Source organism: Heterodontus francisci, chromosome 5 (genome assembly GCF_036365525.1).
Source record: "Heterodontus francisci isolate sHetFra1 chromosome 5, sHetFra1.hap1, whole genome shotgun sequence".
Classification (NCBI taxonomy): Eukaryota; Metazoa; Chordata; class Chondrichthyes; order Heterodontiformes; family Heterodontidae; genus Heterodontus; species Heterodontus francisci.
Window position 1 is genome coordinate 165,471,568 of NC_090375.1, and position 72,089 is coordinate 165,543,656.

The 72,089-nt window shown below is 42.8% G+C and overlaps 1 protein-coding gene across 1 annotated transcript; it reads right to left on the reverse strand.

Moving 5' to 3' along the window:
- Nucleotides 1–8,385: 8,385 nt before the first annotated feature.
- On the reverse strand, nucleotides 8,386–54,406 carry LOC137370293 (uncharacterized protein C18orf63-like). The gene is made up of 7 exons (XM_068032671.1): nucleotides 54,062–54,406; nucleotides 53,236–53,345; nucleotides 44,189–44,285; nucleotides 38,010–38,831; nucleotides 34,202–34,333; nucleotides 15,864–15,953; nucleotides 8,386–10,232 (listed from the first exon to the last, which is right to left on the reverse strand). The coding sequence occupies exons 1-7, from the start codon at nucleotides 54,404–54,406 to the stop codon at nucleotides 10,104–10,106; spliced, it is 1,725 nt and encodes a 574-aa protein (XP_067888772.1). The 3' UTR covers nucleotides 8,386–10,103.
- Nucleotides 54,407–72,089: the final 17,683 nt, after the last annotated feature.

The following is a 72,089-nucleotide window of genomic DNA, read 5'->3' on the forward strand; positions in this document are numbered from 1 at the left end:
AAGTGGACTCTGTGCTACTTACGAGGATAGATTGGCAAAGTTGGGCTGTTCTCTTTACAGAAGAGAACGTTGCTAGAAGATTTGATAGAGATGTTCAAAATCATAAGGGGTCTGGACAGAGTAGATAGAGAGAAATTGTTCCCACTAGCAGAGAGGTCAAGAACCAGAGGATACCAATTTAAGGTGACATGAGGAAAAACATTTTTAGCAGTGAGTGGTTCTGAAATGCACTGGCTGAAAGCATGATGAAGGCAGATTCAATCATGGCTTTCAAAAGGGAATTGGATAATTTTTTTTATCAAGAAAACATTGGCAGAACTACAGTGAAAATAGGGGAGTGGGACAAGCTGAGTAGCTCTTACAGAGAACTGGCATGGACATCATGGGCTAAATGGCCTCTTTCTGTGCTATAACCATTCTGTTATTCCATGATTGTAGTCCTTCTGATACGCTTCGCTGATTTTAAACTGATGGACCTTTTGAATAGGAAAGCTCCATTCTACTTGCAAAAGATCTTCTGGATTAACAGTAGAAAAATGTTTATACATGCAAGAGGAACAGTTAGAACCATAGAAACATTTCAGCACAGAAGGAGGCCATTGAGCCCATCGTGTCTGTACCGGCTGAAAAAACCGGCCGCCCAATCTATTTCCACCTTCCAGCACCTGGTCCATAACCTTGCAGGTTATAGCAGTTCAGGTGCATGTCCAGGTACCTTTTAAAAGAATAGAGGGTCTCTGCCTCCACCACCATTCCTGGCAGTGAATTCCAGACACTCACCACCCTCTGGGTGAAAACGTTTTTCCTCATGTCTCCTCCAATCCTTCTATCAATCACCTTAAATCTGTGCCCCCTGGTAATTGACCGCTCTGCCAGCAGAAACAGATCCTTCCCGTCTACTCTATGTCCCTCATAATTTTGTAGACCTCAAATAAGTCACCCCTCAGCCTCCTCTGTTCTAAGGAAAACAACCCTAGCCGATCCAATCTTTCTTCCTTGCTGCAACTTTCAAGCCCTGGCAACATTCTTGTAAATCTCCTCTGCACTCTCTTCAGAGCAACTATGTCCTTCCTGTAATGTAGCAACCAGAACTGTACGCAGAACTGTTCTAATATTATCATTTAACATTTGTTCTAAAGATAAATAAAAAATGAACAACTAACACTTTTTACAACCACCAAATATCCCAAAACACTTTATAGTCAATGAAGTACTTTGAAAGTATAGTCACTGTTGTAATGTAGGAAATGCAGCAACTAATTTGTGCACAGCAAACTCCCACAAACAGCAATGTGATAATGGCCAGATAATCTGATTTTTGTGATGTTGATTGAGGGATAAATATTGGCCAGGACACCGGGGATAACACCCTGGTCTTCTTTTAAATAGTGCCATTGAATCTTTTATGTCCACCTGAGAGGGGAGATGAGGTCTTGGTTTTTAACGTCTCATCCAAAACACAGCATCGCAGAGAGTGCAGCACTACCTCAGTACTGCACTGGAGTGTCAGCCTAAATTGTTGTGCTTAAGTGCTGGAGTAGGACTTAAAGCCACAACCTTGTGACTCGGAGGTAAGAACGCTACCAAGTGAAACACAGCTGACAGACAAAGGCAGACAAATAGGCAGAATGGAGTCCTTCAGTGTTACCTATGCTTTGATTGAATACAAGAATCTGATGCAGGAGGATCAGAATAGATCATTGGTAACAAGTATAATGTTTAATTTTACATATGTCCGTGCAAGCATGGATGGTGTCTTGGTTCAGAAGGTCATTTTAATCACTGTCAAAGAAAAAACAGCATTTCTAGCCATCTTGCTTATTCACTCCCCTTGGCAGTATAGAGGCCCTAGCTCACTCTTGTGATGCTACTTGAGGATTTTTGGAACGATCCCATGGCATCAAAATTGAAGACAGTGGGAACCTTCACTGCCAGTGCTCATGCTGTCCAGATGGTTGACTATCCCTTCAGATCTTCACCGACAGATGATGCATCTGTTGTAGTTGAGCCTGAACTTTATCATTCATAGGCTCATCGGAACGGGAATAGGTAATTTAGCTCCTCAAGCCTGTTCCACCATTCAGTGAGATCCTGGCTGTTCTCCGACTTTAAGGGCCTTTGCCCCATATCCTTTGATACCATTGGTGAAAAAAAATCTATCAATCTCAGTTTTAAAATTAACAATCCATCTAGCATCAATTGTCATTTGTGGGAGAGAGTTATAAACTTCTAACACTCTTTGCACAAGGAAGTATTTTCTAATTTCACTCCTGTACTCCCCAACTAGTGGAACTAATTTCTCCCAATCTATCCTAACTGTTCCCCTTCATATCTTGAAAATTTTGAACAAATCACCCCTTTGCCTTCTAAGTTCCAGAGAATACAACCCTAGTTTGTGTAATCTCTCCTCGTAATTTAACCCTTGGAGTCCAGGTATCATTGTGGTGAATTTATGCTGCATTCCCTCCAAGGGCAATATATTCTTCCTAAAGTGTGGTGCCCAGAACTCCTCGCAGTACTCCAGGTGTGGTCTGACTAGGGTTTTGTAAGGCTGAAGCATAACTTCTACCCCTTGTATATAAGGGCCTGCATTCCATTAGCCTTTTTGATTATTTTCTGTACCTGTTCATGACATTTTAGTGATACGTGTACCTGGACCCCAAAGTATCTTTGGACCGCTGCTGTTTCTAGCATTTCCCCATTTAGAAAGTGCCCTGTTCCATCCTTTTTAGGTCCAAAGAAGATGACCTTGTATCTGCCTACAATGAAATCCATTTGCCACAGTTTTGCCTATTCATTTACTCTATCAATGTCTTTGTAATTTTATACTTCCATCTACATTGCCTACAATGTCTCCTACCTTTGTGTCAGTGGTAAACTTAGATATGTGGTTTTCAATCCCATCATCTAAGTTGGTAATGAATACTGCGAATAGTTGAGGCCCCAACACAGATCCTTGCCGAACACCACGAGTCACATCCTGCCACTTAGAGTACCTGCCCATTATCCCAACTCTCTGTCTGCTGCCGCTCAGCCAATTACCTAACCAGAGCAATAATTTGCCTTTAATTCCATGGACTTCAACTTTAGCTAACAGGCTCTAAGGAGGGACTTTATCAAATGCCTTCTGGGAGTACATATAAATAACATCCATAGACATTCCCCATCTACTGCTTTAGTCACCTCTTCAAAACATTCAATCAGATTTTTCAGGCCGCTTTACAAATCTATGCTGGCTGTCTGATCAGCTGAACATTTTCAATATTTTCAGTCATCCTATCTTTAATTACAGACTCTAGCAATTTCCCAACAAAAGAGGTGAGGATAACTAGGCTTTAATTCCCGTGTTTCCCTCTATCACACTTCTTAAACAATGGTGTGGCATGTAAAGTTTTCCAATCTAAAGGAACTGTTCCTGAATTGAGAGAACTTTGGAAGATTATAGTTAGGGCATCTGCAATGTTATAACCTACACTTTTTAAAATCCTGGGATAGAAACCATCTGGTTCTAGAGATTTGTTGGTCTTTAGTACCATTACTTTCTTCATGACTGTTATCTTGCTTTCTAATTTTGTTGAGTCCCTGTCCCTAATTCAATAATAGTTTCCTTGGGATGTTTAGCATGCTGACCACTTGCATGCTGTAAATACTGAGGCAAAGGAATAATTCAGCATGTCCACCATTTCCTTATTTTCATTGACAACATCACCATTATCACTTTTTGTGGGGCCTAAATTGCTACTGACCACCTCCTTTCCTAATTGTAAAAGTTTTTTTATGTTGATGTTGATATCCCTTGCAAGTTTCTTTTCATACTCCCTTTTTGCAGCTCTATCTACTTTGTCACTCTTTACTGCTCTTTGTATCTTTCCCATTTGGTGGGATCTGTGTAACTATTTGCATTTTCTAAGCTTTTTCTATTATTTCTAATTTGTCTCTTGCCTGTTTAGTTGTCTATGACTGTCTGTTTTGAAAAGTAGAACACTTGCCCACACTGTTCTTTTACCAACCTGAAGAGCTTGCTCAGTTGCAGTAGCTCTCGTCTGCTAAAACTGCTCACTATTCCAGAATCGTCCTAGAATCCAAAGAAAACCCCCAGCTTCTTTTCTCTACTGCAAACCGTCTTCTCAAACCCCTCTCTCCTGTTTCTTCTATCCTCACCTCCAACAATTATAAGTACGAAAAGTTCATAGACTTCTTTGTCACTAAGATCAAGACCATCCAATGATCTGTCCCTCCCTTCAACTAGCCCACCTAGCCAAGCTTCCTTTTTAGCTCCCCCTTAGCCCTGAACTTGCATCTTTTCTTGAGTTTCTCTCCTGCCTTCCCTCATGTCCTCTCCGAGCTCATCTTGCCCATGAGACTCACCTCCTGCTCCCTCGATCCTATTCCCACTAAACTGCTGACTACCCAACTTCCCCTCCTGGTTCCCATGTTAGCCAATGTTGTTAACGGTTTTCTCTCTTCAGGTGTTGTCCCCTCTCCTTTAAATCTGCTGTCATCACCCCTCTCCTCAAAAAAACAACTTTTGCCCCTCCGTCCTTGCAAACTACTGCCCTATCTCCAACCATCCTTTCCTCTTCAAAGTCCTTGAACGTTGTTGCCTCCCAAATTGGTTCTCATCTTACCTGGAATTCCATGTTTGAATCCCTCCAATCAAGTTTCTCCCCTCCCACAGTATAGAAACAGCTCTTATCAAAGTCACAAATGATATCCTATGTGACTGTGACAAAGGTAAACTTTCCCGCCTTCCAGACCTGTCTGCAGCTTTTGACACAGTTGACCACATCATCCTCCTCCAACATCTCTCCACTGTTGTTCAGATGGGTGGGACAGCTCTCACCTGGTTCCATCCTTATCTATTTAATCATAGCCAGAGTATCACTTGTAATGCCTTCTCTCCCTGCTCCCACATCGTTACCTCGGTTGTCCCCCAAGGATTTATCCTTGGCCCCTCCTATTTCACATCTACATGCAGCCCTCGAAGACATAATCCAAAAGCACAGTGGTAGTTTTCACATGTATGCTGAAGACACCCAGCTCTACCTCACAATCTCAGCTCCCCCACTGTTGCTAAATTATCAGATTGCTTATCCGACTTCTAGTACTGGATGTGCACAAACTTCCTCCAATTAAATATTGGGAAGACTGAAGCCACTCAGCCCCCACTCCAAACTCTGTTCCCTAGCTACCGACTCCATCCCTCTTCCTGGCAACAGTTTGCGACTAAACCAGGCTGTTTACAACCTTGGTCTATACTTGACCTCGAGATGTGCTTCCAATCTCATGTTCACGCCATTACTAAGACTGATGATTTCCACCTCCTCACCTCGCCCAACTTTGCCCCTTCCTCAGCTCATAAGCTGCTGAAACCCTCATTCGTGCCTTTGTTACCTCTTGTCTTGACTATTGCAATGCACTCCTGGCTCCTACATTCTACCCTGTCATCCAAAACTCTGTTGCCCAGGTCTTAACTTGTACCAAGTCCCATTCACCTATCATCCCTGTGCTCGCTGACCTATATTGGCTCCCGGTCAAGCACCGTCTTGATTTTACAATTCTCATTCTTATTTTCAAATCCCTCCATGCCTCACCCCTCCCTATCTCTGTAATCTCCTCCAGCTCCACGACCTTCCGAGATAGCTGTGCTCACCTAATTCTGGCCTTTAGCATCCCCAATTTTAATTGCTCCACCATTGGTGGCCAAGCCTTCAGTTGCCTCAACCCCGAGCTCAGGAATTCCCTCCCTGCAGCCCTCTGCCTCTCTACCTCGCTTTCTTCTTTTAAGACACTCCTTAAAACCTACTTCTTTGATCAAGCTTTTGGTCATCTGATCTACTATCTCCTTATGTTTTTTGGTGTCATATTTTGTTTTATAATGCGCCTGTGAAGTGCCTTGGGATGTTTTATAATGTTAAAGGCTCGATGTAAGTGTTGTTGTAGATCCACTGCCTGGGATAATTTGCTATATAAGCTCTTTGTGTTTTCAGTTCACACACTTCTATTCTTGTTTTATGTCTCCATGAGTTCTCTAAGTTCAGAAGATCTGTTATCAGTGTACCTCCATGCAGCTTGTGTTGGCATCTTGTTTGGAAGCTGTCCCCCAGAAATGTGCTGATGTTTCTCCATTGCAGTACACAAGGCCAGTCCATTTCATAAAGTGCAGAACATTTCATAGCCAGATTCAGGAATTTTTGTTATTTATATAGCAGGTAAATGCTGGTTAGCACCTTGAATAGTGTTCAAGGATCTTTATTACAGTTCTAACAAAACGTCATCAAACTAAAATATTAATGTTATGTTTCTCTTTCCACAGATGCTGCCTGATCTTGTGAGTGTTTCCAGCATTTTCTGTTTTTATTTATTAGCACAGGCTGATCTTCTTGGCATTCCTACCAGCAAAAATTCTATTATATGGAAATTACCTACTTAAAGTTCCTATATGTCCAATGTTGGTCATTGAACACAGGGGAGATAGGTGAATGGGACTTGGTGCGAATAAGGACATGGGCAGCAGTGTTTTGGATGCTCTCAAGTTTACGGAAGATAGAAAATGGGAGGCTGGCCAGGAGTGTTTTGGAATAGTCAGGTCTTGCAGTAACAAAGGCATGAATGAGGGTTTCAGCAGCAGATGAGATAAGGCGGGGTGAAGGCTGGCAATATTATGGAAGTGGAAATAGCCAGTCTTAGTGATGGCACAAATATGTGGCTGGAAGCTCATCTTGGGGTCAAATATAATACCAAGGTTGCAAACATCCTGGTTTAATCTCAGGCAGTTGCCAGCTGGAGCGATGGAGTCAGTAGCTAGGGAACGGAGTTTGGAGCAGGGACTGAAGGCAATGCTTTCCATTCTTACCTATGCACTCATAGCCTGCGTATCACTTGCAATGCCCTCTCTTCCTGCCCCCACATCGTTACCTCTGGTGTCTCTCAAAGGCCTATCCTTGACCCCCTCCTATTTCTCATCTACATACTGCTGCTCAGCGACATCATTCGAAATCACAGCGTTAATTTTCACATATATGCAGTGGACATCCAGCTCTACTTCATCACCACTTCCCTCGACTCCTCCACTGTTGCTAAGTTATCAGACTGATAATCTGACATTCAGTAATGGATGAGCAGAAATTTCCTCTAATTAAATATCGGGAAGACTGAATTGTCTGAGACACCAGAGGTAACGATGTGGGGGCAGGAACAGAGGGCATTGCAAGTGATACGCTGTCTATGAGTGTGTAGATAAGAATGGAAACAGGTGAGTGCAGTTCCACCCATCTGGACAACAGTGGAGAGGTGTTGGAAGACGGTGGTGTGGTCAATCGTTTCAAAGGCTGCAGACAGGTCTGGAAGGACAAGGATGGATAGTTTACCTTTGTCACAGTCACATAGGATGTCATTTGTGATTTTGTTAAGTGCCACGGTGGAAACCTGATTGGAGGGATTCAAACATGGAGTTCCAGAAAGATGGGCATGGATTCAGGAGGTGACAGCCCATCGAGGACTTTGGAGAGGAAAGGGAGGTTGGAGATGGGGCAGTAATTTGCAAAGACAGTGGGGTCAATGGTTGTTTTTCTGAGGAGAGGGGTGATGACGGAAGATTTAAAGGAGAGGGAAAGCACCCAAAGAGGGAGAACCGTTAACAGTATCAACTAACATGGGGACTTGGAGGGGAAGTTGGGTGATCAGCAGTTTGGTGGGAATAGGGTCGCAGGAACAGGAGGTAGGTCTCATGAGCAAGATGAGCTCGTAAAGGGCATAATAGGAGATCAGAAAGAAACTAGAGAAAGATGCGATAAAACAGGTAATAATTGATTTATACTTGAAAGTGAACAGTAGTTAGTTCAGGTCTTGCCAAAATATATGTCATAAATGCACACGCTAACAACTGTGATCCAATAAACAAATCTAATTTTAATATTGAATATGCCTGAATAGCTGTGTAATTAAATAAATATTCAATTAGTTAGTAACCAGTTTATCACCTAATTTAGATGTATGCTACAAAATATAATTCCAACTAAAGCATTATTTGAAGTTCTTCTATTTAAAAATATGCTTAAATTCAACAGATTCCAAAGATAACAAGAACATGAAAGTGAGAATTGTTTAGGTTCAATTCAGATTGATACAACAAGGTAGTCTGTAAAAGCACATATACTGGCCCTGAAATTCCATGGGGCTACCATTGCTCTCTTATTGTAACTTTATTGGAAACGCGAGGGAAATGGGATGAACTGCCATTTTCAGCTGTTTACACCATTTCCCTGGTTTCCACTGGAATAATGAAGGGCAATTGGTGGTAGCCCCATGGAATTTCACTGCAATGATCTGTTACTAAATATTTAGTAATCAGATTGCTCAATTTTTGAATGTAATACCTATGGGACAAGATCATCTATGTGTTCAACATGCAGAAAAATTGGAATTACACTCTTTATGAAATCATTTAATGGCACCACACACAGTACACAGACAAAATCTTCCAGAGGTGCAATTGACAGAACAGTAAAATTAACTAGGATTGCAGAGTGACTCTGAGGGGGCAGATTTTGTCCTTGTGCGACAGCGTACAACGGGTGATATTGAATCGGCAGCCCATTTTACAATTCTCCTGATTTTTGGTTCCAATCATTTTAATGGAAGTGAAAATTGTGAGTGTTGTAAAATGGGCCGCTAATTTGCTATCACCCAGTTTACACTATTGCACAAAGCCGAAATTACCACCAGTATGCTTGGAGCTGAAGGCACTATGAAACATCAATAACCCAAAGGGCTCTAATTTTATCCAAAATAGTAGCAAATATTTAGTTCATCACTTTGGACTGAATTGTATTTCACAACTGTTTACCTATAGACAGTGCTTTGTAGTGTAACAGTTTCTGCTCCACTACCTACTATCAGCCAGTAATGGTTATTAGCCACCTACATAAAGGAGTGGGCAATGGTATCTTAGAGAGAAGCTTGATTTTAAATGTTGATTATTCATGCTTGTGTCATTGTTCATGTGTTTGTGGGAACTTTGACATTCACTGCTGGTAAATTCTTTGACCTCAAAGGGCATCACACCTAACATTCAAGGTGTTCACATCCTGCAGCAGTGTCTGGATAGCAATAAGGAGCAGGGACTTTGGGTGACTTTGCACTCCGTACCTCAAAGGTGTTGAGGCCAACCATTGCCTAAATTGAGGTCAGCCAACTCAGCACAGATCATGTATAGAACCTTGGACCTTCATGTTTGTAGGGTTTAGCTACTCAGTAGATGACTTCAATGAGCCATCAGAACACTATTTAAACTATCTGATTGATTTTAACTGTTCCTACTGGGGGAAAACAGGTGTCAGAAGATCAGCTGTCATTGATGTCAATGAAAAGGAAAATCAAACTGAGTATAAAACGACCAACCACCCTGCTGCTGCCTGTTTCTCACCCAACAGGAACAGTTAAATTCAATCCCCATGTTTTAAATGAGTTTTAATTGTAATTTTAACCATGTCATTTTGTTTATTTTCAGTTGCCTAAAACATTAATCCTACTGGGCAGTAACTGGACAAGTATGTAAATAAAATTTAATTTTAAACTACATTGGAGTAGTATAACAAGCTACATTTATAACAGTTAACTATACACATCACTTCACCTATCACAATGATAAATAGATGTGTTCTTTCATGAAAAATATAACATATCAACGTTTTCTTTGGTTTAACAACTTCCACATTACCAAAATTCAATAACTCTGAAATTAATTAGAGAAAGATTGTTTATGATTTACACAATAGTTACTATAGCTAATTAATAGCGAGCACAATAATGCCACTGAATAGCTCTTTGACAGAAATTGTTATCATCATTACTGTTGGATAATGTGAGTCAATTCTGCATTATTCAATATATTTGATTCTGAATAAATTAGATGGCATTAGTAAACAAGTAATAATCAAGGATAACAATCAAGACACAGGTAGCATGTGCTAAACATTCCAGAGAGTAGGAGATGCACAAAGAACATACAACTTACATTAAAATACTTGGAACATATCTTTGCTTGCAGGTGAGACAATTCTACTCTATGTAGACATCCTTCTAGATGAATATTTTCAAATTCATTCTGTAGGACCTTTGATGAATTCCATGATTTTGGAAACTAGCTGCTCCTTCTTATCTCTTTTTTTCACTGAAATACCACGACATTTCAGCCAAGATTGAAGAGTAACACTATTCAGTTTAGACAGCTGCAGAGAAAGAAAATATATATTTTTAGAATTATTTACCGAGGCTCTAAATTGTATTTTTTGTTCAGTAATATAAGGTAACTAAAGATCTTTCTCCCCCCCTATTCTACTAACCAACATAACCTATAACAACTCACTTGCTCGTCCCTTCCTCATATACTTCACTGACAGGCCCTCAGATAGCTTGTTTTAAAAACCAATTTTACTTTACTGATATATCTGGATAGATCACTACCGACCCTCATCTATTCATTAGTGCCAGTAACTTCCACAAGGATTCTCCTAATCCACCATCAAACCTTGGCAGAACTCATGAGGAAATAGAAAAAAACTACGATTTGTGCCATTTTCCAGAGATTCCACCGATCTTTCGTTGAAGTTACAGTGGAAATTCCGCCCTATACTTTAGTAATTTAACATCAGGTTTCCTCACATGATACAATGAACCAATTTAACAGCTGGGAAAGGGTAGTTATCCCGAATAAATAAACCTGCAGTTTGTACCTCCACCCTATCCTGCAGAGATTTCACATCTTTGGATTGTAAAATCATGATAAGCATAAAATTTCACTATAGATGTGGCAAATAGAAATCTTCCCATACAGAAGAGTACTGAAATGGAAGGACAGATAAGTCCATCTAAAGAGCACAGATATTAAGTTACTAGTGCCATGGTGTATTACTCTTCTGGAGTAATATTTAATCGAGTAATTATGTAAACAGTCATCAGCTTATCCTACTAATTTCTTACAGTTTTGAGTATAATGTGAAAAAGAAAACATAAAGATGAATTTCCCCACCAAACTAATTCATCTATAGGTCATTCACAATCTGCTGAACTGAGGAAAAGTTCTACAAAATTTCTTCCTGTCTCTTTCCTGCTCCTCCTAGGCATATCGAGTTTATCTATCTAACTATACATCCTTAGCTACACATCTTTCAGCAGCTGCCATCCTTAGCATGAGATTTTCAATGACCCAGTGGCTCAGAAACATATGTTCCAAACTGCATTCAATCATCTATCTCTATTTATTCTTAGAATCCTCAATCCCAATCCTCACCAGACACCTGCACACCTCTGTGAAGTACCTTGGATGTTTCTCTACATTCCAGATGTTATAAAGATGCAAGCTGTTGTTGTTAATTGATCCAACATCAACTACTTCAGATGTGAACATACTTTTCATGCCTAGGACTTCCTCAGGGCTTGTTCACTTTATACCTAACTTCTCTAGTTCTTTGCTCTTACTATAAATAACCTGCTCCTGGCGTTGTTATCCATCTCAGTTCTTACATCAAACTAAATCATATTTCCCCTCAATCTTGTTGTCCTACATTACGCAGCTGCAAAAATAAATCTCTGTGTAAATAAAGAACTTCCTGCTTATAATTAGTCAGCTTTTCCTATCAGTTACTTCAGATAAAGTACACAAATTCATGCTTTCCTTTAATGTTTTCATGCAAACAAAAAGAAAATCAGTTAGCTTCACAGTCCTATAAAATCTGTTTCCTTGCTTTTAATACGGTCATTGCATAGGCCTTTTCACTGTTGGACTGAGATAGGGAAACAAAGACATGCAAATAGCAAGTCATTGGCTGGATACCAGGACTTAAAGGTTAAAGCATGAGGGGAGGTTGCATGAACTTGGCTTGCATTCCCTTGAGTTAGAAGGTTGAGGAGTAATCAAATTCATATTCATTAGGGTAGATACAGAAATGCCATTTCCTCTAGTGGGGAAATCCAGAACAAGATGGCAAAATCTTAAAATTAGAGTAGGTCATTAAGGAGTGAAATCAGGAAGCACTTTTTCACACAATGGATAGTGGAAATCTATAATTCTGTCCCACAAAAATCTGTGGATGCTTGGCCAATTTAAATTTTTAAGACCGAGATCAACAGATTTTTATTAAAGGTATTCAGGGATATGGAGCAAGGGTGGGTTAATGGAGTTGAGGTACACATCAGCCATGATTCAACTGAATGGTGGAACAGGCTTGATGGGTTGTAATACCTCCTCCTGTTCCAACGTTCCTGCGTGCTCTGTGAAAGGCCACTCATGCAGTCAACAACAAAAATGACAGCTTGCATTTTCATAGCACTTCTAATCAATAAAATGTTCCAAAGTCCTTCATAGCAGAGACAGTCTGACACAAAGCAGTGATGAGAAAAGAACTAGGGAAGATGACTGAAGAAGTGGGCTTCATTTGAAGAAAAATAGAAAGACAAAACAAAAAACTTCCATTTATCTAGCTCAGGACATTTCAAGGTGCTTCACAGTCAATGAAGTTCTTTTGAAGAGTAGTCACTGCTATAAAGTAGGGGAAGTTGGCAGCCAATTTATGCACAGAAGGATCCCACAAACAGCACTGACAAAAATGAACTGATAATTTAGTTTAGCATTGTTGATTGAGGGATAAATGTTCACCAAGACGTTGGAAGAAGCCCCCTGCTCTTTTCTGAAAATGCCAAGGGATCTATTTCATCCACCTGAGAAGGCACACGGGGTCTCGGCTTAATGTATCATCTACAAGATGGAATCTCTGACAGTGCAGTGCTCCCTCAATACCACACTGAACTGTCAGCTGAGATCATGTGCTTAACTGGGGTTGAATCCACAACTTCTGGCTCAGAGGAAAAATGTTACATGAAGAGCATGATAGAGTGCAAGGGTCTGTGATCAAATGAGAGGCTGCATGCAAAGGATGACGAAGTTGGAAGAGTAGAGGATATGCTCTGGCACTAGGACTCAAGAAAGTTGTAGGGGTGAGGAGAAGCAAAGCCATAGAATGGCATGTAGATCAGGACAAGGATCCTGAATTTGATGCATTAAGAGAGATTGACAAGGACAGAGCTAATTAAGGAGCAGGCCGCAATGCAGAATAGGATGGGCGGCACAGTGGCGCAGTGGTTAGCACCGCAGCCTCACAGCTCTGGTGACCCGGGTTCAATTCTGGGTACTGCCTGTGTGGAGTTTGCAAGTTCTCCCTGTGTCTGCGTGGGTTTCCTCCGGGTACTCCGGTTTCCTCCCACAGCCAAAAGACTTGCTGGTTGATAGGTTAATTGGTCATTATAAATTGCCCCAAGTATAGGTAGGTGGTAGGGAAATATAGGGACAGGTGGGGATGCGGTAGGAATATGGAATTAGTGTAGGATTAGTATCAATGGGTGGTTGATGGTCGGCACAGACTCGGTGGGCCAAAGGGCCTGTTTCAGTGCCGTATCTCTAAACTAAACTAAGGATTGCATTTTATGAATGGTGGACTTAGAAGGATGGCAAGGAAAGCCTGAGTAATAAAATTGAGGTGATGAAGGCAAGGTTTCAATGGTGGTGTAAGTGAATTAAAGGTGAATTATGCAATATTGTAAAAGTGGACATAAGAGTTCTTGGTAGTGTCTCGGTTCTGAAGTTTGAGAGTGTCATACAAGTCAGAGGTTGCACACTTTCAAGTTCAGAGTGAGTAGCCATAGGATCAGTGCCTAAAGTGTAGAGTTTCGTCAGAAGCTGCGATATGTGGCGGGAGGGAGGGAGGGAGGCCACAATGTGGCAGGAGGGAGAGAGGCTGTGATGTGGGGGCGTGGGGGGGGGGGGTGGTCGGCGAAGAGAGGCCGCAATGTGGAGGGGGAAAAGATTCCTCAATGTGGAGGAGGTAGAGAGAGGCCTTGATGTAGAGGGAGGAAGAGAGGCCTCAATGTGGAGTGGGGCAGAGAGGTCTGTGATTGTTAGGCATGGGGGGAGTACTTTCCAGCCCCGGCTCATAAACCGTGCTGACAATGGCAATGATCTTTTTGAGCCGGCAGATCCCTCCTCCCTTTCATTGCTAGACTTCTTGAACCCTGGGATATCCTTGCAGCAGCGGTATATTTTAAAACAGCCTCCCAATCTGCATTGTGGAAGTCCAATTTGAATATGATAATTAAGTGTCCAACAAGCCCCAACATCTGCTGCCATAGAAAAGGCAGTGGCTGTGTGCATGCCACGTTGGGGATACATCCTTCTATTTAACTACCCCTCCACACCCCCTCCGACTGTCGGGAGGTTAATATTGAGGTTGATGTCTTCGGCCTTCCAGATGCTGAACTGAACAAACTTTTAGTTTATTCATGATTTGGTGACAGCATAGTGGTGCTCATGGAGTCAAAGGTGATAGATATCGGCATGTTTGTGAAAGCTGATCCTATATCTATGCCTGATGCTCCTGAGAGGCAACATGCCAATTCGGAAAAGATGACTGCCAAAAAAGAAACCTTGGGGAATATCTGACTGTGCTGAGGAATGTAAGGACAATTCATTGCAGGTTATTTTCAATATGTTAATGTATAAAAATAATAAAAAGACTGTGATGGAGGCCCAAGAGTCTACATTTTCAGATGGAAATCTAAGGACAGCAATACTTAAGTATGCTATTTGCAGTTATCAAGCTCGATTTTTCAGGTGCAGGGGAGGAGAATAGGTGCCTATCTAACTATGGGCAGACATATTCGACATCTGCCATCACTTTTGTCAGAACATGCCAAAGGTGATGGTGCTGGAGGTTGGGGAGCTGGCAGAATTGCTCCCTGCTGCATCTCCCACTCCCCAAAACCTTGGCTGAAATTTAACATTGAGGCAGTGGCCCTGCCCACTGGCTGAAAAGCGGGGGGTGGAGGTGGGGGGGGGGGGAACCCACCTCTGCTCAGGCCTTTAATTGGCCTCGGTCAGGACTTCTGCCCCTCTGTGGCAGGAAGTTCTGCCTCCAAGAGCTGTGGGCCAATCGGAGGGCTCTTCAGTCCCAGCAGCGCCATCGGGTGTGGTGCCCACTGAGGGGTGTCCCCCTGTGAGAGAAGCCACAATGGCGCCTGCCTCGGAACAGGTAAGAGGGAGTAAGGTCTCACGAGGACAATCGCTAGGCCCTGCCGAGGGGGGGGGGTAGGTTGGAGAGCAGGGCAGTGGGTTAGTTTTAGCGGGGGCGGCCCATGCTGCTTTAGGGGGGGCCTCCATGAAGCACAGGGTGCCCAATCAGGAGGCCCTGCAGCCCGCAAGGAGGTTGCCAGGTATTACTGGGTGGCCTGTTCAGGTGCTGAAGTGCCAGTCCGCCACTGGTAAAATACCAGCGACCTCAGGAGGAGGCCCTGAAGTGGCAATTAGTTGGCCACTTAAGGGCATCAATTGGCCTGGGGCGGATGGGCCATTTGCCACCTGTCCCGCCGCTGGTAAAATAGCAATGGGGGGGGGCGGGTAGGCGATGGGCACAGCACTCCCATCTCCTGCACGATTTTATGCAACCCCCCAGCCCTCTCCCGGGGGGGGGGGGGGGGGTGCGTAAAGTTCCAATCCTTGTCCATCAAGACAAGGCAATAATGCTCAGTGAAATGATGCTTACTGCTCTAAATATGATATTGCAGGCAGTCTTCAGAGGATAACTTAACATGTTGGCTCATGAAGTTACCATGACACCACTAGGGTGAGCTTGAACTTTTTTTGGTGGACCTGGCTCTCAATGGTAGCTTAAATGCAATAGATGCCAACTGTGATTAGAAAATTGAGTGTTGGCTAATTATTGCAGTGCTTGTGAATATCTGTAAATAAAATGCTTTCACATTTGATTAAAGTTTGAGAGTAAATTTTAAGTTAGGAAACATTTTTCACATACCTGATTATTTTTTGCATGCTTTGCCACATCAACATCCTGGATAACAGGCTTGGCCTTTGGTTTCTTTGGATTTGAATCTGATCCTTTCTCCTGTGATTGAGAGACCACAAAATATAAACATTAAAATGAATGTGCCTCAGCAGCACTATTTAAAGGATTATGAAGTACCTGCTGGTTATTTGGTGGATTATTTCTTCTGGCTGCTGGTGCAATTTTACGTCTTTTTGGAGTTTTTTATACTTGGCTAAAGTTTAACAACTCTACAGGGAGTGATTTGGCTGGTGCTCAAGTACTTTTTTTGTCATATTGAATATTGTGCTAAAAAAGGTTGCTTCCAGACATGGGTTTCCTCGTAGGGCTTCCTCTGGGAACTGAACATGAGTGAGATAATGAAGGGGACCATGTAGAGCAGGACAAGCTGCTAGAACAGAAATAGGAGGAGGGGGGAAGAGCATTCAGCAGGAGGCTACATCTCCATGAGGTCTTCAGGAAGCAATTTTCTGACGTCAACTTCAGTGATGTCCAGTGCATGAGGCGTCTTCGGTTCACATAAGAGATTACACTGCAATCTGTCAACAGCTGCAGCCCCAAAACAGCGCAAAGATAGTTGTGACTACGGCTCTTAATTTTTATGCACCTGGCTCCTTTCAGGCTACTGCTGGAGATTTAAGCAACATTTCATAGTTTGCAGTACACTGCTGTATAAGGGAGGTCAGTGAGGCTCTCTATACAAAGAGAAGACCACAACCTGCAAATTCCCCTCTAAGCCACATATCATCCTGACTTGGAAATATTTTGCTGTTCCTTCACGGTCACTGGATCAAAATCCTGGACTCCCTTCCTAACAATACTGCTGGAGCATCTGTACCAGATGGACTGCAGCAGTTCAAGCAGGTGCTCACTACAACCTTCTCAAGGGCAATTTAGGATGGGCATCAAATGCTGGCCTTGCCAGCGATGCCCAGATCCCATGAAAGAAAAAAAAGACACCTATTCATCTCATTCCAACTTGCCAGAGGTATCTACCAAAACTCGTTTTCACAGCCACATCTAACATATTGTTTGCCTTTGCTCCGTGACCTTTTGGTCAGCTATGTGGCCTGGTCCAATCTGCACCTTCTCCTTTGTTAACTCTTGCCCAACCCCCACCTCACTTGTTTATAATCTGTGACTTTTCTAATATTTGTCAGTTCCGAAGAAGGGTCACTGACCCGAAACGTTAACTCTGCTTCTCTTTCCACAGATGCTGCCAGACCTGCTGAGTGAATCCGGCATTTCTTGTTTTTGTTTCAGATTTCCAGCATCCGCAGTATTTTGCTTTTATTTTAGTGTTTAATTCACTGCCACTTCTCTTCCAGGAATGCCTACCTTGAAGAAGTTCTGCTCTTCTCTCCGACGGGATTTTCGTTTGTCTCTTTTACCTTGTTCACCTTCATTGCTTTCTATTTCCCTCCTGGTGTTTGATAAGGTATCTACCAAAACTCGTTTTCACAGCCACATCTAACATATTGTTTGCCTTTGCTCCGTGACCTTTTGGTCAGCTATGTGGCCTGGTCCAATCTGCACCTTCTCCTTTGTTATCTCTTGCCCAACCCCCACCTCACTTGTTTATAATCTGTGACTTTTCTAATATTTGTCAGTTCCGAAGAAGGGTCACTGACCCGAAACGTTAACTCTGCTTCTCTTTCCACAGATGCTGCCAGACCTGCTGAGTGAATCCGGCATTTCTTGTTTTTGTTGCCAGAGACAAGCAGGGGGAGAGAGCATGCGGTTTTGTATGGAGTACAGGTTTCCCCATGGTACAGGGTGCCATTGACTGCATGCACACTGCCTTGCGTGCACCTCATATGAACTCTGCATTTTCCTGAAATGGAAGGGATTCCACTGCTTCAATGTGAAGCAGCTGGTGCGTGACCATAGGCAGCGCATATCCCTATTATCCTGGCAGCAGTCATGATTCTTTCATTCTGTGGCAGTCCTATGTTCCATCTGGATTTCAACCACCATGGCAGGTTAAAGGTTGGCTACTGGGTGACAAGGGTTATAATGCATGACATTAACAAAGAACAAAGAATAGTACAGCACAGGAACAGGCCATTCAGCCCTCCAAGCCTGCGCCGATCTTGATGCCTGCCTAAACTAAAACCTTCTGCACTTCCGGGGACCGTATCCCTCTATTCCCATCCTATTCATGTATTTGTCAAGATGCCTCTTAAACGTCGCTATCGTACCAGCTTCCACCACCTCCCCCGGCAGCAAGTTCCAGGCACTCACCACCCTCTGTGTAAAGAACTTGCTTCGCACATCCCCTCTAACCTTTGCTCCTCGCACCTTAAACCTAAGTACCCTAGTAACTGACTCTTCCACCCTGGGAAAAAGCTTCTGACTATCCACTCTGTCCATGCCACTCATAACTTTGTAAACCTCTATCATATCGCCACTCCACCTCCGTCGTTCCAGTATAAACAATCTGAGTTTATCCAACCTCTCTTCATAGCTAATGCCCTCCAGACCAGGCAACATCCTGGTAAACCTCTTCTGTACCCTCTCCAAAACCTCCACGTCCTTCTGGTAGTGTGGCGACCAGAATTGCACGCAATATTCTAAGTGTGGCCTAACTAAGGTTCTGTACAGCTGCAGCATGACTTGCCAATTTTTATACTCTATGCCCCGACTGACGAAGGCAGGCATACCGTATGCCTTCTTGACTACCTTATCCACCTGCGTTGCCACTTTCAGTGACCTGTGGACCTGTACGCCCAGATCTCTCTGCCTGTCAATACTCCTAAGGGTTCTGCCATTTACTGTATACTTCCCACTTGTATTAGATCTTCCAAAATACATTACCTCACATTTGTCCAGATTAAACTCCATCTGCCATTTCTCCACCCAAGTCTCTAACCGATCTACATCCTGCTGTATCCTCTGACAATCCTCATCACCATCCGCATCTCCACCAACCTTTGTGTCGTCCACAAACTTACTAATCAGACCAGCTACATTTTCCTGCAAATCATTTATATATACTACAAACAGCAAAGGTCCCAGCACTGATCCCTGCGGAACATCACCAGTCACAGCCCTCCATTCAGAAAAGCACCCTTCCACCACTACCCTCTGTCTTCTATGACTGAGCCAGTTCTGTATCCATCTTGCCAGCTCACCTCTGATCCCATATGACTTCACCTTTTGTACCAGTCTGCCATGAGGGACCTTGTCAAAGGCTTTACTGAAGTCCATATAGACAACATCCACTGCCCTTCCTTCATCAATCATCTTCGTCACTTCCTCAAAAAACTCAATCAAGTTAGTGAGACACGACCTCCCCTTCACAAAACCATGTTGCCTCTCGCTAATAAGTTCATCTGTTTCCAAATGAGATTAAATCCTGTCCCGAAGAATCCTCTCTCATAATTTCCCTACCACTGACATAAGGCTCACCGGCCTATAATTTCCTGGATTATCCTTGCTACCCTTCTTAAACAATGGAATAACATTGGTTATTCTCCAGTCCTCTGGGACCTCACCTGTAGCCAATGAAAACAAAGAACAAAGAACAGTACAGCACAGGAACAGGCCATTTGGCCCTCCAAGCCTGCGCCGATCTTGATGCCTGCCTAAACTAAAACCTTCTGCACTTCCGGGGACCGTATCCCTCTATTCCCATCCTATTCATGTATTTGTCAAGATGCCTCTTAAATGTCGCTATCGTACCAGCTTCCACCACCTCCCCCGGCAGCATGTTCCAGGCACTCACCACCCTCTGTGTAATGAACTTGCCTCGCACATCCCCTCTAAACTTTGCCCCACTCACCTTAAACCTATGTCCCCTAGTAACTGACTCTTCCACCCTGGGAAAAAGCTTCTGACTATCCACTCTGTCCATGCCGCTCATAACTCTGTAAACCTCTATCATGTCACCCCTCCACCTCCGTCGTTCCAGTGAAAACAATCTGAGTTTATCCAGCCTCTCCTCATAGCTAATGCCCTCCAGACCAGGCAACATCCTGGTAAACCTCTTCTGTGCCCTCTCCAAAGCCTCCACGTCCTTCTGGTAGTGTGGCGACCAGAATTGCACGCAATATTCTAAGTGTGGCCTAACTAAAGTTCTGTACAGCTGCAGCATGACTTGCCAATTTTTATACTCTATACTCCGACCAATGAAGGCAAGCATGCCGTATGCCATCTTGACTACCTTATCCACCTGCGTTGCCACTTTCAGTGACCTGTGCACCTGTACGCCCAGGTCTCTCTGCCTGTCACAACCTAAGGGTTCTGCCATTTACTGTATACTTCCCACCTGCATTAGATCTTCCAATATGCATTACCTCACATTTGTCCGGATTAAACTCCATCTGCCATTTCTCCACCCAAGTCTCCAACTGATCTATATCCTGCTGTATCATCTGACAATCCTCATCACTATCCGCAGCTCCACCAACCTTTGTGTCGTCCGCAAACTTACTAATCAGACCAGCTACATTTTCCTGCAAATCATTTCTATATACTACAAACAGCAAAGGTCCCAGCACTGATCCCTGCGGAACACCACTAGTTACATCCCTCCATTCAGAAAAGCACCCTTCCACTGCTACCCTCTGTCTTCTATGACAGAGCCAGTTCTGTATCCATCTTGCCAGCTCACCGCTGATCCCGTGTGACTTCACCTTTTGTACCAGTCTGCCATGAGGGACCTTGTCAAAGGATAGGATACAAAGATTTCTGTCAAGGCCCCAGCAATTTCTTCCCTTGCCTCTCTCAGTATTTTGGGGTAGATCCCATCAGGCCCTGGGGACTTATCTACCTTAATACTTTGCAAGATGCCCAACAGCTCCTCCTTTTTGATAACGACATGACCCAGACTATCTACACTCCCTTCCCTAGACTCATCATCCACGAAGTCCTTCTCTTTGGTGAATACTGATGCAAAGTACTCATTTAGTACCTCGCCCATTTCCTCTGGCTCCACACATAGATTCCCTCCCCTGTCTTGAGTGGGCCAACCCTTTCCCTGATTACCCTCTTGCTCTTGAGATATGTATAAAAAGCCTTGGGATTCTCCTTAATCCTGTTTGCCAATGACTTTTCATGACCCCTTTTAGCCCTCCTGACTCCTTGCTTAAGTTCCTTCCTACTGTCTTTATATTCCTCAAGGACTTTGTCTGTTCCCAGCCTTCTAGCCCTTATGAATGCTTCCTTTTTCTTTTTGACTAGGCTCACAATATCCCTTGTTATCCAAGGTTCCCGAAACTTGTCAAACTTATCCTTCTTCCTCACAGGAACATTCTAATCAACTGACGTTTGAAAGACTCCCACATGTCAGATGTTGATTTACCCTCAAACAGCTGCCCCCAATCTAAATTCATGGTTCATGACTCGCTCAGGAACCCATGAAAATGTGTACAGCAGTCTGAAATGAGGGCGATGCTGGAACAAGGAACATTATGGAGCACCCTATAGGCATCATCAAGCAACACTTCCGCAGCCTGGACCGCACTGGACGAGCCTTGCGGTACTCAGATGAGCAGGTATCAAGATTTGCGGTAGTGTGTTGCAAGCTGTGCAACCTGACAATTATGGAGGAACAGCCCTTGGTGCCACCTATCAGGTAGGAAGCTGAAAAGCAAGAGCACAAGGAGGTAAAGGCCTGCTCGGGTCTGCAAAAAAAAACCCGACCCGAGCCTGACAGAACCACATCTGACCCGAGCCCGACCCGGCCCGAGTCCTTCCATTTTTTTCCCGCGCCCGACCCGACCAGACCATCAGTTAACTTACCTTGCATTTTTCACTTTGTTGCTGATCTGCACAAGCTTAAAATAACTCTTAACAAAACCACCTTTCTATTCCAACAATTAAATTAACATTGGAGCCACTTACCTGTGATCGAGCGTGCCCGACCCGGGCCTGAATACTGGGCCCAGAAGTGCAACCCAATCCAACCTGAACCCGACACGTTGTCGGGTCCCGTCGGGTACGGTTGGGTAGCCGGCCTTTACAAGGAGGGCGAGAAAGTGTAACAGGAAGTAAGGAACAGGAAGAGCAGGAAGACTACAAAGCAGATGGCTTCTTTCTGCCCAGGCTCTACGTGATCATATTATTAATGAGTGATACCAGTAACAGATTCACTAACAGTCCTGCACTCCTTAACATTCTTCTATAACTCAAATTCATATCGTCCTCTTTCCAACAACACAAAAATAAAAATCTCCAGAAAATGCACAAATATAATTTTGTCAATTCACTCATGAAGAATGCATACAAAATCTAATCACACTTGTGCACTCCCTTAGTTCCTTGTTTCCGTGTGCCTTTCTTATCATAATGCACCTGCGAGGTGTTTCTTCAGTGGCTGTAGCATGGGTGCTGGAAGGCTGCTGAACTTCAATTGAGGAGATGGCTTTGCAGGATGATCTTGAACTCCAGGCCTAGATGGTCCGGGTTCATACTGCACCATCTCAGCCTGGGCTGCACTAGTTTGGCTGGCTGGCTGACAGGCAATATCAAGGGCACTGGCAGAGTGGTAGGGGTTAGAGCAGGAACACTATCATCGTGAGAAAGGACAGCAGGTTCTTGTTCCATGGAGCCACTGCTAATTTCCCTGGCCTGCACCTCTGTAATCCTGCTGATCTGCTGTAGACTTTTCATAGAAGGTGTTTGTGCTATAGTGCAAGCTGTGATATCAGTCATCAGCTGCTGCATCATGGTATATTCCACAGGTGTGCTGTTGGAGGTGACTACCCATTCCATGTTGGAGAGGATGGGTTCCAAGTTCTGTGCAAAGCCCTGTGCCAAATTGGAACTGGATTCCTCCATGCACCTTGACATTGTGTGCTGGCTTTTTGGCAGGCTTTCCAGTGCACTGAGCATTTGGTCGTGTACACACATCAGCCTCCTTCAGTAGTCTAGCCCATTGAAGTTCTCTTCTGACTCCTCTGCAGCAGAACTAGAGTGTGACCTTACCCTCTGGCAAGCTGGCACCTGCACAATCTTTTCCCCCTGCCATGATTCTTGCACACTTGTGCCCGTGTCCCACAATGTGCAGATCCCTCCTCTATCCTAGCCTCTAAAATATGCACAGGTAGTTGGTGCTAACTTAAGATCAATTAACAGTGTCTCTTCATTTTCCTTTTCTTCTCCCTCTTCCTCCTCTGACTGGGAAGGTTCCAGTTGTTAGGTATCTGAAACGAAAGGCGCAATGGGTTGGGTTATGGTGAGGGAAGAATAGAATGTAAGAAGCACATGCTTACACCACCTGCACCTTGTGAAAAGGGATTGTAGGATGAGGGAGAGGTGGGAACAGAGAAGGAGGATTGGGGATGTGGAGACCCCCATCATCATTCCATCAAGTGAAGTAGTGGCCACAGTCTTCGCAATGTCCTTTCCTAGGATGGCCAGCACTGTCTTCTCCATGGAGGTTAAAACATGCAGGTGTGCATGTTCTCCCCCAGTTCTTTCTTGCTGCCTCTTGTTATGCACCACCTTCATCAACAAGAAAGAAGGAAGTGTGTCAGTGAGTGCCCTGCAATATGTTTGGGCAAAGTGGCTGACTTGGTTGAATAGCTGCCAAAAATGCAAGCTGTGAAGTGTGGGTATGAGGCTTGCAACAATACTGAAGCAGTCCATGCTGACATGCAGCAGGACATGGGCAATATCCAGACATGGGCTGATAAATGGCAAGTAACATTTCCATCACACCAGCCCCAGGCAATAACCATGTCCAGCAAGAGAACATAAGCACATCAGAAATAGTAGCAGGATTAGGCTATACTGTCCCTATAGCCTGCTCCACAGTTCAGTAAGACCATGGTTGATCTTCATCAACTCCACTTTCCCACCTGATCCCCATAATCCTTGGATTCCCTCAGTGCCCAAACATCTATCAATCTCAGTCACCATCTCTGAAGCTCCCCTCCAAGTCATATACCATTCTGGCTCAGAAATATATTGCTGTTACTTCATTGTCACAAGCTCAAAAACCTGAAACACCATATTTAACAGCATTGTGGGAGTATCTTCACCCTATGAACCTCAGTGGTTCAAAAAGGTGGCTCACTACCACCTGCTCAAGGGTAATTAGGAATGGGCAATAAATGCTGGCCGTTCCAGTGATGCCCACATCCCATAAATGAATATTTTTTTTAAAGTGCATGAGGGTGAAGCAAAGCATATGAATTGAAAGGTTGAGTACCGATTGATAGAGATTGTTGGTAGGTAGGTGATGGAGATGTAATGAATTAAGCAATGGATGAGACCAGTGGTGCAGTTGTTAGCATTCACCCGGACGATTCGTGTCACATCATTAAATTTCTTCCTGTACTGCATCCACATCCTTGAAGCTACACAGTGGCATTGACCTTCACCGCTACTTCTTCCCACTGCCTCCTAAGCATATGTCTCCAGGGCATCCTGCACCCCCCGCCACCCCCCCCCACCCCAGTGGATACAGGATATCTCTCCTTCTCTCCACATATTGCACCAAGACCGCTTGTGCAATATCAAAAAACCTTGGTGCATGTTCAGCTTTTTCTTAAAGTATCACAGCATAGATTCAAAAGAATCCCATGACTTCTTGCAGCTATAATGTATTTACCCATGAAGAGGGAGTAGCACTAGCCACTCACGATATTGAACGCCACCACCCACCCCCCCACCCCCCCATCTGTTGCATGGAACCGATGAATAGCATGGGTGTACATAAAACAGCAGAAAACACAAAATTTAACATGGTGCCTGAAACACAATGGATAGGTGATGGTTCATTGCATATTGCGATTCCCAGAACTGTTTCTAGGGGTTATTTAACCTCCATTACCTCTTGGGGGAAGGGAAAGCTCACAAATTCTCTCTGGAGAGGAGTATTGAGCTCTCCATCACTTACCTAGAGGCAAATATTTTCTCCCAGGGCTAAAACTTCCTTGTAGGTGGGTCAGATTTTTTTTTAAAGAGGGAAGTGGGATTAGGAACATAGGAACAGACCTTGACCATTTAACCACTCAAAGCCGTTCTGCCATTCATGGGATCATGGTTAATCTGTGACCAAACTCCATATACTCACCTTCGCTTAATACCTTTGGCCAACAAAAATATATCAATCTCAGTTCTACAACTGAGAAGAGAGTTCCAAACTTCTAACACCCTTTGCATGAAGAAGTGTTTCCCAATCTCTTTGCTGGGTTGCTGAAAATTTCTGGCAGTTCACTTCAGTTTGAAGACGGTGCTGATATTCTAAGTTCAATTTTCTCGGCCTCCTCCTGAAGTCCCCAGCATCACAGATGCCAGACTTCAACCAATTCGATTCACTCCGCGTGATATCAAGAAACGACTGAAGGCACTAGATACTGCAAAAGCTATGGGCCCTGACAATATTCCGGCAATAGTACTGAAGACCTGTTCTCCAGAACTTGCCGCGCCCCTAGCCAAGCTGTTCCAGTACAGCTACAACACTGGCATCTACCCTGCAATGTGGAAAATTGCCCAGGTATGTCCTGTACACAAAAAGCAGGACAAGTCCAACCCGGCCAATTACCGCCCCATCAGCTTACTCTCAATCATCAGTAAAGTGATGGAAGGTGTCATCAACAGTGCCATCAAGCGGCACTTGCTTAGCAATAACCTGTTCAGTGACGCTCAGTTTGGGTTCCGCCAGGGCAACTCAGCTCCTGACCTCATTACAGCCCTGGTTCAAACATGGACAAAAGGGCGGCACAGTGGCGCAGTGGTTAGCACCGCAGCCTCACAGCTCCAGGGACCTGGGTTCCATTCTGGGTACTGCCTGTGCGGAGTTTGGAAGTTCTCCCTGTGACTGCATGGGTTTTCGCCGGGTGCTCCGGTTTCCTCCCACAGCCAAAGACTTGCAGGTGATAGGTAAATTGGCTCTTGTAAATTGCTCCTAGTGTAGGTAGGTGGTAGGGAATATGGGATTACTGTAGGGTTAGTATAAATGGATGGTTGTTGGTCGGCACAGACTCGGTGGGCTGAAGGGCCTGTTTCAGTGCTATATATCTAAATAAATAAATAAAAAGAGCTGCTGAAGGGCCTTTTCAGTGCTATATATCTAAATAAATAAATAAAAAGAGCTGCTGAAGGGCCTTTTCAGTGCTATATATCTAAATAAATAAATAAAAAGAGCTGAACTCAAGAGGTGAGGTGAGAATGACTGCCCTTGACATCAAGGCAGCATTTGACTGAATATGGCATCAAGGAGCCCTAGCAAAACTGAGGCCAATGGGAATCAGGGAAAAACCCTCCGCTGGCTGGAGTCATACCTAGCGCAAAGGAAGATGGTTGTGGTTGTTGGAGGTCAATCATCTGAGCTCCAGGACATCACTGCAGGAGTTCCTCAAGGTACTGTCCTAGGCCCGACCATCTTCAGCTGCTTCATCAATGACCTTCATTCAATCATAAGGTCAGAAGTGGGGATGTTCGCTGATGATTGCACAATGTTCAGCACCATACATGACTCCCCAGATACTGAAGCAGTAACTCACCTCCTGACTCCCCAAAGCCTATCCACCATCTACAAGGCACAAGTCAGGAGGTGAGTTACTCGCCTCAGGATTCCTAGCCTCTGACCTGCTCTTGTAGCCACGGTATTTATATGGCTACTCCAGTTCAGTTTCTGGTCAATGGTAAGCCCCCCGGATGTTGATAGTGGGGGATTCAGCAATGGTAATGCCGTTGATTGTCAAGGAGAGATGGTTAGATTCTATCTTGTTGGAGATGGTCATTGCCTGGCACTTGTGTGGCGCAAATGTTACCTGCCACTTGCCTGGATGGGTGCAGCTCCAACAACACAAGCTCGACACCATCCAGGACAAAGCAGCCCGCTTGATTGGCACACCATCTACAAACATTCACTCCCTCCACCACCGACACACAGTGGCAGCAGTGTGTACTATCTACAAGATGCACTGTAGCAATGCACCAAGGCTCCTTAGAAAGCACCTTCCAAACCCGCGACCTCTACCAGCTAGAAGGACAAGGGCAGCAAATACATGGGAACACCACCACTTGCAAGTTCCCATCCAAGCCACACACCATCCTGACTTGGAACTATATCGCCGTTCCTTCACTGACGCTAGGTCAAAATCCAGGAACTCCCTTCCTAACAGCACTGTGGGTACACCTACCCCAAATTGACTGCAGCAGTTCAAGAAGGCAGCTCACCATCACCTTCTCAAGGGCAATTAGGGATGGGCAATAAATGCTGGCATAGCCAGTGACACCCACATCCCATGAATGTATAAAAAAAGGTGGAGGAGTTGTTTCAAAGGCACTCTCTTTTCTCTGGTGCAGTTGGCTTTCTAAGCCAACTTGTCTCAGCAGAGTTCAAAGGTTAGCTGGAACTGGTCCCTCTCTCTCTCGCTCAGCCTTGTGCTGGAATTAAAGATGGCTTTCAATGTTGATGACATAGTTGGAGAGAGACCAGACTGCAGTTGATGAATTGATATTCTGAACTGGAAAGACTCCTCTGTTCTTCAAAGTGATTACCTTTAAAGGAGAACTCATAAGTGTTAGCTTTTCCCATATGACCTTAGGTTTCAGTTCCTGATGGGCTATACAATAGCTTTTGATGGCCCCTTTTTGATAATATGAGGGCTGTTCACAATCTATTGTGAAGGGTAGCTGGAGACAAAGAGTGATGCCTTTGTTTTAGCTCATTTTGTGTATAGCTCACATTCATGTGTGATAAGGTGTCTTGGTTCCATGTAGATGGGGTTAACTGGCTTTAGTTTTAGTAGACATGGATGTTAGTGCAGAAGGTGGTATGGGTCATGTAATTAATCCTCCATTTTGTTGACAGCAAATATACTGGTCTTTTAAAATTGTTCTAATTTTTTTATAACTTTTTAATTTGTTTCTGTATTTTCATCACTGCACTTCTCATGAGCATGACACTACTTTCTGTCTCCTGCCATACAGCCAATTTTCTAACCAGGTCAATAATTTGCCTTCAATTCCATGAGTTTCAATTTCAGCTAACAGTCCTTCATGAGGACTTTATCAAATTGCTTCTGGAAGAATCATAGAATGGTAACAGCACAGAAGGAGGCTATTCAGCCTAAAGGCCTGCTACCCGACCCAAGCCCAAAGGGACCCAACAACATGTGTCGGGCTCGGGTCAGGTCGGGTCCCTCTTCCAGGTCCGACTTTCAAGCTCGGATTGGGTCGGGCCGGGTTCGGGATGGGCCAGACACACACGGTCAGTGCTCCGCTGGTAAGTATTGAAATTAAAAAACTTACCTGAGCTGAGAGTCCAGGACAAACCTGAGTCTGCACAGTGAGCCAGTGATGTCACTATGACGTCATCACGCATGCGCTGCAGCTTCCTGCAGGTTCGGTGTCAGGAAGGTAAGTAAAGGGATGGTCGGGTCGGGCTCGGGTCGAGTCGGGGTCAGCGCAAAATCGGAGAGACTCGGAACGGGTCAGGCTTGGGTCCGCTGTGCTTCGGTCGGGTTCTTTTTCCCGACCTGAGCAGGCCTTTAATTCAGCCTGTCATGTCTGTGCTGGCTCTCCGCAAGAGCAACTCACCTAGTCCCACTTTTGAAGGCCTTGATTGAAACTGCCTCCACCGCACTCTAGTGCATTCCAGATCCTAATCACTCACTGCATAAAAAAGTTTTTCCTCATGTCACCATTGCTTCTTTCACAAATCACCTTAAATTGATGTCCTCTGGTTCTGGATCCTTTGGCCAATGGGAACTGTTCCTCCTTATCCACTCTGTCCAGAGCCCTTGTGATTTTGAAAAGCTCTATCAAATCTCCTCCAAGGAGAACAGCCCCTGTTTCTCCAACCTATCCACGTAACTGAAGTTCCTCATCCCTGGAACCATTTTTGTGAAGCTTTTCTGCACCCTTTCTAATGCCTTCACATCCTTCCTAAAGTGTAGTGCCTAGAACCGGGCACAATACTCCAGTTGAGGCCATGTTTTAAACTAGTATTTTATACAGGTTTATTATAACTTTCTTTTCTTGTACTCCATTCCTCTATTTATAATGCCTAGGATCCTGAATGCTTTATTAACTGCTTTCTCAACCTGCTCTGCCATCTTCAATGATTGGTACACATATATCCCCATGTCCCTCTGCTCCTACATCCCTTTTAGAATTGTACCGTTTAATTTATATTGCCTCTCCTTGTTTTCGCTTCCAAAATAAATCACTTTACACTTCTCTGCATTAAATTTCATCTGCCACTTGTCTGCCCATTTCACCCGCCTGTCTATGTTCTCTTGAAGTTTATCACTATCCACCCCACAGTTCACAATACTTTCAAGTTTTGTTGATCCACAAATCTTGAAATTGTGTCCTGTACACCCCAAGTCATCACTATATAGATCAAGAAAAGCCCAGCCCCATAAATACTGTAGGTACAAAAGCAGGTCAGAGGCTGGGAATTCTGCAGCAAGTAACTCACCTCCTGACTCCCCAGTGCCTGTCCACCATCTACAAGGCACAAGTCAGGAGTGTAATGGAATACTCTCCACTTGCCTGGATGGGTGCAGCTCCAACAACACTCATGAAGCTCAACACCATCCAGGACAAAGCAGCCCGCTTGATTGGCATCCCATCTACCACATTCAACATTCACTCCCTTCACCACTGATGCACAGTGGCAGCAGTGTGTATCAACTACAAGATGCACTGCAGCAACTCACCAAGACTCCTTCGACAGCACCTACCAAACCCACAACCTCTGCTAACTAGAAGGACAAGGGCAGCAGATGCATGGGAACACCACCACCTGCATGTTCCCCTCCAAGCCACACGCCATCCTGACTTGGAACTATATCGCTGTTCCTTCACTGTTGCTGGGTCAAAATCCTGGAACTGCCTTCCTAACAGCACTGTATGTGTACTGACACCACATGGACAGCAGCAGTTCAAGAAGGCAACTCACCACCACCTTCTCAAGAGCAATTAGGGATGGACAATAAATGCTGGTCTAGCCAGCAACACCCACATCCTATGAACGAATAAAAAAAAATGCCCTTCTGACATTGTACACAGCTGCTTCAGATTAGGTCTAATTGTAAAATCTAGCTATATAAGTTTACAGAAGTTATGTAGCAACTTGACTTGGAGTATTGTATGCAATTTTGGCCAAAATACAACAAAATATGTACACATGAAAAGGATCTAGAAAAGAGCAACAAAACTGATCCCTGGCATAAAGGAGGAATGATTAGAAAAACCTAAACTTTTGAGTGCAGAAAGTATGTGCTTATTGATGTATATACAATATTAATATAGATAAGTCAATCTATAAATTAGAAACAGAGGACATAAATGGAAATTAAATTAATGAAATAAACATTTAAAACAAATAAGTTTTCAAAGGAGAAAATTTCTCTTGCAATGCCATCCAATGCTAGAAAGAAATACTTTTAGGTTTCTTTGACAACCTGACAGTTGGAACAGTTGGAGTTGCTACTCGAAAGGAGGCAGTGACGAGTGCCTCGATGGGCCCTTTGGTCTCTCATCTTCTTCCCCATCTGTCCCCAGCTCTCGTAGGCACTGTACACAGCACTGACACTGACCACCACCTCCTACCAAATATGCTACAGTGTTGTCCTTTGAATAGGGCACATTGGAATGTCAAACAGGGCAGCCCTCCTTGCACTCACCTCATGTAGCTGGATCTCCACTTCAACAACCATTAGAGAGCTCTTGGCATTGCACTGTTTCAAAAAGTTCCCAAAAGACCTCACTTTCCACATCCATATTTGGTTTGTCATCCAGTGCTTTTGACAGTTACTTCATTTGGGCCTTTGGAAAGACACAAATTTTTGACCCACCACACATCCATTTGCCTTTGAGAGGCTCTTTAAGAACTGTTAACATAGTAGATACTCCAGTCCTCTTTGGCAAACTTCTATCAGAAGTTTGCCATACACATGAAATGTGGGGTCACCCCACGATCCAGTACCTGTTGGGAGCACAAATCTCACAGCACATCAGTGCCACAGCCTAAATACCTGGACTGGATATTCTCATAGAATTGTTACACACAGAAGGCAGCCATTCGACCCATCATGTCCGTGCTGGCTCTCCTAAGGAGCAATTCATGTACTGACACTCCTCCGCCCCCTCGACACATACTTGCACATTTCTCTTTTTCAGATATTTAGAATATTTAGAAACATTTATGGCACAGAAGGAGGCCATCTGCCCATTGTGTCTGGCCGAAAAACAAGCCACCCATCCTAATCCCATTTTGCAGCATTTGGTCCCTATCCCTGGAGGTTATGGGACTTCAGGTTCATATCCAGAGTGAAGTGAGGGTTTCTGCCTCTACCACCCTTTCAGGCAGTGAGCTCCAGACCCCTACCACCCTCAGGGTGAACAATATTTCCTCATCTCCCCTCTAATTCTTCTACCAATCACTTTAAATCTATGCCCCCTTGTCATTGACCCTTTGCTAAGGGAAATAGGTCCTTCCCATCCACTCAATCCAGGCCCTTCACAACCTTGTGTACCTCAATAAAATCTCCCTACGGCCTCCTCTATTCCAAGGAAAACAACCTCAGCCTATCCAATCTTTCCTCATAGGTGCAATTTTCGAGTCCTGGCAATATCCCCGTAAATCTCCTCTGTACCCTTTCTAGTGCAATTACATATTTTTAGTAATGAGGTGACCAGAACTGCAGGCAGTACTCAAGTTGTGACCTAACTAGTGTTTTACATAGCTCCAACATAACCTCACTGCTCTTACATTCAATGTAAGCCTCGACTAATAAATGAAAGTATTCCATGTGCCTTCTTAACCACCTTATCGACTTGCCCTGCTGGCTTCAGGGATCTGTGGACATGCACTCCAAGGTCCCTCACTTCCTCTAAACTTCTCAGTATCCTCCATTTATTGTGTATTCCTTTGCCTTGTTTGACCTCCCCAAATGCATCACCCCATCACACTTCTCTGGGTTGAATTCCATTTGCCACTTTTCTGCCCAGTCCTTAAAATATTTTCCTGCAATCTATAGCTTCCCTCCTCACTATCAACCACGCGACCAATTTTTGTGTCGTCTGCAAACTTTTTGATCGTGTCTCCTACATTTAAGTCCAAATCATTAAATATACCACAAACAGCAGGGGACCTAGTACAGAGCCCTGCAGAACCCCACTAGAAACAACCTTCCAGTCGCAAAAACACCCGTCAACCATTACCCTTTGTTTCCTGCCACTGAGCCAATTTTGTATCCAGCTTGCTACATTCCCCTGGATCCGACAGACTTTTTTTTTAACCAGTCTGCCATGTGGGACCTTGTCAACAGCCTTGTTAAAACCCATGCAGACCACATCAACAGCACTACCCTCATCAATCCTCCTTGTTACCTCCTCAAAAAATGTAATCAAGTTAGTCAGACATGATCTTCCCTTAACAAATCCATGCTGATTGTCCTTGATTATTTTGTGCCTTTCCAAGTGACAGTTTATCCTGTCTCTCAGAATTGATTCCAATAATTTGCCCACTGCCGAGGTTAGACTGACTGGCCTGTAGTTATTCAGTTTACCCCTTGCTCCCTTTTTAAAGAAAGGTACAACGTTAGCAGTCCTCCAATCCTCCAGCATCACACTTGCATCCAGTGAGGATTGGAAAATGATGGTCAGAGCATTTGCTATTTCCTCCCCAGCTTCTTTTAACAGCCTGGGGTACATTTCATTCGGCCCTGGTGATTTATCCACTTTCAAGGATGCTAATCTTATTAATACTTCCTGTTTCCCTATGTTTATCATAACAAATATTTCACACTCCTCCTCCTTAACTACAGTGATTGCAATATACCCCTCTTTTAGTTAGTTAGTTAGAGATACAGCACTGAAACAGGCCCTTCAGCCCACCAAGTCTGTGCCGACCATCAACCACCCATTTATACTAATCCTACACTAATTCCATATTCCTACCACATCCCCACCTGTCACTATATTTCCCTACCACCTACTTATACTACGGACAATTTATAATGGCCAATTTACCGATCAACCTGCAAGTCTTTGGCATGTGGGAGGAAACCGGAGCACCCGGAGGAAACCCACGCAGACACAGGACTTGCAAACTCCACACAGGCAGTACCCAGAATTGAACCCGGGTTGCTGGAGCTGTGAGGCTGCGGTGCTAACTACTGCGCCACAGACACAAAGTATTCATTAAGAACCAAGCCCACATCTTCTAACTCTACACATAGGTTACCTTTTTGGTCATTTACGTGCCGTACTCTTTCCTTAGTTATCCTCTTACTCTTAATGTATTGATAAAACATTTTTGGGTTCTCCTTGATTTTACTTGCCAATATTCTTTCTTGCCCTCTCTTTGCTTTCCTAATTTCTTTTTGGATTTCACCGCTGCACTTTCTATACTCCTCTCGGCTTTCTGCAGTATTGAGTTCTCTGCGTCTAATATGAGCTTTGCTTTTCTGCTTTATCTTACCCTGTATGCTCCTTGGCATCCAGCAGGCTCCAGATTTGTCCATCCCCAACCTTTTTCTGTGTGGGAACATGTTTACTCTGAACCCCTTGAATTCCCCCCTTTGAATGCCTTCCACTGCTCTAACATGATTTATCTTCAAGTAGCTGGTTGCAGTCCACTTTTGCTAAATCACTCCTCAGCCTTACTCCAATTTAGAACTTTAAATCCCATTCTATCTTTGTCCTTTTTCATAATTATGTTTAAACAGAATTATGATCATTACCCCGAAAATAGTCTCCCACTGCCACTCCTTCTGCCTGCCCAGCTTCATTTCCTAAAACTAAGTCCAGAATGACATCCTCTCTTGTTGGACTTGCTACATACTAGTCAAAAAAGTTCTCTTGAATGCACTTCAAGAATTCTGTTCCCTTCATTCCTTTCACACTAAAACTATCCCAGTTAATATTGGGGTAATTAAAATTCCCTGTTATTATTGTCCTATTGTTTTCGCACTTCTCAGAGATTTGCCAACATATTTGCTCTTCTATCTTCCTCTGACCATTTGGGGGTCTGCAGTACATCCCAGTAGTGTGACTGCCCCTTTTTTGTTCCTTCGCTCAATCCACATGCCTCATAACATATCACTCCTCTTCACAGCTGTAATTGTTTCTGCAACCAAAATTGCCACCCCCTCTCCTTTTTTATCCCCCTCTCTATCATGTCTGAAAACCCTGTAACCAGGAACACTGCGCTGCCATTCCTGTCTCTCTTTAAGCCATGTTTCTGTAATGATATCATACTGCCACGTTTCTATCAGTGTCCTCAGCTCGTCTGCTTTATTTGCTATACTCCTTGCATTCCTCCACTCCTTATATGCTGCTCAATATTTTTAAAAGGTCAAACAGTAAATGTTTCAAAGATGAAAGCTTACTTCACATTTCCTTTTTTCAGCTCCTTTCTTATCAGAAAAATGCCTTCCTGTCAAAGATTTTACATTCAGATGTTGAGTCGGCATTTGTTTATCTTGCTTAAGTGGCTCCTTTATATCAAACATATCTAGTTTCTGGAAGACAAGACACAAACAAGTAATGACATATTACAGAAAATCTGACTTTTTAGGTCTAGAAATTATATAAGTTAGCAGAACTCCTGTGACATTGCTCTCAGTGAATCATCCAACAAATCAACCTCCAACGAAGAGCCTCAGGTTCACACGTCAAGTGAAAATCCCGATGAGGAAATATTTTCCAAGGATTTACACAGCACAGACAATTATATGAGTAAGAATACACATAGCATTTAAAATTATAGAATTTTTACTGGTTATTTTATAAATGTTACTTTGACTTGTAAATTTAAAACTGGGTTAAAATCCAAGATGGCAGCTCAACCTACATTCACAAATTTTTGGGGTGATTTGATTGGTTAAGCTTGTTCTGTTTTATTATCCATGTTTTTTTCTGCTCTTCAATACTTTTGATTCATTCCTTTCCCATTTCAGTTCTTATTATTGTTGTTAATCACTAAAATTTAAAACAACCAGAAAATAACACTGAAATGCCATACCCAACGTTTGACAGTTGTCTGAAGAGACCACGTCTGCTGACAAGGTCAAAGGCTTTGGTAAGATCCATTGAAGCAACGGAGAGGGGCATCTGTTGTTTGTGGAATTTCTCCTGTAGCTGGCGAAGGGAGAACAGCAGGTCAATGGTGGATCTCTCTGCTCAGAAGTCACACTGTGCCTCAGGGTAGACACGCTCAGCCAGCTTCTGGAGTCTGTTTAAAATGACTCGAGCGAAGACTTTCCCCACTATGCTGAGCAGGAAGATTCCACTGTTGTTGTTGCAGTCACCACGGTCACCCTTGTTCTTATAGAGGGTGATGATATTGGCATCGCGCATGTCCTGTGGTACTGCTCCCTCATCCCAGCACAGGCAAAGCAGTTCATACAGTGCTGAGAGTATAGCAAGCTTGGCACTCTTGATTATTACGGGGTAATGCTGTCCTTCCCAGGGGCTTTTCCACTGGCTAGAGAATCAATGGCACCACTGAGTTCTGATTTTGTTGGCTGTTCGTCCAGCTCATCCATGACTGGCAGAGACTGGGCTGCATTGAGGATGGTATCAGTGACAACATTTTCCCTGGAGTACAGTTCGTGCTCCACCCAGTGGTCCATTTGCTTGCGTTGGTCAGTGATCATGTCCCCTGATTTAGACTTGAGGGGGGCAATCTTCTTGATGGTTGGCCCAAAAGCTCTCTTACTGCCATCATACATACCTCTGATGTTTCCAGTGTTGGAGGCCAGCTGAATACGATTGCATAGATGTTGCCAGTAGTCATTTTCACAGCGCCTGACCGTTCTTTGTGCAGTGCTTCTGGCTACTTTAAGTGCAACGGATGTTAACTCTTTGGGGGCTTTCTTGTAGTTCAACAGTGCAATGCGCTTAGCGGTTATGACAGGTTTCAGCTCTTCAAAGTGTGATTGAAATCAGTCTGCATTCTGCTTCTCACGTTTGCCATAGGTGGTCATTGCTGAGTCATAGATGGTGTCCCTGATGTGGGCCCACTTGGTCTCTGCATCCCCTGCAGGAGTGTTTTGAAGGGCTTTTTCAAGTGAATTTAGAAACTTATGTAACAGCTGTGGATAAGAAATTCTGTTAGTGTTGATGTGCGGGCTCTTCAGATGTTCTTCAGACTACTAGCAAAGATTGGATGTCCACCAAAGCTACTAAGTATCATCACCTCATTCTATGAAAATATGAAAGGCACAATTCAGCATAGCAGTGCCTCATCAGACCCCTTTCCTATCCTGAGTGGCGGGAAACAGGGCTGTGTTCTCACACCTACACTGTTTGGGATCTTCTTCTCCCTGCTGCTCTCACATGCGTGCAAGTCTTCAGAAGAAGGAATTTTCCTCCACACAAGATCAGATGGCGGGTTGTTCAACCTTGCCCATCTTAGAGCAAAGACCAAAGTATGGAAGGTCTTCATCAGGGAACTCCTCTTTGCTGAAGATGCTGTATTAACATCCACACTGAAGAGTGTCTGCAGAGACTCATCGACAGTACTGCAGATGCTTGCAACGATTTTGGCCTAACCATCAGCCTCAAGAAAATGAACATCATGGGACAGGACATCAGAAATGCTCCATCCATCAATATCGGCGACCATGCTCTGGAAGTGGTTCAAGAGTTCACCTACCTAGGCTCAACTATCACCAGTAACCTAGGCTCAACTATCACCAGTCTCTTGATGCAGAAATCAATAAGCGCATGGAAAAGGCGTCCGCTGCTATGTCCAGGCTGGCCAAGAGAATGTGGGAAAATGACGACTGACACGGAACACAAAAGTCCAAGTGCATCAAGCCTGTGTCCTCAGTACTTTGCTCTACGGCAGAGAGGCTTGGACAATGTATGTCAGCCAAGAGCAACGTCTCAATTCATTCCATCTTCGCTACCTCCGGAGAATCCTTGGCATCAGGTGGCAGGACCGTATCTCCAAAGCAGAAGTCCTCGAGGTGGCCAATATCCCCAGCATATACACCCTACTGAGCCAGCGGAGCTTGAGATGGCTTGGCCATGTGAGCCGTATGGAAGATGGCAGGATCCCTAAGGACACATTGTACAGCGAGCTTGTTACTGGTATCAGAGCCACCGGCTGTCCATGTCTCCGCTTTAATGACGTCTGCAAACGCGACATGAAGTCCTGTGACACTGACCACAAGTCGTGGGAGTCAGTTGCCAGTGATCGCCTGAGCTGGCGGACAGCCATAAAGGCGGGGCTAAAGAGGGGCGAGTCGAAGAGACTTAGCTGTTGGCAGGAAAAAAGACAGAAGCACAAGGAGAGAGCCTACTATGTAACAGCCCCGAAAGCCAATTTTATCTGCAGCTCCTGTGGAAGAGTCTGTCACTCTGGAATTGGCCTTTATAGCCACTCCAGTCGCTGCTTCACAAACCAATGACCACCTCTAGGTGCTTACCCATTGTCTCTCAAGACAAGGAGGCTAAAGAAGAAGAATGTTTGACCCTGAAAGTGAGATGAAAAACAGGGCATGTGCTCCATCAGTTTGTGATTCCTATGTTACTATTGAATGCCCTATAGTGATTCTCACAGTAAATTAGATGATTCATTTTTTTATATCAGGAGGATCATACAATGCAATGCCCAATGTAGTACTCTGCTACTAAGGTGGAGTTATGATTATGTTGCCCACCATCAAGGACAGGAAGTCTAATTGCTATATGCAAACACAGCCCAAGGTTACTCAGAGTTTAACTGCTGTGCAGATTTTAGTACATCTGTCAGTTTTAGGCAGCTGCAGTTCAGAATTAGCAGGTATTTTAAGATTGTTTTGTTAGTGTGATGTACTTTTTTTAATATGCTAAAGCACATCCATATAGAAAGATGGATTCTGCATATGAAAAATAAACTATTTTAAATATACAATTTCTCTGTAGCAAGGGCTGTAAAAACCATTAACAATTAAAGTGCAATTTTATTTTAACTGCACTGGTATCCTAACAGTAAATTGACTATATGACCAAACCATTGCTTTCAAAACAGTTGCTTATAAAAGATCAATTTATTCCAGCAGTCATCATATATGAAAAATAATTTGTATCTATGTGGAATAACTATTATGCTCTTACTATCATTAAAAAATCAGCAAAAAAAATTAATGCACATGTTACAATGCAAAAAAACACAGAAATTATTTGAAATACAAGATCTTATCTCACTTGTTTGTGTTGATGATTTCCTGTCAGGTTGTCATTCCATTTTGTACATGATCCATCAGAAATTGTAATACCAACTGCATTTTTGCCTTCCATCTGGATATTTGTACTGCTCTGTTCTTGATTTTTTCCAAATGTCTGAACAGCTCTAGCTCCAGGTTTCATCAATCCTACACTTGTGCTTGACTTGTGATGGAGAGTATTAGCACTTGGTTTTTCCACTCTTGTATTTGCAATTGACGTTTGCTTATGTGCAATTTTGGACAAGCCCATTTCTTTTTCACTCCTGGATTCCTTTCCTCGCATATCGTTTGGTTTTGTTACTTCTATGTTTGCAGTTGATGAACTTAGAGTTAGAAGTTTTCTTGAGTTAAATTTAACACACTGCTTAGTTTTACTTTCATTAATCCTTGCACTTATGAACTGTTTATCCTGTTGCAGTAGTTTGCTTTTAAATATAGGTATAATCTTGTACGCACTGGACCTATGGTTATATGAAGTAGAATGTACTTCCATTTGATGAGGTGTAGCTAAGGTCGAAACTTGTGATTTTTCGCTTTGTGAAGAATTCAGGAAAACCACACCAGGCTTATCTGTTGCTCTGAATGTGCTCCCACATATTATAGCAGTACTTACTGACCCAGGCTCCAACCCTGTTTTTAAGTCAATTTTCTGCTCATTGTCTATGACTCTGGTCTTTTGACTTCCACCAATTGGATAAATTGAAGAGCTTTTGCTGATGGCGTATTTGACTGTGGGAACCTGTGTTAGAGCAGTCCTGAAGAAAGGTTTGGTAGTCAGGTTTGGCGGTCTTGTCTGAACGGTCTAATTTATAAAGACATAAAGATATTAGAATTTACCACCAGAGCTCATAAGATGCATAAAACATAAAATATGTAATTACATTAAGGTGATTCTTCAATCGTATATTTAACAAAAGGGAGTGAAAGTTGGAAATTCAGGCTATAATGTTAGCCTTATGTTCAATTGGCACCCCCGGTGAGTGCTGAATCACCCCTATAATTTATAATAAAACTTCCCTTTTTTCTTTTTATCAGCAAGAAAATATCTTTCGTGAGAAAAAAATTTGATGATGTGCTAGCTTATCATTCAGAAAATGTAGTGCAGTGTCAGGATGCATGAGTCAAGAGTGAAAAAAGCCATGAAATTTCCTTGTATGTTATTGTCATTGCTAATTGGTAGCATGGCATAATGCAGTGAACTAACCAAACAGCAAGTCAATTTTTCAATGGGACGCCCAAGGATTAACTCCATACATAAATGTTTTCAGTCTTAGTTTTAATTACTATACTAATGCTACTATGTGTAGCCTCGTATCACTGTTCTATGTTGTGCCAAATGTATCATATATTTTTACCTGAGAAATGTTGAGTTCATTAGTAGCATAGTAAGGCTTGTTGGTCATTTTTATTGGTAGTCCACACAGATGAGACAACTTTACTTTTAAGTCAGAGAAGAATGATGTTAATACTGCTTCCAAATCCACTCTTGGGAAAAACTGAACAGGTTCACTTCTAATACAACAAAAAGGGTAACTGAATTGTTATATTAAGGATGTAACTGCTCTCTGTGACAATGATGAGGGGCCTCCCACACTGACCAAATGGGAGTACCCCATTGTTTGTCAACTCAAAATTCAGAGCTGGAGCTCCAGTCTCCACTCGCCAGGACTGTCTAGAGGATGGTTTGAATCTTTGCAGTAGTACTACAACATGACAGTAAAATTCAACCTACAGTACACATCTAAAATAAAAACCGAAAACACTTAGGTCAGGTGGCATCCGTGGAGAGTAAAAGGGAAGATTAACATTTCACACTGATTCTCAGAACCCAACATCGGAATATTGTAAAATTTCTGAATATTGTAAAACAGTCTGAGCAGTATCAGTATAACAGTGGTTATGACAAACGTCTAAGGCAAGGAATGCAGCATGCCACACTCAACTCCTTGTTGATACTGTAAAATAACAATACATTTTTAACTCTATGATATTACTTTTTCAATGTTAAAAGCTTAAACACTTAAATAATTTTTCATGAGTAGCAGTGTTTTGTGGTCTATACTTATATTTGGCACACATAAATTCCTTAATTGGCCTAGAAATTGCTCTGTGCCTGAATGCAGAAGCCCAAGGTTCTCAAGGTATTGGGCCAGGGGCCTCATTTAAAAATTGCTGCTGAAGTGTGAAGATCTCATCATTTAAGAGGAGTCCACATTTGGGCTGATGCTAGCATCACAGGCGTCCTCAGGTATATGTTGTCAGAGATTGGAACAAGGTCAATGCCGCAGGTCGGGGTTGGGACTGCACACCAGTTGCAGGCCAGTATTGGTGGTAGGAGAGAAAGCCAGAAATTGTAGAGGAGGCCTGTGGGGGGCCAATTGGGGGATTGGAAGCGGAGGCCAGGAAGGAGGGTTGGGGGTCAGAAGCAATAGCAATTCAGAGGGAGTTTAAATTTGGGATTGGGAGGCACAGGAGTTCTTACATTCAGGTAAATTACCTGCCTTCTTTGTTGCCGGCGATCACTAGGATTGAGTACAGCCCGTAATTGGATTAACGCTTGCTTCAGGTGTAGGGAAAGACGCTTTTTGTTTGTCATTACCCAGTATGTCAGGCAATGCAATTTTGACTGGAAATGAGTGCACGCTTCCTGCTCACCTTATGTCTTAGTATTCTTGAGTACTGTCTGAAAGATGGGCGCTGAGCAGGTGAATTTCTAGGCCAACTTGTTTGAATAACCATGTCAAGAGATTTACAGACATTTTAGAGAACACAGCTAGAAGGTCATATGAGTGACATTCCAAAAATCAAAAGCATCTTAAGGGGCTATTGAACCAGATGATTTTGTTCACTGCCCTTGAAGAAGTTCATTTTATATGCTTTTTCTCTTTGTTTTAAATAAAAACATACTCAACATGATGCTGATTGGCAGTATGCAATGGAAGTATAACAGTTACATAACAGAATCTTTCTACATCAAGGATACGTAAACAGCTTCTCTCCAATCAATTTGAAGTATACCGTGTAGTAAAGTGTAACATCGTCATTAATCTCTGGAAGATTATAACCATACTACAAAAAATAAAGTAATGTTACCCAGACTTTATTGATTTTGTTTCATTGAAAAAATAATTTAGAATTATCAGGAAAGGTAGTTCATTCAACTTTAATATAGTAATTATTTTTGTGTAGATTTGATGTAATTCCATGGATTAGGATAAATTATAGAACTGGAAAAATAAGAGATAGTAGTTTCTTTCAAGGATATATTATGTAGTGTTTGCCAATTCTAAAAGACAATCCTTTGTTGCATAACCTTCAGTTATTTTTGATCATACAAGTCTTTTGCACCTCTATGACAATTATGAAAAGGCAAAACCTTTGCTTGGAATAAATCTTTAGTACAAATACACTTAACCAAACATTTGAATCAAACAGCTACTGCTGCATATTTAGCTGATAGAATGCCCTGCCATTTTGATGAATATGAACTGGCTTTGGAGTTATAACTCCCTCAAATATGAACGACAACAGGGCATAGGCAACTCCTATCCACTAGTGATATTAGTGGAGCAGCCACCTATGTGCTCAATAAAACAACAGTCCTCGTTGAAAAAACTCAATAGAGCCGATTCCCCAATCAGTCACTCCCAGTGAAGAGTTGAGCTCCCAGGAAGCACTAGCTGAGAAAAACCTGGACCTGCACCCAATGATTTTCCTGCCATTCACATCAAAGGATGGAAAATCAGAGGCTACAGGCCTGCAATTAACTGACCAATGGTTCCTGTGATTACCTCTCTTCTCTGGGAGCTCCTGATCAGGGAATCTGCCTTAATTTATAAGCTCCCCCTCAAGACCACACACTGGGCTGAAGCTTACCAGCCTTTTCGAGAAGGGTTGGGAGGTTGCAGGGGAAGGTGTCAGGAGGGGAGCCAGACGTCTTCTTGGTGCCATGGCATATCAACAGTGCTGGAAGCTTAAGCGACTTGGCAGCCAGCCACTTAAATGCCCAAATAAGAGCCACTTCAAGTTCCTGGCGGCATCTTGCCTGCGGCAGGAGGACCCACTGCTGCATGTGGAGACTGCCAAGTAAACCCTTGTGGCCTCCCAGTGGTTTCCTGAAGGGGGGAGATCCTCCTTTACGTCCAGTCCATGGCTGATTGTAGGGCCCCCAGCAGCAACGGACAGCCCCACCGTTATGGTGCTGCTACTTGAATGTGGCCCCCCCCCATCCCAAACCCCCGATTGCCAGGGCCTGCCTGCCTGTCTGGCCCCAGCTCTTTATAATTAACTTACCTAGTCTTTGAGGACGCCTTGCCATGGAGGCTGCTTCTTCAGCCGAGCAGCTGATTGGACCGGCAGCTCTGGGAGACGGGCTATTGTCTTCAATTGGACAGCAGTCCCAGGGGCGGCCTATTAATTGGCTGCCACTCATGAAATGCCACCTCAGTGTCCCACCACCCACTGGCGCGGGGTCAGTCCCGCTTTCAGTCCCGGCGGTGGGACTTATTCAATTCTGAAAAAATTCAGCCCACTATTTCAGTCTGAATCACAAGAAAGTTGCTCGACTGATTTCCCAAATTGCTTCACAGAGCCAACACCAAATAGTGATAGGGAAAAGAAACAATAAGGTAATAGAAGGATGGTCAAAGAGGCAGGTTTTTAAGGGGCGGGGGGTGGGGGGGGGGGGGGGGTGGAGAGGAAAAATATAGAAAAATGGAGGAAGTTAGGAACAGCATTTTAGAATGAGTTCTGCGACCAAAAATGGAAAGAGGGCAACATGCAGAGGAGGCCAGATTTGCAAGATGGAATGTGTGTGGACATTTAGGCTATAGGAGGATGTAAAGATAGAAAAATACAATGCAATGGGAGGATCATAGATGAAAACACCTTTGAATTCAAAGAGCTGGGAATGGGGACCAATGGGAACTTAGTGTAAGATAGAATATAGATGATGATGTTTTGGACAAGTTTCAGGTTATGAAGGTGGAACTCAGGAGGCCAGCACAACAGTGTTCTGATGGAAGCAATTTGCATTTTGCATCACTGGATGCAGAGTGGAAACCATCAGTGATGAACAAGATGTAGCAGTTCTTGTATTATTGATCATATAGTTCAGCTGTGCAGCTCTACAGTGACTTTGAGGCAAAAAGCCTGCATCTTTAAAATTTGAAACCCCTTTAAAGCACAGGCATCATTCTGTCCCAGTAGCCTATCCTACTGATGGAAGGTACCTATAATCAAAAGAAAAACAGATGACCTTTCATAAAAGGTCAAACTGGAGAGAACAAATCTAAGGTAAATGCAATAAACATTCAAGTTTGACACTCATTTACAAATGTCCTATTGAAGGAAATAGAGATTACTTTCTAACACTACTGAACATGAGGGGCATAATTTTGGCTCTAAGTGGATGGGTTCTGAGTGAGTTAAAATCAGGCCCCTCATATTCAGAGGTGTGGAAATGAATGGGATAGTTTTCAACTTGCCACCTGGATGTAAAGCTGGCAAATAGATTTCAATGGAAATAAAAATTGGGTGGTTGCTATAATGGGCAGCCAATCTGCACCACCAGTTTTACACCCATGTGACAAGTTGAAAATCTACCCCAGTGTTTCCTTTTAAAATGGGGCCATTTTCCCAGTATTGCTGCATTCAGCCACGGTTATATAACAGAATATCTTCTGGTTATTCAAAATATATATTTCAGGAAAATATCCATTTCATGAACTGTTGTTGATTTATAGCCACTATTACTGAAAATTTGGCTATTCAAAATAACAGATGCACAAATTTGGCTGCAAGTCCAAGAAATTAATTGGATCACCACTCTTGAAGCAATTTGTTTTATGTGCTTTTATCTTGTTTTAAATAAAAAAAATACTAGACATGATGCTGATCATATGTGCATAACAAGTAGTACTTGTGATTTTTTGCACATGGTCAATCAACACTAGTTTCTTTGTAGCTTTGAGGTCATGCAATATGCTTAATATGTCTGTACGAAGTTGTTTCCCACAATGTAATTTGTGTGCCTTTAGAACAGCATAATTCAAAAGTATTTTAAAATAAATTAATAATTTTTGTTTTATACAACACATGATTGAACCCAATGAGGTACTATTTTTTCTGAATTAAATGACAAAGGTCTTATTGTCTCACCATATTTTTCCAGTGTTTCTGAAATTCTCTGTAGGACTGAAATGGACAGTGTGGTGGGATCTCATGGCTGATGCTGACAATTTGCCCCTTCTTCATACTTCATTTAAAAAAATAACCAGAAGTGAAAATTTGAACATCCATAGTCCATGTAGAATATCAATAAATTATGAGAACTGACCGAGGCAAAGACATATCATGTTTCTGTGCCTAACAACCAGAAAGCCAGTCACCTCACAGAAATTACTTTGTACTCTGTCTTTCTTTCTAATGTACACAGTGGGGCTTAACTTTTGTTCAAGAATAAGGCCATTTGTTGGGAGTAGTCCGCTAAAGTCATCACTGAAACGCATCACTTCCATTATTATCCTGTACCGTAAGACTAAATTAATGCTACTGCCACTGGGTTAAGTGCTCCTCACCCATTAATTTTCCAGTCTCAAGTTTTATGAGATCAAGGATGGTGTCTTTCCGAGTAGCCCTTTAAGAAGCAGTCTGGCAACAGCTCCATCTATTGTGAGTTCCTCACTATTACATTAGTTTCTGGGTAATGGATATCATGCATCAAAGTACTCACTTTTCCTGTGATACCCTTAATTATATGTTCAAGTAATAACTCCATTCCAATTTCTTCCTTTTTCCCACGGAGGCAATAATATCCTGAGCATCAATATTATGACAAATAATAATGACTCCATAATTTATTTAAAAATGTTGATTCAATTCGTATTCTCCCATTCAATTTCCATATTGTATATCTAGTAAATGTGCTGCATAGGTTTTAAGAGACACAATCAAAGAATCATAGAACAGTACAACAAAGAATCATTCAGCCCATCATGCCTCTTTGAAAGAGCTATTCAATTACTTGCACTCCCACTCTGTCTCCATAGCCCTGTGAACAGTTTCTCTTCAGTATTTATCTAATTCCCTTTCAAGAGTTACTATCAGATTTGCTTCCACCACCCTTTAAGGCAGTGCATTCCAGATCACAAAAACTCGCTATTTAAAAACAAATCCTCATAGGGCCGCTACTTCTTTTGCCTATCATCTTAAATCTGTGTTCTGTGGTTACTGACCATGCTGCCGCTGGAAAAGTTTCTCCTTATTTACTCTATCAAAACCATTCATGATCTTAAAACACCTCTATCAAATCTTTTAACCTTGGCTTACAATTCTACTAAATTTCTTCTGCACTCCCTCTAGGCATTGACATCCTTCCTAAAGTATGATGCCCAGAATACATACTCCAGTTTAGGCCAAACCAGTGTTTTAGCTTAACTTCTTTGCTTTTGTACTCAATGCCACTATTAATAAATCCACAGACCTCATATGCTTTTTTTTGAATGGCCTTCTCAAATTGTCCTGTCAACTTAAAAAGACTTGTCTTCATACACCCCAGGTTCCTTGTTCCTGCAGCCTCTTTAAAAATGTATCATTTTGTTTAGCCTCTCCTCATTTCTCCCTACCAAAATGTATCACTTCACATTCACAGGCTGTCTACTAATATCCATTCTAAACCCACCGACTCCCACAGCTACCTTGACTACACTTCTTCGACTACTTCCATGAAGCAGAAAATGATGGCCGAGGCAAGACAAAGGGTGGCCCCACGGTTCAGCGATGCCTCCCTGCAGATTCTCCTCCAGGCTGCAAGGGAAGGTGGGAGGTTCTCTTCCCTGGCAATGGTAAAAGGTCCTCCCATCTGACTAAGGAAGCCTGGGTGGAGATTGCAGAGGAGGTCAGTAGCAGTAGGGTCACCTAACACAACTGCGTTCAGTGCAGGAAGAGGACCAATAACCTCCTGCGTTCTTCCAAGGTGAAAGGCTCCATACCACTCGCCTTTTTGGGATTGCATGTGATAACACGGGATGATGTGTGACATAAGGAGGGTGGCATTATTTCAGCGATGGCAGAGGTGCGAGGTCAGGACCTCATCCTGACAGAAGCATGGCTGCATCTCAGGCACAGGAAACCATCCTTCGTTGCTCACCACCATTAACACCCTTGACAGCATGTGTCAGCATAAGAGATATCAGATTCCCCTAGCAGGGGACGAGGGTCTGACATGAGCAGAAATGTCATGTTGATCTCTGCCAATCTCAACCATCTCCATCCTTTTTCTTTATTCGTTCACGGGATGTGGGCATTGCTGGCTAGGCCAGCATTTAATGCCAATCCTTGATTGCACTTGAGAAGGTGGTGGTGAGCCACCTTGTTGAACTGCTGCAGTCCATGTGGTGTAGATACATCGACAGTGCTGTTCTGAAGGGAGTTCCAGGATTTTGACTCAGCGACAGTGAAGGAATGGCGATATAGTTCCGAGTCAGGATGGTGTGTGGCTTGGAGGGGAACTTGCAGGTGGTGGTGTTCCCATGCATCTGCTGCCTTTGTCCTTCTAGGTGGTAGAGGTCACAGGTTTGGAAGGTGCTGTCGAAGGAGCCTCGGTGAGTTGCTGCAGTGCATCCTGTAAATGGTGCACATAGCTGCCACTGTGCATCGATGATGGAGAGTGTGAATGTTGAAGGTGGTGGATGGGGTGTCAATCAAGTGGGCTGCTTTGTCCTGGGTGGTGTCGAGCTTCATGAGTGTTGTTAGAGCCACACTCATCCCGGCAAGTGGAGAGTATTCATCACACTCCTGACTTGTGCCCTGTAGATGGTAGGCAGGCTTTGGGGAGTCAGGAGGTGAGTTACTCGCCACAGAATTTCCAGCCTCTGATCTGCTCTTGTAGCTCTTGCAGGACAAGAGGGCCCACATTAGGAGGGAGATTGTCTGGACTAGCAGCAGTGTCCCTGATCTGCATCCTATCGCCAATGCCAAGAGGCCTTGGAACTGGCAAGGATTCAGGATGGCCATGCAATTTCAGATGGGAAGACTGGGGTCCCTGAGCAAGAGAGTGAGGATTGGTCTCCAAAGACATACTCATTAATTATGGAGAACCATATCATGCATGGTTGACATGACTAGATCTGTACAGCCTTAACCCACATGTTTATGTTCTCTCATGCAAATCGGCATGCGCAGGAAACCGCAGACACAGGGGGATATTCACCCATCTGAGGAGGAGGGCCATTCAGAGGATGCAACATCCCATGATTCTCCTGCAGATTCCACCAGCACAGATACTTTCACATTGGTGGGTAACCACTAGACATTAGAATCAGGGTCAGAAGCTGGTGAGAGCACTGCATGTGCGCCGAGCAGCCGGCTGAGGCTGAGACAGCCGAGGCCTCTGACAGTCGGAGGACTGTGGGTGGCCAGGCCCATGCTGAGCCCCAGACTGATGATGAACCTCTGGTGTCGACAGCACAGGGCATACTGAAGTTGCAGAGAGAGGTAAGGCAACATATGGTGGAGATGTCAGAGGCAATGCACAGCCATGAGCAAATGACCACCACAATACGCAAGACCTTCACTGCGGCATACTGCAGGGCTCCAACAGATTGATCGAAGCACCAGAACCTCATCTTTAGTAACCCAATGGCCTGCTCAATGGTTGCTCGAGTGGAGCTGTGGTAATTCTTGTATCTCTTCTCCGCTGCATTGCCAGTGTTCCTCAGAGGTGTAAGAAGCCAAATCTTCAATGGATACTCTTTGTCCCCAAGAATCCATCCCCTGAAAAGCTGTCACACCTGGGACTGTCAGAGTATCTAAGTGTTGTGGCTGCTTCCTGGGAAGTGGGCACAAACCTACAGGAAACACTTACAGCGGTCACAGTTCAGTTGAATGTTGATTGAATAGAAGCCCTTCCTGTTGACGAAGGCAGCTGGCTGGTCCATGGGAGCCTTAATGACCACATGCGTGCAATCTATCACATCTTGTACCTGGGGGAAATCCAGCGATGAACCTGAACTCAATGGTCCGTTCGACCCTACTGTCAGGATCTTTCCAGGGATCCAACAGGAACCTGTGTGGGTTCTCACAGGCAGAAGCCCACCACTGCATCAAGGAGGTGACCAGTGCCCTATTCAAGAGGGCTGGCAACTATGTGTGCTACCGGAATGCAAAATATTTGACAAAAAACAGTGTTTGCACAAGTCCATTCAGACAATGTAAAACAAATAATTGATGTGATTGGTAGAGTTTTATTACAGTTCATGCAGTATATTGGGAAACCTACTGGAATCTATACCATGGAATCCCATTTTTAACATTAGTTTGAGAGAAAGATAAAAGGGATTCTTGACCTAGAAGAAAATGGAATACTACTATTGGTAAGAAACTTGGGTGTATCATAAATACCATACCATTACTATGCAAATTAGAGAAAGCTGATCAATGACGGGTGCCTGGAAACCATAAGCATCAAGTGTGTGGTCTTCCATGGCAGATGTAATATATTACATAGGATCAGAAAAGATTATAATAATTTGTGAAAAATATGATAGTACAGGTTGGTACCAAAGGTCATTTATCTGGATTTAGTTTTAAGATTATCCACAGAAGACGTTCTTTATATGAGTTTGAAGCAAAGAGTTACAAGAATTTCATCGTCATATCAACAAGAATGAAGCTGTGTTCCAGTTGTAAGTCAATAGGATGTTGCAGGTATTTAGGTTTCCAAGCAGACTTATCCTCTGTCCTTGAGCAGAAATATAGGAACAGATGACTAACTGGTGACACAAAGATGTCTATTAATGGGTAACTTCAAGTCTGAAGTCTTGGCTACCTACATGCAGATCTTTTAGTTGCAAGAGTGGATTAACCAGCAATTGAGAGCACAGTGACTTGCCTTTAACCCGTAATGCTCAGAAGTCAATCCTCTTGATGTACTAGCTAGAATGGTCCACTTGTCCTGACCCCATTCATCCTATAGGTGAGTTCTCCATTTGAACAAGAAAGTATACATCACCAGGATCACAGAATTGTTACAGCGCAGAAGGAGGCCATTCTGCCCATCGTGTCTGCACCGGCACCCTGAATGAGCAATTCACCTAGTGCCATTCCCCTGCCTTCTCCCCGTAACCCTGCACATTCATCCTTTTCATAGAACAGTCTAATTCCTTTTGAATGCTTCAATTGAACCTGCCTTCACCTCACTCTCAGGCAGTGCATTCCAGACCTTAACCACTCACTGCATGAAAAAGCTTTTCCTCATGTCACTTTTGTTTCTTTTACCAATTACTTTAAATGTGTACCCTCTCATTCTTGATCCTTTCATGATTGGGAACAGCTTCTCCCTATCATTTGTGAAGTTGGTAGTTTCAACAAAACACACTTGAGAACATTTCCTCAGCTTCACAGCAGAAATTTACCTGAGCAATCTGTAGGAAGGCTACAGACAGAGCAGGTTTAATTGAAGAGATCTCATTAAAATGTTGAATATTTGGAATAACAAAGATGGCTGCCATATTCAGACCAAGAACATAAAAGCAACATTCTGCTACGCTCTTGATCTTTTTTGAAGACACCAACCACTGAAGGACTGCAAATTGGTCGAAGCACAAATCAACGTTTTACAAAACAAGGTATCGAATGAATATTACATCCTTGCCTTAGTTGCTCAATTGATTTGCATAACTCATGATGACACCAGGTTCCCAAATATGATATTTTTTGGACTGTTGCCCAAATCATCTCTCAACTTTTTTTTATTCATTTATGGGATGTGGGCGTCACTGGCCAGGCCAGCATTTATTGCCCATCCCTAATTGCTCTTGAGAAGGTGGTGGTAAGCTGCCTTCTTGAACCGCTGCAGTCCATGTGGGATAGGTACAACCACAGTGCTGATGGGAAGGGAATTCCAGGATTTTGACCCAGCGACAGTGAAGGAACGGCAATATAATTCCAAGTCAGGATGGTGTGTGACTTGGAGGGGAACTTGCAGGTGGTGGTGTTCCCATGCATTTGCTTCCCTTGTCCTTCTAGTTGGTAGAGGTCGCGGATTTGGAAGGTGCTGTCTAACTATTAGATAAATGTGGAAGGTGCTTCCCAAAGACAGATAGTCATTTCATAAACACCACAGGAACCAAGAAAACATATAATTATTACATTATTAGCTGCAACCCTGAAAACTGAACTTGAGGTACCTATGAATGGCAGCAAAAGGTGGCATCCTTTGCATCTATTACAGTCAGTCAGACTTCCATGATAAATCTTGAGGCCCCAGTTGCTGGCTTATCCAACAACCTAAATAACCAGCTAATTTTAGAAATGTGAACTGTTCTTTGTTTAAGAACTTGTTCAGTGCTGTGTGATCATGGATGGGACAGTAGCTTCCCAATGTTTTGAGGACCATGAAAATTTGTGAATAAAATCTATCCCTTTCCTGATCTGGATGCACCCGCTTGATGTCACAGACAACACGTCGTCTCGACTGCCAGTTTATCCTTTAGACAAGGGTCCAACAGATGATAAAATCAAATCACACCACAAGAATGTAGAAGGTACACCATCCTAATGGTCTTCTGAACTCAAGCATGTGATTACCCTCTTCATCATAGCTACAAAGTGTCTCAAGTGGCTATCCATCTGCATTCATAATGAAAAAGGTCATTTCTGAAGAGAGAGAGGTAGATTTAGTGCACAGGGTGCCTGTAGCAAAAGCCAGTACAGACCCTGGTCTAGAATAACCTTCCCATGGTGGTATGTTGTCCCTGTTCCCTGATCTGGATGCACCCACTTGATGTCAAAGACAACACATCGTCTCGGCTACCAGTTTATCCGTTATTCAAGGGTCTATCAGATGATAAAATCAAATTACACCACAAGAATGTAGAAGGTACACCATCCTAATGGTCTTCTGAACTCAAGCATCTGTGATTATCCTCTTCAACATAGCTATGATGTGTCTCAAGTGGCTATCCATCTGCATTCATAATGAAAAAGGTAAATTCTGAAGAGAGGTAGATTTAGTTGCACAGGGTGCCTGTAGCAAAAGCTAGTACAGACCCTGGTCTACAATAACCTTCCCATAGTGGTATGTTGTCCTTGTTCCCTGACTGAAACCTTCAAAAGCTGCTGTTGTGGTCCTTGTGTAGGTGTGAAAACGATGCAAGGTTCCACCCGTCAGTGCCAATCCAGGAATGGACTGGAGGTTCTGTTAGTACATTTGTAACTTTCTACAAAATCTTTCATTTCTCTATAATAGGAATGCCAATTTCCATCTGCCAACAATTTCTGGTAATTTCAGCTAAATCCAAGTATGGGACAGTACCAGTAGGGTTAATTGGTGCTAGTCCAGTCTATTACTTGTGGTCTACTTTAGAGCTGAATGCTTTGAAGACAATTAAGAGTTGCAGTGCCACTCAATTTCAGAAAAATTCTCAGAACAATGATATACTAAGTCTTCTTTTCATGGGTACAATGATTGGTATAGTCAATGCTAGATGTCAACCATTAAATAGAATTTAAAGTGTGAAGTAAATGTAAAGTGTTATCACCTCAGCAGAGACTGTTAACTTTAAAAAAGAGATATGAACTCCCTAGACCAATTAAAGAATTACACAAGATCCCACATTTTCAGACTTTTACTATAACTAAACAAAAAAATCAACATTAACTAAACAGTACTTAGTAGGTAGCTAATACACTAAATTACAGAGAAAGGTATTTCCCATTAACTTAACACTCTCATAAACCGCACACCCCATTTATACATTACAGTGTTCTCATCAAAAAGATATCCTTGCAGTTTAAAGTCCCAAACTACTCCCAGCTGCAATGGTTTGGATCTCCCAATGTCCATCCCAAAGCCAACAACTGCTTCCCTCACTTCTTCCAAGCAGATTCGACTGGACTTATGTTAATAAGGCAATCTCTGATGACCCCGTTGGCCTTTTCTCCTCCACAAACCTCAACTTTCGAACCGGGTTCAAATCTTAGCAGCCTTTTGTTGCATTGGTGATCTGAGAGCAGCTGCTTTAGGCTGGGCAGCTCTGCTAGTCTTCCTTTCAGCTTCCAGACTTAGGAAAGCCTCTCAAATATATTCAGACCAATAGTCTATAGTCATTTGCCTTTTACAAATCTCAGAGACCGTCTAACCATAGCAAAACCACCTGGGCCTTGTTTGTTTCAGGTGTTAACAATTACAACTGGAATTTGCATTTTTGAGCCCCTGGCTCTGGGAGAGTGAAACCCATTGTACTTTAGGTATTACAACCTTGCACCTTGCTTTCAAAAGGGTCTTTGATCTCATGGTAATCAAGACCCCTGGCTTGTCTCTGGGCAGAATTGGTATGATGTCACATGTCTCCTCTGATTGTCCATTTTACACTGCATTAGTTTTCAAAACATAACTATACCAGAAAGTCCAGCGTTCATAAGGTTTATTTTATTTTATTTAGAGATATAGCACTGAAACAGGCCCTTCGGCCCACCGAGTCTGTGCCGACCATCAACCACCCATTTATAATAATCCTACATTCCTACCACATCCCCACCTTACCTATATTTCCCTACCACCTACCTATATTAGGGGCAATTTTACAATGGCCAATTTACCTATCAACCTGCAAGTCTTTGGCTGGTTAGTGCGATGTTTACTGGCGACATTAAATGGATGGCTGTGCTAGGTGCCAACAGGTTGGGATGAATTTGTAGCAGATGGAATAGAACTGTTAATGCTCATTGTACCAGATAGGATCCATTAGCAATTTTCTCTTGGATTATATCTTTTAGTATGCAGCATCAGTCTCTCTTGGTGTGTGCTAATAGCCAGACAAATATTGTAACTATCAATTATATTTTGTAGACAGGAAAAATATATGGGCATCAACAATAAAGGTCTCCATACATTTTGTGCCATAATTAAAACAAATGCAGATGGTGGCCCTTATCAAAAATTTCACACAACTGGGAATAGTGATGAATTTGCAAATAATTTCAACAAACAACATAATGAATGAAAAATTCAACATGTATTGACAAACTGCAAAGAAACTTAAGGATATAAAGATCGTTAGTCAGAACCACTAATAGCATAATAAACCATTTTGACTACAAATACTTGTGCAAGAGCAAACATTCACCCTAGGCTGAGGGGAACAGATTGAAATAATATTACTGTGGTATGATATTGCTGGTTTGTGGAATCTTACAAAAATCACCTGGGCAACACGTAGCACCATTTACTTGCAATAAAATGTTTTGGAATTGCAGTAACTCTTTTGTTGCGGAAATTCTTCAACACTCCTGTTGAAATGTCAAAGTCTTCTACCTATGAATTAAGAAAGATTTACTTTTTAATCAATTAAATATAATATATAATTGATCTCAAGACCAAGCATAGTCTTCAGGTGAAGTGGGTTAGAAGATGGGGGATAACTGGAGCAAGGCGCACAGACATAAGATATAGGAGTTTTGCTGCAGTACTGGCTGGGGAGCTGGGCGATGTAAGGCTAAGGTGCTACAGTCTCACCACTGGTAAGAGATTGTCATTACAGTGTGACAAGTTTACATGGGCCATTTTCATTATAAATGTGGATAAATGAAGTTCTACTGGAAAACTTTGGTTTAAAAATATTACAGAACATGACAAGAGGAAGTAAGGCTTTGTAGAAAATAGAATAGGTATTATTCCTACAAATGCATAAATCTGTAAAATGCACAATGTGCTAAAATGATTAATGAAGTCTGTCACATACAGAAACGAGGCAGGAAAGTATAAAAAATTGTTAAGAGGAAGAAAGCCATTCAGCCCATTTAAATTCAGATAGTTTTTTTATTACTCGTTCATGGGATGTCATCATCGCTGTCAAGGTCCCTGTAAATTTATTGCCCTTGAGGGAGTGGTGGTGAGCTGTAGTCCGGGTGGTGCAGATACTTCTACAATGCTGTTAGGAAGGGAGCTCCAGGATTTTGAGCTCAGCGATGATGAAGGACAGCAATATATTTCCAAGTCAGGATGGTGTGTGACTTGGAGGGGGCACTTGCACATGGTGGTGTCCCCATGCAACTACCGCCCTTGTCCTTCCACGTGGTAGAGGTCAGACTCAGGAAGTACTGCTGAAGAAGCCTTGGTGATTTGGTGCAGTACATCGTATAGATGGTATAGACTGAAGCCATAGTGCGCCGGTAATAGATGGGATGCCAATCAAGTGTGCTGATTTGTCCTGGATGGTGTTGAGTTTCCTGAGTGTTGTTGCAGCTGCACTCATCCAGGGAAGTTGAGAGTTGTATCCTGACTTGTGCCTTGTAAATGGTGGAAAGACTTAGAGGAGTCAGAAGGTGAGTCACTTGCTGCAGAATAACAAACTTCTGACGTGCCCTTGTAGCCATAGTATTTATGTGGCTGGTATGGTCAATTCCAGCATGCTGCTGGTGGGGGATTCAGCGATGGTAATGTCGTTGAATGTCAAGGGGAGGTGGTTAGACTTTCTCTCTTGCTGGAGATGGCCATTGCCTGCCATGTGCATGGTGGAAATGTTACTTGCCACTCATCAGCTAAAGCCTGAATGTTGTCTAGGTCTTGCTGCATTTGGGCACAGACTGCTTCGTTAGCTGAAGAGTTGCAAATGGAACTGAACTGTGCAACCATCAAATGGAATGTCTTCCTATTGCACAATCCAACTGTTTCTTCAAGGTTTTCAGGACTTTTGTCACCACTGCTCTATCTGGAAACATATTCCATATCCTGATGACTGTTAAGAATTTCTTGGTATCAGTCCTGAAGTTACCTTTTAGTTTGAATATGCCAATTTGTCCTACTCTTGTCATTTATTTTAACATAATATTCCAGATTTATGTTTTCCATTCCCTTAAACAATCTTGCAGGCCTTTATAAGATCACCTCTGACACCTCCCTTCCAAGTTTTCTTCATAACTTGATCTCAGAATTCGTAGAGCTTTAACACGAGAAATCAGCCATGGTGCCCTTTTCTGAATTGCTGCCCACACTTAAGTCTTCCATGTGTCTCAATAACCAGAACTGACACAGTGCCAGTGGGCACACTGGTTATTTTACTGGATGAGTAATTCAGAGCCCTGGATTTAAAATACAAAGAATGTAAATTCAAATCACACGGTGGCTTTTGTCAATTGGAATTCAGTTTTTACAAAAACTAAATAAATCTGGAATAAAAAGTTGGCATCAATAAAAGTCACTATGAAGCTCATGGAGTTTTGTAAAAACCCAACTGGTTCACTAATGTCCTTTATGGAAGGAAACCTGCTCACCTTAACTGGTCTGGCCTATATGGGACTCCAGTCCCACACCAATAAGATTGAAACTGAAATGACCCAGAAGCCACGCAATTGTATCAAACCTCTACAAAAAAAAAATAAGACCAGATGGACCACCAGGCTGCGACCAAAATATCATACATGATGAAGGCAGACCCATGCCAGTCCACCCTGCAAAATCCTCCTCACGAACATCAGAGAGTAAGCTTTTTGTTTGAAAACACTCACTCAGGCTTATAGTTCATTTTGACCAACGAATTACAAGAGAACAAATTGATGACTCATTCAGAAGGTGGTTATGCTTAATGGGATTAATTTATTTGTTCCCATTATTACAGATTTAAAATGGGGCAGATTTAAAATGATTACAGAAAATGATTACAGATTTAGCAGGTTGAGAAAGAAGAGAAAACAAAATTTTAAAACTGCTTTGTTACTCTACTCCCAGAAAATAAATGCTTCAACAATATCTACCAGTAATCATCATGGGACAGGACATTAGAAATGCTCCATCCATCAATATCAGTGACCACGCTCTGGAAGTGGTTCAAGAGTTCACCTACCTAGGCTCAACTATCACCAGTAACCTGTCTCTCGATGCAGAAATCAACAAGCGCATGGGAAAGGCGTCCGCTGCTATCTCCAGACTGGCCAAGAGAGTGTGGGAAAATGGCGCACTGACACGGAACACAAAAGTCCGAGTGTATCAAGCCTGTGTCCTCAGTACCTTGCTCTATGGTAGCAAGGCCTGGACAATGTATGTCAGCCAAGAGCGACATCTCAATTCATTCCATCTTCGCTGCCTCCGGAGAATCCTTGGCATCAGGTGGCAGGACCGTATCTCCAACGCAGAAGTCTTCGAGGCAGCCAACATCCCTAGCATATACACCCTACTGAGCCAGCGGAACTTGAGATGGCTTGGCCATGTGAGCCACATGGAAGGTGGCAGGATCCCCAAGGACACATTGTACAGTGAGCTCGTCACTGGTATCAGACCCATCGGCTGTCCATGTCTCCGCTTTAAAAACGTCTGCAAACGCGACATGAAGTTATCACAAGTCGTGGGAGTCAGTTGCCAGTGATCGCCAGAGCTGGCGGACAGCCATAAAGGCGGAGCTAAAGAGTAGCGAGTTGAAGAGACCTAGCTGTTGGCAGGAAAAAAGACAGAAGCACAAGGAGAGCCAACTGTGTAACAGCCCCGACAACCAATTTTATCTGCAGCACCTGTGGAAGAGTCTGTCACTCTAGAATTAGCTTTTATAGCCACTCCAGGCACCGCTTCACAAACCACTGACCACTTCCAGGCGCATACCCATTGTCTCTCGAGACAAGGAGGCCAAAGAAGAAGAAGAATTATTCATACAATCACCCCAAAGTGGCCAGCTCCTGTTGATTGCAGATCTCCTTCCGATGCTTGTCAGGATCCCTCCTGTTGACTGCAGTAAAGATCTCTGATGTTTTCAATCTTTTATACCACTTTTCAGGGGATGGACCTGGGTTACTATATTGATAGGGCCATACTGTCCTATGAAGCTTTTCTTTAAGTTATAATATCTAATAATGAGCTGAGTTCTTTGTTTAAACCATATGGTTTGAACCTGCCCAGAAGTTGTCCATCGTTTTTTTAAGCTTCTTTCAGTAACTTTCCATCACCTGAGGCCCCTTGTAGTCAACTTTCCATCATGGGCAGCAGATCACTAGGCCCCATCTTACCTAATTTATACTGTCTCCAAACTCTGTTCCTCATAAATCCAAATATCAATGTCTCTCTTCGACTGTCTCTGCTCCTTCCCGATAGCATTGTGCAGTTTCACAGTTCAGCAGATTTATTTTAAACAGGCTGAGAACATGAATTTGTCCCTGAGTATGGTTCACAGTGTTCAATGCATGTTGGTTAAATTGGTCAAGCTTTTGCAGTTAAGTTATTTAAAAGTTCCTTCACTGTCCTACAGAGGGCTGGTGCCAAAGTTGGAAGAGCTGCCCCACAAACTAGTCAAACAACAGCCTGACAAAGGTATGATTCTATGAGCATGACTATCAGAAAATTTCCCAGACACCTCCATCAACATCTCTGGCATGTCCTATCCCACTGGCAGGAAAGACCCACAACAGGTTGGGAAGACATTGATATACAGGAAGGCGAGAATGGCTCTGGGAGTCCTCAACACTGACTCCAAACCCCATGAAATCTCATGGCTTTAAGTCAATCATGGGCAAGGCTTACTTCAGGAGCTTCTCAGGGCAGCATCCTAGACCAACATTTCCTCCAACATAAGGTCAGAAATCAGGATATTCGCTAATGCTTGCACCGTGTTCAGTTCCATTCACAATTCCTCAAATAATGAAACAGTCCATGCCCTTACGCAGCAAGGCCTGGGAAACCAGATTTGGGCTTAATAACTGGCAAGTAGCCTGCGAGCCAAACTACCACCTGCCAAATTACCACCTACAACCTTCCCTCAGCTAATGAATCAGTACTCCTCCATGTTGACCATTTGGAGGAAGCACTGTGGGTAGCAAAGGCACAGAATATACTCTGGGTTAAGAACTTCAATGTCCATAACCAAGACAGGGTCAATAGTATCACCACTGACCAAAGTGGCGGAGCTCTGAAGGGCACAGCTGCCAAACTGGGCTTGCTACAGGACGTGAGAACACCTCCTTCTTGGCCTCCTCCTGAGGTCCTTATCATCACAGATGCCATTTCTCCAGCCAATTCAATTCACTCTACGTGATATCAAGTAACAGCAGAGTGCACTTGAGACAGCAAAGGCTATGGGTCCTGACAACATTTCAGCTCTAGTGCTGAAGACCTGTGCTCCAGAACTAGTCATACCTCTAGTCAAACTGTACAGCTACAGCATTGGTACCTAGCCAACAAGGTGAAAATCTGCTCAGGAATAACCTGACTACAAAAAGCAGGACAAATCAAAGTTGATCAATTACCGTCCTATCGGCCTATTCTCATTAACAGTGTTTCCAGCAGCACTTATTCACCAATATCCTGCTCACTGATACTCAGTTTGGGTTCCACCAGGGCCATTCCGTTCCAGATCTCACTACAGCCTTGATTAAAACATGGGCAAAGGAGCTGAATGAAGTAGCTGTCCTGTCCATCAAGGCAGCATTTAACCGAGGGTGCCATTACAGAGCCTGAATGAAACTGAAGTCAATGGGGATTGGGGAAAACTTTCCACTGGCTAGAGTCATACATAACAGAAAGACAAACGCTTGTAGTTGTTGAAGTCCAATCATCTCAGTCCCAGGATATCACTTCAAGAGCTTCTCAGGGCAGCATCCCAGGCCCAACTATCTTAACACCATCTTACCTCCACCATAAAGTCAGAAGTGGGGATATTCGCTGACGATTGCACCATGTTCAGTTCCATTCACAACTCCTGAAATAATGAAGCAGTCCATGCCCTTATGCAGCAAGACCTGGGCATTTAGGTTTGTACTTAATAAGTGGCAAGTACAATTCAAGCCAAACAAGTGCAACGCAATGATCATCCCCAATGAGAGAGAATCTAATCACCTCGACTTGATATTCAATGGCATTACCATCACCGAAACCCCCAACATCAATATTCTGGAAGTTGCTGTTGATTCGAAACACAAATGGACAAGCCATATAAATGCTGTAGCTTCTACTACAAGTCAGAGCTTTGGTATTCTGTGAAGAGTGTCTCACCACCTGACTCCCCAAAGCATCTCCAAGGCACATAAAAGGGACAATTCAGGATAGTGTGGAATACTCTCCACTCGTGGAGCACAGAGTAGTCGGGGAACTGAGTGCTTCATAAACATAGTGCTAAAGTGCAAGTGAGCATTTGGTGCAGAGGGGGAAGGGGATGCTCCTTTTCAGTCTTTTTTTTAAACCTCCAGCAACTGGTGAATGTTTTTTTCATCTCTAAGCTAGGAAACTATAGCTTGCTGTTACTTTACTAAATTAGTAACTAATCAACTAATTAAATAAATAAAGATAGACATGGCAGGGTGGGTGGTGTGCCGAAACTGCAGCATTTTGGAGTTTGTGGAAGGTAATACGATCCCGGACAACCATATTTGCAGTAAGAGTCTGCAGCCTGAGCAACTTTGGCTCAAAGTTGTTGAGCTGGTCCAAGCTGCAGACATTGCAGGGCGTCAGGGAGGGCCAAGTACCTGGACACTTTGTTCCAGAAGGCAGTCCTTAGAGCCTTAATCCTTAGATTAAGTAGAATTTTAGGATTGGTTAATGGTCAAGGATAGGAAGGTGTGGCATAAGGACAGTAGTTAGAAAAGATCTAGGCTCAGAAGATCAAGAAGCAGAATCAGTATGGGTGGAGATTAAGAACAACAAGGGTCAGAAAATGCTGGTGGAAATAGTTTATGGGCCCCATAACAGTAGTTATACCATTGGACAGAGCATTAAGGAAGAAAATAATGGAGCTTGCAACAAAGTCAATGTAATAACTGTGGGGGACTTTACTCTTTATATAGATTGGACAAAGCAAATTGGCAAAGGTAGTCTGGAAGATGAGTTTGTAGAATGCTTTTGCGACAGTTTCTTAGAACAATATGTTGTGGAAGCAAGTAGGAACAAAACTATTTTTGATTTAGTATTGTGCAATGATGAAGGGTTAATTAGTAATGTCATAGTAAACCATCATCTGGGAAAAAGTGATCCTAATACAACTGAATTCCATATTAAATTTGACAGCAACATATTTGAGTCCAAAACAAGAATCTTAAACTTAAACAAAGCCAATTACGCAGGTAGGAGGGGAGAGCTGGCCAAGCTTGAGTGGGTCAACAGACTGAAAGATATGGTGGTAAATAAACAGAGGGAAACATTTAAAGAAAATGATTCAAAATTTTCAACAAAAATACGTTCCATTAATAAACAAAACTCAGCAAGAAAGATCCATCCGTGGCTCAGTGGGGAATTTATAGACAGTATTAGATTAAAAGAGGCTTATAATGTTGCAAAGGATAGTAGCAAGCCTGAGGATTGGGAGAGTTTTAGAAACCACTAAAGGTTGACCAAAAAGCTAATAAAAAGGAAAAAGAAGAATGAGAATAAACCAGCCAGGAATATAAAAACAGACTGTAAGAGCTCGTACAAGTATATGAAAATGAGACTAGCTAAAGTAAGCATTGGTCCCTTAAAAGGAAGAGATAGGCGAAATTATCTGGGGAATGAGGAAATGGCAGAGACAGTGATCAAATATTTTGTGCCTATCTTTACAGTAGAAGACACAAATTACATACCAGAAATAGGAGGTCACCAAGGGGCTAATAAGAGTGAAGAACTTAAGGTAATTAATATCAGCAGAGAAAAAAGTATTAGAGAAACTTAAGGGACTAAAAGCCAACAAATCTGCAGGACCTGATGGCCTACAATCTAGGATTCTCAAAGAGATAGTTGCAGAGATAGTGGATGTACTGGTCATGATTTTCCAAAATTCCCTGAATTCTACAATGGTCCCAGTGGATTGGAAGTTAGAAAATGTAACATCAATGTTCACGAATGAAGGGAGAGAGAAAACAGGGAACTACAGGCCAGTTGGCCTGAGATCAGTCATTGAGAAAATGCTGTAATCTATTATTAAGGAAGTCTTAAGAATGCACTTAGAAAATCATGGCATGATCAGGAATCATGTTCGACAGATTTATTAGTTTTTTTGAGGATGCAACTAGTAGGGTATTTAAAGGGGAGCCAATAGATGTAGTATACTTGGATTTCCAAAAGGTATTTGATAAAGTGCCACATAAAAGGTTAACATGCAAGATAATGACTCATAGAGTTGGGGTTATATTTAAGTATGGATGGAGGTTTGGTTAATGGACAGGAAGCAGAGAGTAGGGATAAACAGGGCAGTTTCAAGATGGCAGAGCATTTTCAAGTGGAGTGCCACAAGGATCAGTGCTGGGGCCTCAGCTATTTACCATCTGTAGTAATGACTTAAATCAAGAGGCTGATACAAAGCTAAGTGGAAATATAAGCTGTGAGGAGGACACAAAGAGGCTGCAAAGAGAAAAAGACAGGCCAAGTGAGTGGGCAACAAAGTGGCAAATGGAGTATAATGTGGGTAAGTGTAAAGTCATTTACTTCTGTATTAAGAATAGAACAGCTGAATTTTTTTAGTTAGCTTGAAACTTCTAAATGTTGCTCAGAGAGATTTGGGTGTATTTGTAGAAGGAACACAAAGTTAGCATGCAGGTACAGCAAGCAATTAGGAAGGCAAATGGCATATTGGCCTTTATTGTAAGGCAGCTGCAGTACAAGAATAAGGAAGTCTTGCTAAAACTGCATAGGGCTTTTCTAGACCACACCTGGAGTACTGTGCGTAGTTTTGGTCTCCATATCTAAGGAAGGATATATCTGCATTGGAGGCAATACAGTGAAGGTTCGCTAGATTGGACAAAGCTCTCATCCCAGGAACGAATGATAAGAGACTGAGTAAATTGGGCCTATTCTCTCTGGATTTTAGAAGAATGAGATGTGATCTCATTGAAACATACAAGATTCTGAAGAGGCCTGACAGAATAGACACTGAGAGGTTGTTTCCCCTGGCTGTGGAATCAAGAACACAAGGGTACAGCCTCAGGATAAGGGGTTGATCATTTAGGACTGAGATGAGAAGAAATTTGTTCACTCAGATAGTTGTGAATCTTTGGAAGTCTCTACCCCAGAGGGTTGAGTATATTCAAGGCTGAGATAGAGAGATTTTTGATCTCTCAGGTAATAAAGGGATATGGAGAACTGGTGGGAAAGTGGAGTTGAAGCAGAAGATTAGACATGATCATACTGAATGGCGGAGCAGGCTCAAGAGGACATATGGTCTACTCCTATTTCTTATGTTATGTTGCCTGGATGATTGCAGCAACAAAAATATTCGAGAAGCTCGACACCATTCAGGACAAAACAGTCCGCTCGATTGGCAGCAATCCATCATCTTAAACTATGGCTACAGTATATACTAACTACAGGATGCACTGTTGCAACTTGCCAAGGCTTCTTAGAGTCATAGAAAGATACAGCACTGAAACAGGCCCTTCGGCCTACCGAGTCTGTGCCAACCATCAACCACCCATTTAAACTAATCCTACATTAATCCCATATTCCCTACCACATCACCACTATTCTCCTACCACCTACCTATACTAGGGGCAATTTACAATGGCCAATTTACCTATCAACCTGCAAGTCTTTGGCTATGAGAGGAAACCGGAGCACCCAGCGGAAACCCACGCGGTCACAGGGAGAACTTGCAAACTCCACACAGGCAGTACCCAGAACTGAACCCGGGTCGCTGGAGCTGTGAGGCTGCGGTGCTAACCACTGCGCCACTGTGCCACCCACAGCACCATCCTGCAACCACCACCACATAGAAGAACCAAGGGTAGTAGATGCATAAGAACACCATCTAGAAGTGGCACGAGAAGAACAAATTTCTCCCCCTTTTTATATAGTGCACATTTTCTGTACACAAACATTACTTTCTGTTGTCAAATGTTTTAGTGAACATCACTGTTGCAAATTGCCCTGTTGCATTTCCCATTCAGTTTTCCTAATGTTAACTGTCATGATGCAGTATCAAACTCTGGTCATTAGATGCCTTTGTGAACTGAGTTTTGTAAAGTCTCTCTCCCAATTTAATTGCCTTCTTATATATAAAAATAACTTACATGCATCAACTGAGCATGGACAACTTCACAGGGAATTTACTTTTATATATATATATTAGATTGAAATGTATTGCTGTAGAAACAAAATGTACATTTTGGGATACAGGATACAGTATATGAGCAATTTGATATATTATGTGGTCAGTATAGCAAGCTTATATCCTTATGTCCTTAGCTTATGTCCTCAGTACCTTGCTCTACGGCAGCGAGGCCTGGACAACGTATGCCAGCCAAGAGCGACGTCTCAATTCATTCCATCTTCGCTGCCTTCGGAGAATACTTGGCATCAGGTGGCAGGACTATATCTCCAACACAGAAGTCCTTGAAGCGGCCAACATCCCCAGCTTATACACACTACTGAGTCAGCGGCGCTTGAGATGGCTTGGCCATGTGAGCCGCATGGAAGATGGCAGGATCCCCAAAGACACATTGTACAGCGAGCTCGCCACTGGTATCAGACCCACCGGCCGTCCATGTCTCCGTTATAAAGACGTCTGCAAACGCGACATGAAATCGTGTGACATTGATCACAAGTCGTGGGAGTCAGTTGCCAGCATTCGCCAGAGCTGGCGGGCAGCCATAAAGACAGGGCTAAATTGTGGCGAGTCGAAGAGACTTAGTAGTTGGCAGGAAAAAAGACAGAGGCGCAAGGGGAGAGCCAACTGTGCAACAGCCCCAACAAACAAATTTCTCTGCAGCACCTGTGGAAGAGCCTGTCACTCCAGAATTGGCCTTTATAGCCACTCCAGGCGCTGCTTCACAAACCACTGACCACCTCCAGGCGCGTATCCATTGTCTCTCGAGATAAGGAGGCCCAAAAGAGAAAAGATAGCAAGCTTAGAATGTACAGGTGACTTTGGACCTATGATTTCTAATGCTCTCCGCTGGAGTTTACCTCGTGTCACGTCTGGGTCTGTTGTGGACTAACTAATAGAAAATGATTGAAGGATTAGTCAACAACTCTGTTGTTGTAACATGTAACTACCAGGGTGGTAGAAAGTGAACTAGCTGGACCTTGGTCTTATTTTGCACAGCAATTCTTAGGATACCGATTCACAGCCACAATTTCACCTTGAGCTTGACTGAAAGAAGGTTATCCACCCTAATAGTCAGAGAAAAATGTATAGTGTACAAATACCAAAAATAGGGATAAAAATTCATTAAATGATTTTTAAAATACATTTAAAATTTAAAGGAACAAAAGCAGGTCATACCTTTGCCAGAGACAGTCGAATAGTGGAAGCTTCCACACTAACACACAGTTGGGTCTCTGAGACATTCAAATCCATAACTGTAATTAAGTAGTACATTGTGCTTAAATTAATAATTCTGATGTATTAAAACTCTAAGTTATAACTGTTGAAAAGTTTGACACATTATAACATGTTAAATAAACATTGATGATGATGACCTTTATTTAAAAACTATAATCTCACATTCCAAATGTATTGAGTTAGAATTCTTACAAATCTGTAATTTACTAAATTCATCTCTGACAAAAGTCAGTAACTGAATTTCAAAGAACGATCCACCGCTGTGAAATAAAAGCAAAATACTGCAGATGCTGGAAATCTGAAATAAAAACACAGTGCTGGAAATACTCAGCAGTCCAGGCAGCATCTGTGGAGAGAGAAGCAGAGTTAACGTTTCAGGTCTGTGACCTTTCATCAAAAGAGTACTGGGTTAGGAGACAAATATCACAACCACACTCTAGAAACATGCTGCATTATGAAAAATCAACCTTACTTTAGAGCCTGCAGCCTGAAGAAGCTTTAAGAAGTGATTACTGGAATTATGCAAGAACATTTAAAGCCATTTTATTTTGCTTTGCATTGGGATACAACTGGATCTGACACTGACATCCTGAAGACATGAGACATTTTTCCCCCACGCTCATTAAAGAGATTCTGGGTGCCATGGAAGAATTAAATCCTGAATAAGCATTCCATTGTTTACAATTTTAATGCAAGCCAGGATAGAGGAAATGAGAGTGTGGCAATATAAGGATCCACCTTACATGATATTAGCCCCCAACCCACGCCCTGTAAAATATCTACAGGCCACATAGATCTTAGAAAGATCTATGTAAGAAGAGTGCATTTTACCAAAGAGGCAATCACAGCTATAGCAGCAACCACATAAGACAATGGTCCTAATTTGTCCACTAGGACATCTCTGCCTGTGGCAGTGAAAGTGATGACCACACTCAATATTTGTGTCAGAGGTTCATTTCAAGCCATCATGGACGGTCTGCGTAATATCTGCGAGTGTAGGCTAATAGACAGTAATTGGTCGCTTACATTTGCCAGGTAATATTTTAGCACAATTGTGGAATTCACCGAGGTTATTATGACAGCAAGACAACAGTTGAGATAGGGCCAGCCAGTTTTATCATACAGTTGGGTTCTTCAAAGTGTAGGATGCAACAGATTTCATGCACGTAGAACTGCAAGCTCTGACCAATAACTCCTTCAATCTTCTTCGTACAAAAGGGTATCAATCAGCGCATATCCAGTTTGTATGTGACCATGTGCAAAGAATCCTCCACGTCCATGCTAGAAATTCGCAGGCATTGAGAATTCTGCTCTTCCTAAGTTCTTCAAAGATAATCAAGTGAATGGATGGCTTGCGAGTAAAAAACATATCCCTTGCTGCTTGACCCTTCTAAGAATGACAAGAACAGCAACTGAGAAGGGCTAAACTGAAACTCAACAAGAGCTTTCATTGAAACAACAGTAGTGATTCTAAAAGGGTGCTTATGTTGTCTTGACAGATTAGATGGGCCTCTGCAATATGCTCCAGAGCATTTATCATAGTTGTAGCTTTCTGGACATGGATATTCCTGTGGAATGTATTCAAGCTGCTTTGGAGGTAGAACATGTAATGAGGTAATGAAGCATCAGAGGGAAGTCACTTAAAAGACTGCTCAGTCACAGCTGTAGGGGGCATTAGAATTCAAGTTAACAATGAAATATTTTTATCTGTTTAACAGCCTCCTTTTGTCGTCAGTGCTATTAGCCCTTATTCCCTTGACTCCACTTAAAATACAAATACTTCAATAGAATACTCACTCTAGAACATCATGTTAAACTGTTTTGGCCCTGCATAACAATGCAAGTCTACAAAGTATTAATGAATAACTGAGCACAAACTAAGTGCAAATTCTCCTATATTACATGCAACAGAAAAGTGGACATGGGGTCTTTCTATTCTTTCTTCACACCAGGTTTTCCCTGAATCACTAAAGGTACTTTACTTTCTTTAATGCTGTAATGCTTCTCCTAGGTGGCTGGCTGCTCATTGAGTACAAAAGCTTCATGTGATGAAGGTGGCACCTCTTCTCACGGCAGCTTGGTCCTGGGAGGGAATCACTGCTGCCCAAAACTCTGGGGATTGAGCCTGGGCAACGTGGTGTCACAGTCATAATTGTGTGGTGCTTTGGGGGGGAAAGATGCTTGACGTGCTATTGTCCTGAGAAACAACAATCTCATCCTGGTTATCTCCAGCTATCAGCATTGTGCTGAACCCTGGATCTGTGTGTCCATTCATTAGTGGAATGATTGGTCCAATGGCAGCTATCATATCCTGAAAACCTTGTGAAAGTGGAGTCTATCTATGCCCCTATATTTTAAAGCAGTTATGAATGAATCTGTCTAATCTGCTCTCGGCGCCACCAAGACAGCAATCAAGTTCCATTGATACACGAAATGGGGAAGAATTTTCTATGATGTTCCATAAATGAAGGCTGCAGACTTTTAAGAGAAAAAGGCCACGATATTGACAGAGTGAGATTCATAGGCAGAGTTACAGACAGGAAATCTTGAAGTCCAGGTTTCCCTGCATGCTATGAAATTTTAACTCTTTTCTATTACAGGATCCCTGCCCGCAAGTCAGCCTGCAGCTACTAGTGGGAGCGGTGTGGGGTGGCCAAACACAGACCCCGAGGTGGATCTCCCCCCACTTCCGGGGGATCCAGGAAGTGGGGGTAAACATCCTATCCTAGATCCCAGGAGAAGTCTGATCCCCGAACCGTTGAGGGGATGGGTGGGTAGTGACGGTCTTTGTATGGGAAGGTAAGGAATCCGATCAAAGAGCAGCATGTGAGCTTGGAGAGCCAGGCAGGTTAGCAGCACTCCTGCTTGGACAGGCCTACAAGTAATGCTGTAAAAAAACTCCACTTCTTCCAAAGCTGTCCTCATCTCCCTTGAGCTGCCGGGTTTCCCGAGGCTTGGGAAAATCAGCTGGCCAGGGTTAAGCCTACAAAGCAGGTTAAATGTGAAGCTGCCAGCCTAACTAAATATTTAAATTGCTAACCTGCCTCCTAGGAGCATGTTGGCTGCCCCCATGGTGTCCCCCACCCACCCCAACCCTCATCTCACCTCCGTTAATCCTGGAGGAGGGCGTGTTGGAGTTGCAGTCGGTTTTGAAATTTTAAAAATTTATACATCTCATCTGACCCAACCCACCCATTTTTGGGTTTAAAATTATCCACAAAGCTATCAATTGTTGCACATCCTCACAGATTGAGCTCAGAGTTTGCATTTAAGTGTGATTTTTCTCTAGCATTCCTTTTTTTAGGTGAGTATCTGTACTTCTGAGTTTTGGGTCAGTTACACAGGTCAGGCTTCTCTTCTGTCTTTGCTCGGAAGATGGCACATCCTCATCCACTGCACCACTTTCTTCATGATATCCGGTGCTATGTAACTTACACTAGATAATTCCTTCCCCCAAGTGACAACATCTCAGCTGATGCTGGGAATATGAAGGCTACTGATGCGAGAAAGTGACAGGTATGGTAGCATCGTGGTTATGTTACTGGACTAATAATCCAGAAGCCTGGATGAACCACCTGTGACTTGAATTTAAATTCTACCACAGCAACTGGGCATTTAATTTCAGTAATAAATCTGGAATATAAAACTAGTACAAGCAATGGTGAAACTACTGGATTGTTATTAAAACCCATCTATTTCACTAATGTCCTTTGGAGAAGGAAATCTGCTGTCCTTACCTGGTCTGGCCCGTATGTGATTCCAGACCCACAGCAATGTGCTTGACTCTTAACTGCCCGCTGAAGTGGCCTATGACTGAGAAAAAAGTAACATCAAGGGGTTGAGGCAGAAGAACATGGGGCAGGATCTTGCTCCACAGAATCTTTTGTGGCCTGGTTCTCATCATACTGAGAGGTTATACCTGTCAGGAAAGAATGCACACACGGGGCTCTTTTTCTAGAAAATAGAAGACTGAAGGTTAATCTGATAGATGTCTTTAAGATCATGAAACGGTTTGATAGAGTCAACATAGAGATGTTTCCAGTTGTGGGGAGACCTGAACTTGGGGCCACAAATGCAAGATAGTCACGAATAAATCCAAGAGGGAATTCTGGAGAAATGTCTTTACCCAGAGAGTGGTTACAATGTGGAACAAGCTACCACATGGAATAGTTGAGAAAAATAGCACAGATGCATTTACGGAAAAGCAAGATAAACACAAGAGGGAGAAAGGAATAGAAGGCTATGTTGATGGGATTAGATGAAGTAGGATGGGAGAAGGCATGTGTGGGGCAGAAACACTGGGCCAAATGGCCTGTTTCTGTGCTGTAAATACTACACTATGTAATCATAATTAATGATAAAATGATTTCTATGCTGCTTCACCTTCCTCCTCTGTTAACTATTGCTGAGATGGATCTGCAGGAAAGGAAGACATAAACTAAGACGGGGGGAGAAGCACACTCCTGAGATTAAGGAGACAAAGAAGGGCGTCAAAGCTTCTGGCTGTAGGCTGCTTCACATGCCATGGTGACTATCAAGATATGCACCTACTAACCTGCAGCCTGTACATCCTATTAATCTCGTCATCTCCTGCGTTTGCGCACAGTGACATCTGAATGGCACTATGGCTTGCTGCGTGTAGGATGCAATATCTCAAAGGGGAGATACTTGTTCCAGTGCCTTGCCTTTCTTGGGCTTTGGCACAAGTTTCTTCTGTAACAAGATTAAAGGTGGGAACTCCAGCAACAGATGTGAAATGGGCAGTAGCAGATTGGCCACCTCTTATACGCCTCGTCCAATTATCTTTACCATTGACTTCAATAGAAAGGAATATATGGCAGGGTGTATCCTGGCTTATCCGCTACTGCACATTTTACACCCCTAACAAAGTTGCAAGTTCCACCCTAAGTGTTTTAGGTGCCATCTCACTTGGCATGAGACATTTTTCTGAGATTTCTTTCCAAGGGCACAGAGCATGCCTCTTCTCCTTCACTGCATTTATTCCAAAATTGTCTGTAGTGGTCTCATTACAAATATTTGCTCTATTGTCTCTGTTCAATCACTGGCTCCCTTCTTGCTCTTCCACTTGAAGGTATTCTTTATAAGTAGCACAAAGTTTCACTGGAGCCATTTATCACAACTACCTGAAAGTCTTTTCTGTCTTTCAAACTGCTTAATACTTAACCCGCTGCATCCCTGACCTGCTGCTGCACATTTCCAAACCTGCTAGTGCAGTACTCTCATGAGACACTGCACTCAACCATCGGCAATGGATATGCTAATTAGCTATAAATTCATTGACCACATAGCTTAATGTAGTGTCAGTGCAAAGTTGATTAGTGGGTAGAAACCCTGGCTCAACAGTGAAATATCAGGGTAAATGGCCCCGCAGAATTCTGGGTCCAATTTATTTAGATGATAGAGTCAAAACAGCAGGAGGTGTATAGGGTTTCAACGTAATTTGGTTTTGCAAGCTCTGCATGGATACAAGACGTGAATTCATTGCAATGTTTTACACTAGCCTACAAATAATTTTTACTTCATCACAAATTTCAGCATCAACTATTTAACTCACCGACTGCATTCTGTTTTTCTGCTTTCCCCAAAAAGTCTTTCCCTTATGCAAAAAAAACAATTATTGCACCCAAACAGCAACAACATATTCTATTTAGTGTATTTTACTGGCAATGTTTTACTGACTAATCACTATCAGCTGTGAAATGTATATTTGTTTTTAATTACGATAATGATATTCTAACATCAATTTTTCATAAATACAAGTTATTACTTGACCAAAATAGATGTTCCATACTATTTTGGTCCTGTTAAATGTGTTACTCCGGACTGCTCAAATATCACAAACTCTGAGATGAGAGTATCTAAAGTGACAAACACAAAACAACTTTTTTTTCTCTTATACTCATTTCACTGATATAAAACAGGGAGCTTCAGCCAGTGTTATGTAAGTACAAGCTGGAATAATAAACTCTGAATACAAGTGTATTCAGCTAGTCACAAATTACAATATGAATGACAGCTCCAGACTTACTAAAAATTGAAAAAGGATGCTGAACTCCCTTGACATTTTGAGTTACTCAACTGTCTATACTTTAACTGCAGTTTTTTTAAAGAATAGTTTATACTGCATGTAGTTTAATATTGTTTAACAGTAAAAAAGTGATATTCTCCTTTAGGAGAAATCTAAAAATTTCAGGATCCCTAACACCTATAAAACAAAAATATACATAACATGAAGTTTGGTCAATTTGATTCAGATTGGGAGAAGAAAATATTCCTTGTGGTACATTTTAATTGAATAAATTCAATTCCGAAGTCTAACTCACTAAATCATATGGCAGTGTGACAGTGAATAGCTTTCTCAATAAGTTGATCAGAAAGGAACATTGCATTTCTCCAAGATATTTATTATACTTACTGTTTTATTCATGTTAGTTCTCTAAATCACTGTCCGTTTGATAAATTCAATGCACATATGGGAGAGATTAAACAAATACACTGAACCATTCCTGATAATTACCATGAATCAGTAAGTGCCCTACTTTGTTCCAGTTGGGAGCAAGCTTTGCCACCAGGGTAAAGGACAGGCATGTTTGCAGGACAGCAGGAATCACTCTTTGTGGAATATCCATCTGTCATCATTGAGAAACAGGAATAAATATTTCAATAAAACTTTCTGTCAAAGTTGTCAAATGCATATCACAATGCACCACAAAATGCTGAATATATCTGAAGTTGTAAGGTAACTGGAACTTGAAAAGTTAATCAAAATGAATCTATTTTTAAAAAATGTTCGCACTGTGTTTTCTTACTTCTTTGTCCATAAGGCACTGATTCCTTGCTGAGTACGGTGCTAGATAATCCTCAGTACTTTTCTGAACTGCCCATCAACAAAAGCGTGCACTCGTATAGTTCCTCTAACGTTAAAAAAACCCAAAGTGCTTTATGGATAGGGACATGAAAAAAATGCGAAGCCAGGAAACGAGAGATTAGGAATGGGTGAGCAAAATTATGGTTTGAGTTAGGAGTTTGAGGTTTTGTTTTAAGGAGAGACAGATGTATAGAAAAAGGGATTTTGCGGTGGGGGAGGTGGACAGGGGGAGGGGAAATGGGGCTGTGGAATTCCAGACAGTAGGGCCACTAATGGTGGAGAAAAAGAAGGCATGATGCATAAAAGTCAGTGAAAGAGTTTGGGGTTGGGGAGTATAGGGCTGGAGGATATAGCAGAGCTGGGATAAGATCAGGTCATGGAAGGATTTAAACTTGAGGCATTATGAATAGGAAGCAAATGTTGTCGAGCACTGGGCTAGTGTGACTTATCTAGAACAGGACAGGATATGTGCTCCAGAATTTTGGACAGGATAGACATAATGGAGGATGGAGAATGGGATGTCAGGAAAGAGCATTGTAACAGTCAAATCTGAAGGTGAAAGACTTATGTAGCAGCCTTGAAACTGAATATCAGTAACCTACTTGGTCACTGGGGAAAATTGCAGTCTGGCTTAATGCTATCCTAACCTGGTGTTCACACAAATGCATTTTCCTGCACTTTTTGGCTGTTTTTGCTCAGGTGATTGAGCCAACTATAGCGCTGATTATTGCCCCAGCTGAGATCAGCTAACTCAATGGAGACAATGGGCTGAACGTGTGACCTTCCTGTTCACTATGTTTAGCCACTCACTGGATACACTTGCTGAACCATGGGAAAGCATTTAAATCTGATATTATTATAATCTTTGTTCAATTAACGCAATTGAGTAAAGGCGCTTCAGTGAATAAGAACACTCTCATTTCACCGCTGGAACCTGATTCAAACC

Excerpts from the sequence above, each read along its gene's own strand:
- LOC137370293 (XM_068032671.1), bottom strand. The coding sequence starts at position 54,406 with ATGGCTACAAGGGCACGTCAGAAGTTTGTTATTCTGCAGCAAGTGACT. Across the intron at positions 34,334-38,009 it reads GAAATCATCAACACAAACAA|AAACTAGATATGTTTGATAT; the intron begins GTGAGATAAGAT and ends CTTGTCTTCCAG. Across the intron at positions 10,233-15,863 it reads AGCATGCAAAAAATAATCAG|CTGTCTAAACTGAATAGTGT; the intron begins GTATGTGAAAAA and ends CTTTCTCTGCAG.